The 72,089-nt window shown below is 37.2% G+C and overlaps 1 long non-coding RNA gene across 1 annotated transcript; it reads left to right on the top strand.

Moving 5' to 3' along the window:
- Positions 1-23,015: 23,015 nt before the first annotated feature.
- On the top strand, positions 23,016-48,470 carry LOC102147947 (uncharacterized). The gene is made up of 4 exons (XR_288644.4): positions 23,016-23,215; positions 41,688-41,907; positions 43,267-43,395; positions 48,208-48,470. It is a non-coding gene; the product is annotated as an uncharacterized lncRNA (long non-coding RNA).
- The last annotated feature ends 23,619 nt before the right edge of the window (positions 48,471-72,089 follow it).

The following is a 72,089-nucleotide window of genomic DNA, read 5'->3' as shown; positions in this document are numbered from 1 at the left end:
ATTAGTTTCTATTTGCTACGTTTTCCTCTGTATGGGCCACATTTTCCTGTTTATTCAGTTAAATAATATCATATAGTAACTATGGAAATCATATTCTCCTTCCTCTTTAGGTTTTATTGTTGTCACTATTTCTTTTCCTCTTTTTTGGTGGTGGTCGTTAATTTTGTGGCTTTCTGAGAATAATTCTGTAAAGGCTGTATTCTCTGTCATGAATGGCCAATGATGTCTCTACTTAGCTTAATGGTAAGCTAATGATTGGACAGATTTTTCCTTAAAAGGCTTGAACCAATAAATCTTCCAATCTTTGCTGAGGAGCTCTGTATGTGTAATGCTCCAGCACTTTACAGCTCTGCTTAGTCTTCCCTTCCTGCTTGTGCAGGACCTCAAAATGAGCTGAAGGTGAGATATTAGGCCATTATTAGGTTTTTCTTGGGCATATACACAGCCCTGAACATGTGTGTGGCCTTCTAGGTCCCTAGGAATATGTCTGAGCTTTCCGAAGCCTTCCATATACATCTCATTCCTAGATTTTGCTTTTAAGTTTTTGGTGATTTTTCTTGGTTGCACAAGATATTACTGATATTTGTGCCACTAAATTGCTGCCTCAGGCAGCTGTAATGTTAATCTATCACCACTGATTATTTTTGACACGTGCTCTGAGGTAAGACTTTTCCCACTGGGCAAGTTCTAAGTCTAGTCAAATAATGACAAGTTCTGTGGATGGAGTTTTCTAGGGCTGTGACAGACAGAAGAAATAGTGACAATTATTTTGGTATGGCTCTTTCTGGAGAGCTTTCAAAACCTGTCTCAGCCTTCCAGTACCTGTTAGGCTGATGGTTTTCACAGCTAACATGCTTGTGAAGCTCCTCATTTTCACAGCTATGATGGAGCTTAGGACAGGGGAATGGGCATAGTTTAAGTCACACAAATCCAGCTGCTGTCACTGAGATTCAGCCACTTTTCTTAAATAAACACTCCTTGGATTTTTGCAAGTCTTTGGTTAATTTCTAGAGTTCTGAACAAGTCAATTTTGACAATATTTGCCAATGTTTTCCTTGCTTTAAGGAGAAGAAAGTTTTTGGAATTCCATACTCTACTATTGCAGAACCCCTTTATCCCATTATTATCATTCCCTTATTGATCCTTACATGAATCCTGTCTTTTAGGTAGAATAAGTACCATTTTGATTATACATATGAGGAAATAATATCAGAGAAATCAGTACTAGTGACTTTCTCAAAGTCATAACTACTAACCGTGAACTCATAAATTATAAAATTATGAATCATAACCCGAGCCCAGACCTGGAGAGTCTAACCTAAGTGCTCCTTCCATTACATATCAATGATTCTTGGCTGACCCCCACAATGGGAGAGAATCATTGGAGCTGCCTGTACTTGTTATCTCACATCTGTCTGAGTTCTGTGCTTGTTCTTGCCTTCTCAGTTGTGCTTCAGAATAGTACTGGAAGTTCTTGGGATAAGTGGTGAAGACTGAAGCTTTCTTCATTTCCATCCAAGTGGAAATGTTTGGATGTACTGTTTCCCCAAATATAATGAATAAAACTTATCTAGGGCTCTTCCTGACCTCTTACCTATCCACAGTCTACTATGACTCACATATTTTCATGAAATAAACTTATATAAACACTTAGTCTCCTGTGTAAAAGAGGAATTGAACATTTTTTGCAAATCTTCCCTGGTTTTTAGCAGCACAAGCAAGGAGCTTATTGATATATGATTACAATGCATTCCTAAAATTAGTGTCTGAGAGAAGATTATGCTACCTTTATGTCTCTTATGACCTTTTCCCTCCCTAGGTTTTGAAAACTTCCCATTGCCTACTGAAAAAAGTTAATAGCCCTTTGTCTGGCTTCATAGAGTTTATTACGTAGTTTCAGTTTAGGTTGCCAGGCTAATTTTCATCTTCCATATTGTAGAGATGTCTTACCACATCCTGAATTTCAATTTTATTGGTCTGCCCTGCATTTCCTAAATAAATCATTAATTTTAATGCTTTTTATTAATGCTATGTCATTTTTTTAGATTATCCTGGTTTCTCTTCTTTACTTCATGAACTCATGAGGTAGAGTTAACTTAGGATTCTTTCTACAAATACTACCATTTTTATAAAACTGAGAAAAAATTTAATAGTACTGAACTAAACAACAAAAAATGATATATATTTTCACAGTCTTGAACAATTGCTAATAGTTTTCCTATTTAATCTATTTTCAAGAAAAATTATTCTGCTGTTGGGGAAAATCGCATATGCTCATTATAATGAATTCAAGTAATGAAGCAAAGTACAAAGATGAAAATTAAACAGAACAGTTGTAACAATAATTCCCATATTCAGTAAGTCAATTTAACCTTTAAATCCATCAACGCTCCTGCCCTTTTAGCACATCTCTTTAATTCCCAAATTCTTAATTTAGATTTAGTCCTTGAATCACTACATTCCATTGTCAAGTAATTTTTTTAAAAAAACAGATTCTATCATGTTTGGGAATATCAATTAGTTGCCTCTGTATTTCATGGACATTTTGCTCTATGTAATATTCTTTTGTCATATTTTTATTCCTTGAGAATCATATGCATTTGTTATTGTGTTCTGGCATTGGATGATACTTCAGAGAAATCTGAAATTAGTCTACTATTTTCTTTCTTTATTTTTTTTATCTTCTGTCTGGATACCGGAAGAATTATTTCTTTTTCCTTAAGTTTCAATAGCTTATCTAGTTTGTCTGGTGTTGAGTGTTCTGTTATCTTGTTTTCGTGTAACCCAATATGTTTATATATAAGAATCAAAGTTTGTTTTGTATTTATTTTAGGAAAGTTTGCTTGCATAATTTAAATTTATTTCCTATTATATTTATTAAATATCTGCCTCAGGGGCATAAATTATCCTTATGTTATATTCTATTTTATCTTTTATATACACCTATTATTTTCTCTTTACATTAATCTTCATCTTTTACAAACAATTGTATTCACTTTTCTGTTTAATGATAGCCATTCTAACAAGCGTGAGGTGATATCTCATTGTGGTTTTGATTTGCATTTCCCTTATGATTAGTGATGTTGAACACCTTTTCATGTACCTATTGGCCATTTGTAAGTCTTTGGAAAGTGTTTATTCAGATCTTTTGTTCACTTTGTAATCGAATTTTTTGCTGTCTGCTATTGCGTTGTATGAGTTCCTTATATTTCTTTGGATAATAACCCCATATCAAATATATGATTTGCAAATATTTTCTCTTATTCAGTATGTCGCCTTTCCATTTTGTTGATGTTTCGCTTGCTACACATAGTCCAACTTATTTATTTTGTTTTTGCTGCCTTTCCTTTGGTGTTAGATTCAAAAAATCATTGCCGAGGCTGATGTCAAGGAGCTTACCCCCTATGTTTTCTTATAGGAATTTTATGATTTCAGGTTTTATGTTCAAGTCTTTAATACATTTTGAGTTGACTTTTGCGTGTAGTGTAAGATAGGCATCCAGTTTCATTCTTTTGTTTGTGGCTGTCCAGTTCTCCCAACACCATTTATTGAAAAGTCTATCCTTTTCCCATTATATATTCTGGGCTTCTTTGTTGTAAATTAATTGAACATACGTATATGGGTTGATTTCTGGGTTCTCCATTCTGTTCCATTGATCTATGTGCCAATCCCATACTGTTTTGATCAGCAAGGCTTTAAAATATAGTTTTAAATCAGAAAGTGTTATGACTCTAGCTTTGTTCCTCTTTCTCAAAATTGCTTTTCCTATTCGAGCTCTTTTGTGGTTTCATATAAATTTTAGGATTGTTTTTTCTATTTCTGTGAAAAAATGCCATTGGAATTTTGTTAGGGATTGAATTAAATCTGTAGATTGATTTGGGTAGTGTGGGCGTTTTAACAATATTAATTCTTCCAATTAATGAGCGCAGAATATCTTTCCATTTATTTATGTCTTCTTCAAGTTTTTTCATCAATGTCTTAGAGTTTTCAGTGTACTGATCTTTCACATCTTTAGTTAAACTTATTCCTAGATATTTATTATTTTTGATGCAATTGAAAATGGGATCACTTCCTAATTTCAATTTCTGATAGTTTTTTATTGGTGTATAGAAAAGAACTGACTTTTGTATATTGATTTTGTATTCTGCAATTTTACTGAATCCATTTATTAGTTCTAACAGTTTTTTGGTGGCGTCTTTAGGGTTTTCTACGCATAATATCACATCATCTACAAATACTGACAGTCTTACTTCCTTCTTTTTGAAGAAAGTGGCAAATAGTGAATAGAAGTGGTGAGAGTAGCCATCCTTGTCTTATTTCTGATCTTAGAGAAAAACATTTTGGCTTTCTACCATTGAGAATGGTGTTAACTATAGGCTTGCCATGTATGGCCTTCATTATGTGAGGTGTGTTCCTCCATACCCAGTTCGTTGGGAGTTTTATCATGAAGGGATGTTGAATTTTCTCAAATGCTGTTTCATAATCTCAAATTATGATTTTGAAATAATCGTAATTTTTACCCTTCATTCTATTAATGTGGTGTATCATGTTGATTGATTTGCAGATGTTGAACCATCCATGCATCCTAGGAATAAATCCCGCTTGGTCATGATGTATGATTCTTTTCATATATTGTTGAATTCAGTTTCCTAATATTTTGTTGAGGATTTTTACATCTATGTTCATCGGGGATATGGGCTGTAATTTTCTTTTTTTGTAGTGTCCTTGTCTGGTTTTGGTATCGGGGTAATACTGGCCTTGTAAAATGAGTTTGGATGTGTTCCCTCCCGTTACATTTTTGGAAGAGTTTGAGAAGGATTGGTATTGATTCCTCTTTAAGTTTTTGATAAAATTCACCGGTAAAGCCATCTGGTTTAGGCTTTTCTTGTTGAAGGTTTTGATTACTTGATTCAATCTCCTTATTACTGATGGGTTTGTTAAGATTTTCTATTTCCTCAGGATTCAGTCTTGATAAATTGTATGTTTCTAGGAATTTATCCATTTCTTCTAGGTTGTCCAAGTTGTGTATAATTGTTCATAGTAGTCTCTTATGATCCTTTGTTTTTGTGTGATATCAGTTGAATATCTTTTTAATTTATAATTTTATTTATTTGAGTCCTCTATCATTTTTCTTTGTGAATCTAGCTAGAGGTCTATCTATTTTCTCTTTTCAAAAATTCCAGCTTTTAGTTTTTTTGATCTTTTCTGTTGTCTTTTTACTTTCTATTTCATTAATTTCCAGTCTGAGGTTTGATATTTCTTTCCTTTCACTCACTTTAGGTTGTTCTTCCTTTTCTAGTTCCTTAAAGGATAAATTTAAGTTGTTTATTTGAGATCTTTCTTCTTAATGTAGGTGTTTATTGGTATGAACTTCCCTCTTTGAACTGTTTTTGCTGCCTCCCATAAGTTTTGATATGTTGTATTTCTATTTTCATGTGTCTCATGATTTTTTTAAATTTTTACTTTCATTTCTTTTTTAACCCATGTGTTGTTTCTGATCATATTGTTTAATCTCCATATATTTGTGAATTTTCTAGTTACTCATAACTGATTTCTAGTTTCATATCACTGTGGTCAGAAAAGATCCTTTTTATGATTTCAATATTCTAAAATTTGTTAAGGCTTGTTTTATAGCCTAACATTTGATCTAGCTTGAAGAAATTTCCAGGTGCACTTGAGAAGAATGTGTATACTGAGTATTTTGCTGCTGTTGGTTAGAATGTTCTGTAAATGTCTGTTAAGCATATCTAGTCTAACATGTCATTTAAGTCCAATGTTTCCTTATTGAGCTTCTGTCTGGATGATATATCCATTGTTGTAAGTAGAGTTGAAACACTGAATGTTGAAATTCCCTACTGTTGTTTTATTGCCATCTGTTTCTCTCTTCACATCTCTTAATATTTGCTTTATATATAAGGATGCTTTTTTGGGTGTATAAATATTTACAAATGTTGTATCCTCTTGTTGGATTGACCACTTTATTATTATATAATGACCTTCTTTGTCTCTTATTACAATCTTTGGCTTAAAGTCTGTTTTGTCTGGTATAAGTATAGCTATCTAAGCCTTCTTTTGGTTTCCATTTGCGTAGAACGTGGAATAACTTTTTCCATCCTTCATTTTCAGTTTATGTGTGTCCTTAAAGCTAAAGTGAATCCCTTGTAGGCAGCATGTAGTTAATGCTTGTTTGTTTTAATCCATTTAGCCACTCTATGTCTTTTGGTTGGAGAACTTAGTCCATTTACATATAAAGTAATTATTTATAAGTATGGATTATTATTGCCATTTTGTTGATTGTTTTCTGGCTGTTTTGTAATTCCTTTGTTCCTTTCTTCTTTGTCTCTTCCTTTGTGATTTGATGATTTTTTGTAGTGATTTGCTTAGATTATTTTCTCTCTCTTTTATGTGTCCACTATAGGTTTTTCTTTGGGGTTACCATAAGGCTTACATAAAATATCTTATAGTTTTAACAGTCTATTTTAAGCGGATAACAACTTAACTTCAAATGCATACTAAAGCTCTACAATTTTGCTCCCCATCCCTCCCACATTTTATGATTTTGATGTCACCATTTGCATCTTTTTATATTGCATATCCATTAACAAATTATTGTAGTTGAAGTTATTTTCAAAACTTTTGTCTTTTAATTTTCATACTAGATTTATAAGTGATTTACCCACAACCATTAAAACATTAAGATATTCTGAATTAAACTGTATATTCAGCTTTATCAGTGAGATTTATGCTTTCATATTTTCCTGTTACTAATTAGCATCCTTTCGTTTCATCTTGAAGAAGTACCTTTAACATTTCTTGTAAGACCAGCCACTGGTGACAAACTCCTTCAACTTTTGCTTTTCTGGAGAACTCTTTATCTCTTCTTCAATTCCAAAGGGCAACTTTGATTAAAAAACCCTTTCTGAAGGCAGTTTTTTTCTTTTAGCACTTTGAGTTTATTATGCCATTCCCCTCTGGCCTGCAGAGTTTCTGCTGAAAAAATCTATCAGTCTTGTTGGGATTCCCTAGTACTTAATAAGCTGTTTTTCTCTTGCTACTTTTAAAATTCTAAAAATTATGGTCATAATTTGTGGCTGATACAACTAAGAATATCAGAGGGTAAATGATTGCTCAACATCACTTAGCTATGAAGCAGCAAAATAAATAAATATCTATGGCTCCAAGTTGTACTCTTTTTCAGTTCAGTTCATTTTTCATCATTGTCCAGATAAAAGTTCTGTTTTTCATGCCCAGCTTTCCACTCTGAGCTCTGTAGCACAGGTGAGGCTGAACTGCTCTGGTTACCTGTTAAGGAAGATTAAGTTATTCAGGGTCTACTTAGAACAATGACTCAAGAACTCATTGTACATTTGCTATTTTATGTAGTTCAGTTCTTATAGTGACCCTATGGGTGAATATTATATTATGTTATGCATGAGGAAACAGAAACAGAAGTTTGGAAACTATATAAATAACTTGCTCAAGATTTGACATTTAATTGGTAGGACTGGAATTCTAACCACGATAGTGTGACAAACTAATTCCATTAGGTTTTTCCTGGGCCTCAACTCATTTTAAACTAAAACTCTTCTAAGAGCTATTTGTTCTTTTAGTTGTTCACTCCTCAGACATTCATTTGTAATCCCCAGCCTCCCATGGCAGGAACTATGAAACGTGCAGAGATGTAAAGATGAATATGCAGGCCTTCTGTGAGTTCATTGTGCACACATTGTCTTCTACCTGAGACTCAAGTGCCTAGACCACTATTGTCCCTTGACTTGAAAAGACATTAATCACTCTTGGAAACGTCAGAGTAGCTTCTGTGGTCTAGTGATTAATCCTGGGGCCTTTGGTCCTTTGAGATTCTGTTTGACTACAGTATGGTACTCTCAGTTTAGAGCCTCAGTGGATGAGTGGGAGTATCATTGTACCTTTTAACAGCCTGCTCTTTGCTGGCATGAAAATGTCCTCATTTCACTGGTGCAGATTTTTTCCCTTGAGGTTAGCGTCTTGGCAGACTGACAGCGTGTGGGTGGCTGTCACCGCCATCTGCATTTGCCTTGTGGGGATCTTATGAGTATCACCAGCTGTAATATATGATTTTGTGAAGCTCTGCATCCTCAAGGGAAAGCAGAACATAAGGATAAAATCCTCTTTGCTATGAAGGGAATATAACTGTATGGAACCTGGGGGTCGAGAGGAGGACAAAGTAAATCTCACATTTATTACTGCTAGAGTTTGATTGTGTGTGTGGCTAAGTACTGATGAGACATGAGAAATGCATACAAATTCAAAACAAAATCATGAACTTGCATTTTTGTTTGGCTGGTAGGAACACGTTGTCATATTGAATATTCAAACTTCCCATCAAAGTTTCAGAAGAGGAAAGTAAACACAGAATTCCTGGAGCCTGAGGTGCAGCCCCAGAGAGGCACATACATTTTTAGATTTCCTGATTTGTCACTAAAATTCAGGAGATATCTATGTCTGATTAAATATACAGATAATGCTTTCCCTTCAAACTTCTAGGGAAATAAATGCTGTAGGAAGACATGATGTATGTCCTGGGGCTTTACTTACTTACTTGCACATCTTTTACATGTGCTTTGGTTTGGTTAGACTAGCATTGCACTGAGAAGCGCATCTTTGAGATATAATGGTCTGGCTTGCCTTTTTTTCCCCTCATAAACATAAAAGGAAGTTAAATGCTGCTGTTGAGAAAGGATTTACGTGTAACTCATTTTTATCTCTCTAGCTTGGTGATTGGCCTTTAAAAGGCTTCAGGATATTGTGAGCGGGCTGCATTCTTATGTGAACTACTCTATCCAGCAAGAAAGTCCCCAGAGTCATCCCAATTAGAGCTGAACCGCTGTGCAGTCCTCGGGATTGCGATTGTCGTAGGGACTCTTGTAGACCTAATGAACGTTTTGAGATTGAATCTGTTCGCACAGATCTGAGGGTTTGTAATTAAATCTGTACAAGAAATTGGTTTTGAACTCAACAGGGGTGTTAATGGAAGATTAATTAGTTAATTCTTTGGGAAACTCTGAAAACAAGAATTCGTTATCATTGTTATTAAGTTTACATGTGGTCAATTAAAGCAATGTCGTATAGCTATCTACATAATGGCAGAACACGATTTAATAAAAATAACTTAAAGAGAACATCAATAGATTTGATCACCTTCTTTTGACCCTTACATATTATTAAAGAATATTTAACATTGTTGGTGTATTTAGTGGACTATATTTCAATTTGTTGTGATCTATTTTGTGAGCCTTAGTCAATCAATAAATAGTACTTACCATTCTCAGCCAAACCATGGCTCCTACAAGTTAAGGACTCTATCTTAATAATAACAAAACAGCAGCAGCAGCAACAACAAAACAACAATAATTGGTACCATTCTGGAGAACTTTTTGTATCAGATGCTGAGCCAAATATTAACCATATCATTTATCTTCTCAATAACCATATGAGATAGATACTCATTACATCGCAGGTGAGGCACTTGAGGATTACTGATGCTGCATAACCCTCCAGGGGTCACAGAGTTAGAAAGTAAGAGTGGTGGAGTTCAAGCCCAGGCCACCTGCCTGTAGGGTGCTGCAGTAATTATGACTGCACACTGTCTCCCAATGTGCAGGATTAGCCTTTGCTTTCCTCCCGCCCTCAGCTCTGGCACTTACCACAGTGCTCTGATGGATCCTCCAAGGCTCCTTAAGTTGAATGGAAATAAAAAGTAATACACTGAATTTAGCTGCGAATATCTGTGAACTTCTTACACCGCTGACTGTATGTAGTGGGCTCACTTGCCAAAAAAAAAGATGGATTAGGAACAAATTCCTGATAGTTTGCCTTTTTCCCTTAGAAAAAGCCCGTGTTCAGCTTTGGCCATCATCTCTGGTTGCTTCACCCCTTTCAGCAGCCAGATGCCCTGTGATCTTTCATTCAATACTTACCCTTCCTGGTCATGATCCCAGTATCGTCCTCAATCATGATATGTAAACATGTAATTCAGGCATTTTATTGGATTTGATGTGCTAATGTAAGTTTACTGAATGAAAAGCACTTTCTTTCTCTCCTTTCATCCAAAATTATAAAAGAACTTCTCAAAACTATAAATAATCCTACCAGACTAATTAGTTCCATTCATTCATTCACTTACTCACTCACTCTCTCAGACTCTTATTCATTCTTTCCACAAGTAACTTTTTAAATGTTGACATAATTTCTGACTTCAAAGAGTTCACATGTAGTGAGGACAATGAGTGGGTAGCTAGATGATTACAACAGAGTGTAAATACTGAACTTGAGTACAGTGATGTGGTCACCAACTGTCCTGGTTTGCTCAGGACTCAGAGGTTTCCTGGGATGTGGGACTTTCATAGTCGGGCAAAGTCCCTGGCAAACTGAGACACTTGGGCACTCCAGCTGTGGGAATATAAAGGAGGAAGCCCATGACACTGCTTGAAGAAGCGGGAGATAGTTTTCCAGAAGAAGTAATTTCAATGATGAAATTTCAGGTCAGGCAGGTGGGAAGGTCAATTCCTTAATAACCTGGCCCAGTGGCACCCACTTCATATTCTCCAGGGATCCCTGGAAGAAGGGGTCATGTGATATGTGATGCTGGACTAGACACTCCTTCTCCCTCCTAAACGCAAACACTGGCATTGGGGGTGGGGGGCGGGGGGAGAACACAGGCATGGGTTTGGCCCTCCTGAATGAAACTAAGCTCTTTTAAAAATTATTTCTTTCTAAAGTTATAGAAGCCGTCTTATACATTCTATTCCTTTCTGTTCAAAGCCTGAGCCATATTGCAGGGCATCTAAAGCAGAATGCTATTTGGAGTTTTCAATCTGCTGATTTTCACCCTGTAGATATCAGAGGAGGAATTCTCAGGAGAGGAAAAGAGCAGCCAAGTATTGCAGCAGCCTCCTCCTTTGCTAGGTGACGCTGAATCACTGACAGTGGTTCCCAGAATGCAATTGAGTCACTGCTGGTGCTCTCATGGGTGACCCGGGCAGAAGCACAGGCTGGAAGCTCTGTTGAGGACAGATGCTCTCTGTTGCAGAAGTAGAACTGGATCTCTGGAGGCTCGCTATGTAAGGGTGATGTGGAGCTGCCAGAAAACATAATAATTGCTGCCATTATGATTATGACTGCCTTTTAATTGCTGCTGCATCATGCCAAATATCATGGGAAGGAAAAAAGTAGAGTCTTATGAATCAATGATCACTTAAAATATTTAAATAGATGATTATAATGTACAACTTTAGAATACTTTGCTTTACATTACCCTTGAAGCTAAGCGCTTCCTGCAAAGTATGGAACATTTATGCTCAATGGCTAAGCCGTTTAGATGTCTGGTAGCTTGAAATACATGTATATGTACCCCTGTTTAAGAAAACTTGTATGAGTAACAGATAAATTAGAAAGTATTTAATTATGTAATATGGAAATGTATGATGCTTACTTCAGGAATATATTGGAAAATATATTGTGTTGAAAAGGATCTAGTTTTAATTCTCCATTTCCAATAAAAACAAAGTTCACAGAAAACTAAGCTTGGTTGAGAAAGAAAGGCATTTTCTAAATTCCCAAGTCTCCCTTTTATTCAGTAAAATACAAGACTATTGAACACAGTGGAAGCAGTTTCCCATAAACTATAGTGTAGAAGATCAGTGGACATGATCCACCAAACAGAAAGAAGCAGAAAACCTTTTGCTGAGGGGAAAAGAAGAGTGATTTGGAGAGGATGTCACAGGATGGGAATGCTGCTGCCTGGGTCCCTGAAAGCAGACTTGCACCTCCGATCTCCTGAGCCTGAGGCAAGCACAACCCCAAGAGACACTTAGCAGGTTGAGAGGGAATGAAAGAATGTGCCAGCTGTTGCTCTGTTTCTGGAATCAGTATGGTCCACAAGCAATAAAGCACTCTGGGCAGAGGGAATTTTCTCGATAGATGGACCTGAAATAGTCCACAACCTCCCACAGACTCCATGAGGAGTGTGAGGAACCCAGACTTCCTAAAACCCATGTAAGAGACTAGAAGAGGCCCAAGGCTGGATGAAAAGGCTATAGGTCAGAGTTTGCTGTAATTGGCAAACTGTGGCCTGTGGGTCAAATCCTGCAAGTCTGCTTTATTATGCCTCTGAGCTATGAAAGTTCTTTACAGTTTAGAAAGAAGATGAGGATGAAGATGAAGAAGAAAGAAGAGGAGGAAGAAGAAGGAGGAGGAGGGGAAGGAAGAGAAGGAGAAAGAAGAGGAGAAGAACACCAATCACCACTACCATCACAAGACCAAAAGAATAAGAAAAAGAACAAGACAAAAAAAGGAAATTATGCAACAGAGACTGTACGTGACCTGCAAAGCCTAAAGTATTCACTTTCTTGCCCTTTACAGAAAATATTTGCTGACCCCTGCTATAAATCCACGTTTCAGTGACCACTGACTTCAGCATCAGGAGCCCGTACAATCACCAGCAGTCCATGCAGGATTAGGACCACCCTGGTGGACGCAAGGACAAGGACCAGAGCAAACCAAATACACCCCCACAGGGACAAGGGTAGCAGGGAAGAAAGCTGTGCAGAGACTTCTCTTCATAAATCTGTGAGGATAAATAAGATTCATTCAGAACCCGTTCATGGTCTCAGGAAGGAGAAGAAAGAGACAGACACACTGAGAGAGAAGAAATGGCTATGATTGAGAGTTTGAACTTTGAACTGAGACTCACGTGAGGCTATGTGAACCTGAAAAAGATAGTCTAAGCCTGAGACTTTTTTGTTGAAGTATAATTGACGTACAGCGTTGTGCTAGTTTAAGTGTACCACACAATGATTCATTATTTGTATGTATTTTGAAGCCATCATCCCAGTAACTTTAGTTAACATCCATCACCATATGTAATTACAAAATATTTTCTACTGATGAGAACTTTTAAGATCCACTGTCTTAGCCACTTTCAAATATCCAAATTTATGAAGACCTCTTAGTTTAGGCATTTTACACTGTTTGCTGGGATATTAGAATAGATCTCCAGGGCAAAACAAGAATAGTTATAGAAAGAAAAGATTTTTTTTTTTATTTGCATGTATCTATACTGTTTATACATCGACCCCCTATTGCATTAACTTTATAAAAGAATCCTCTTTCTTAGGATAGGAGAGGTTGTACTATGGTAATTAACTAACTTTGAAATCTCAGTGGCTTAACACAACAAAAATTTGTTTCTCACTCATGTTACTTGCCCTGGGTTATTGGGCAGAGGATTCTGCTCCACATAGTCTCTCAGAGACCCAGGCTAATGGAGACCATGCCATATTACAGCTGTGCCAAATGGAACATGTAGCCTCTAAGGTCACTACAGAGGGGAAGAAACGGATGAAGGGGGAACATCTGCTCTAATTGTTTCAGCCTGGAAGTAAATAAATCATTTCTGTTCATAGTCCACGGGACAGAACAAGTCACACGATCCCCACCGAACTGCAAGTCTTGGAAATATAGCAGAGGAAAATGAAAGTTGGTTCTACTCACCCTTTTCAAAATAATGCTAGAGTTTAAAATGTGTACATGCCTTAGAAAGAACACTGAGGTGTTTTCAAACAGAGACAGAGAGGCTGAGAATTTTAAAACAAAGTTGAAAGTTTGGGGGTCAAAGCAAAATAATAAACAATAAAAAGTTAAGACAAATTAAAATAATGAAAAAGGAAAAAAATAAGCTTATGGAAAAAATGGAATTTGATTTCCCAAGGTTTAGTTTAACTATTAAGAAATAGTTGCTAAAACTGTTCTGAGTTTGGGAGCTAAAATATCTATATTAGAAAGATTACATGTGCCCCTGTGATATTCATGAAAACTTTGTTTACTCAAGAAGTCACAGAAACGGTCCTATCATGCATTGATTACTGGAGCAATCAATGGACAAATCAAATGAATCTTTGTTTTTTATGGACTTGTTTTAGGTGTTCAGTGATAAGGTCACTATGGTTGAAATATGCATGATGGATCCTGAGAATTTTTAATATTATTCTCCTGCAACACATGGAGTGGTTGTGGTTACATCCACCTAGTTGTCTAATTCAGTTTCCCACAGCTGAATCCATCTGTGAAATGAGCACAAATAATATCCTCAAAATTTTATATCCCAAAGCATATCGGGGTGCTGCTCAGTTTAACTTATGCTCTTGCCTGAAGCAATCTGTAACTTATTTCTGGAATCCACCAAGTGGGTGTCTTTGAGATCAATGACTCGATCAACTCTTTCCCAGTGAAGATTGAAGCTCGAGTACTTAGAGGCTGAATTACAGGAAGGAGCAACGCTAGCATTGTGCTTATGTCTACTGCATGTATTTTTTAAATTAATATGTGATATTTTTCCAGAAAAGTTTTAGACTTACATAAAAATTGAGCAGGTAGTTCAGAGAGTTCCTGTAAACCTCCCCACAGTTTCCCATATTATTAACATCTCATGTTAATATGGTACATTTGTTACAATTAATGAACTAATGTTGACACATTACTATTAACTAAAGTCTATAGTTTACTCACACGTCCTTAGTTTTTACCCAAAGTGCTTTTCCTGTCCCAGGATCCCATCGGGGATACTGCATTACATTACGTCATCATGTCTCTTCAGGTACCTCGTGGCTGTGAGAGTATTTCAGACTTTTTTGTTTTTGATAACTTTGACAGTTTTAAGGAGTCCTAATCAGGTTTGTTGTAGTATAACCCTCCGTTAGAATTTATCCAGTGTTTTTCTCATGATAGACTTAACTTACGGGTTTTGGGGAGGAAGATTACAAAGATAAAATGCTATTTTCGTCACATCAGATGTAGTGTCTTTCAGGTTTCTTCACTGTAAAGTGACTTTATTCCCCGTTTTCATACTGTACTCTTTGGAAGGAAGTCACTACGTGCAGCCACGTAAGGAGAGAGGAGTTATTCTCCCACTCTTGAAGGTGGAATATCTCCATAGTTTGTTTCTACTCTCTCTGTATGAGAGAATTGTCTTTTCCTCCCCATTTATTAATTTATTCAATCATTTATTTATATCCGAGTGGACTCATGAATATTTATTTTACACTGTGGGTTATAATCCAATGCTACCTTGTCTTGTGGTTCAAATTGTCCCAGCTTTGGTCATCAGGAGCTCTTTCATTTGGCTCCTGTGCTGCTTTGACATACTTTCATCAATGATGTTGGTTTTTCAAAAAAATGAGCAATTCCTTACTTTCTGGAACTGTAAGATGTTCCAGCTCATCTTGTATACCTTCTGCCCCCGTTTTAGAATCAACAGTTTCTACAAGGTGCCCTGGTTTCTTTTACTGGAGAATGATACTGAAAACCAAGATCTGAGTGTTAGGTGTGTTCATTGTTGTTACTGAGATGTTGTTTCCTTTACATCCTCTCAGCTGACAGAACAAAGAAGTATATATATCTTTGATAACCCACGTATATGCATGCATCTATAAATATTTCTATATGTAGCCATATGTATCTATATTAAATTAAAAATGAGTTCTTACTGATGTATCCAACTCTAATCCATTACCATATGGATCATTCTAGCCTCCTACCTTTGCTTATCTATAAACTCCTGCTCCAACAGTGAGAAACTTCACGCCCACCATCTGTTGTCCATTTACTTATTTGTTCAATCCTCATATACAGCTATAGCAGTATCAGAGTTGTTAATTTGTAATCTCATGGGAAACAACTTTATTAACTAGAGTACAGTGCTTCCATTCATTTCCAAAGTTACTTAAGTCTGCAAATTTTCCTCCACCCTCTTCAGTGAGGTTGTTTCATGCATTTGTAATAGAGTTACATTCTCTTGTCACAGTCTGTGTTCCTTTCTGAGATCCTCTGACCTACTAAGTGATTAGCAGATTTTTAAAATTTTTGTATACTAAGGTTCACTCTTTGTGTTGTGCAGTTCTATGGATTTTGGCAAATGCATAGTGTTATGTATCCACCATTCCAACATCATACAGAATAGTTCCACCACAATATAAATCTCTGTCTGCCTATTCATCCCTCCCCTCCCCTAGAACTCCTAGAAATCACTGACCTTTTTATTGTGTCCAAAGTTTTGTCTTTTCCTTAATGTCATATAATGGGAATCGTACAATATATACATTTTCAGATTAGTTTCTTTGACCTAGCAATCTGCATTTGTTTCCTCCGTGTCTTTTCTTGGCTTGAAAGTTCATTTCTTTTTATCACTGAATAATATTCCATGGTATGGACATACTGTAGTTTGTTTATCCTTTCACCTAATGAAGATATTTTGGTTGCATTCAGGTTTTGGTGATTATGAATAAAGTTACTATAAATATTTATGTGCTAGTTTTGTATGGACATAACTAAAATGCATAAATCTCTAGAAGCACAATTCCTGAACTGTATGATAAGACTATGTTTAGCTTTGTAAAAAGCTGTCAAATTGTTGTCCAAATTTGCTGTACCATTTTGCATCCCCACAAGCAAAGACCAACAGTTCCTGTTGCTCTACATCCTTGCCAGCAATTGGTATTGTCATGTGTTGTGGTTTTTTTTTTTTCTCAATTTTAGCCATTCTTATAGTCTTGTGGTGGTATCTCATTTTTGCTTTAATTTGAAATTCCCTGATGACAAATGCTATTGAGCCTCCTTCCATATGCTTATTTCCCATCTGCATATCTTTTTTGGTAAGGTGTTTGTTCAGATCTTTTGTCCAAGTTTTAAATGAATGCTTATTTTCTTATTGTTGTTTTAAGAATTCTCTGCATGTTTTAGATACAGGTCTTTTATCAGATATGTATTTTGCAAATATTGTCTCCCAGTCTGTGGGTTGTCCTTAAATTCTCTTAATAGTGTCTTTCATACAGCAGAAGTCTATTTTTTTTTTTTTTTAAGATTCCCCCCGAGCTAACATCTGCTACCAACTTCCTCTATTTTGAATGTGAGCTGCTGTCACAGAATGGCCACTGATAGTAGATGAGTGGTGTAGGTCCATGCCTTGGAACTGAACAAAGGCCACTGAAGTGGAGCACGCTGAACTTAACCACTAGGCCACTGGGGCTAGCCCCAGAGGTCTAATTTTTAATAAATATATTTTTATTTTAATAAAGTCTAATTTAATTTTTCTTTTATGGATCATGTTTTTGGTGTTGTTAAAAATTCATCACTAAACCCAAGTTCACCTAGATTTTCTCCTGTGTTAACTTCTAGAACTATTATAGTCTTGAATTTTACATTAGGTGGTCCATTTTTGTTTAATATTCTTGAAAGGTATAATGTCTGTGTTTAGATTATTATTTTTTTTTTTTTTGCAAAATGATGTCTATTTTTTCCAGACCCATTTGTCAAAAAGACTATCCTTCTCTATTGAATTACCTTTGCTCCTTTGTCAAAGATCAATTGCTATATCTGTGTGGGTATATTTCTAAGCTCTTCATTCTGTTTCATTGATCTATTTGTCTATTCTTCCCCCAACACTATGCTGTCTTAATAACTGGAGCTTTATAGTAAGTCTTGAAGTTGAATAGTGTCCACCCTCTGAATATGGTCTTCTTCAGTATTGTGTTGGCTAGTCATTTTATTCTCCATGCAAACTTTACAATCAGTTTGTCAATATCTATAAAATGGTTTGCTGGAATTTTGATTGGGATTGTATTGAATCATGACGGGAAGACCTGACATCTTGACAATATCGAGTCTTCTAGTCAATGAATATAGAATATCTCTCCAGTTATTTGGATCTTTTCAAATTTCTTTCAGCAGAGTTTTGTCATTTTACACATATTGATCCTGTACATATTTTGTTAGATTTATACAAAGTATTTTATTTTTTTGATGCTAATGTAAACGGTACTATGTTTTTAATTCAATTTCCAATTTTTCATTGCTTGTATGAAGGAAATCCACTGATTTTTGTATATTAACCTGGTAACCTGTCATCTTGCTATAGACATTTATTGGTCCCAGGATTTTTTTTTTTACCAAGTCTTTGGTATGTTTTGCATACACAATCATGTTATCTGTGAACAAAGACAATTTTATTTCTTCCTTCCCAATATATATATACTTTATATTCTTTTCTTGTCTTTTTGCATTAGCTAGTAGTTTCAGTGCGATGTTGAATAATAGTAGTGAGAGAGGACATCCTTGGTTTGTTTCTGATCTTAAGAGGAAAACATTCAGTTTCTCACCACTAAGTATGACGTTAGCTAATGTATTTTTGTAAATGTTCTTTATTAAGTTGAGGAAGTTCCCCCTTTATCTTTAGTTTTCTCAGATTTTTTGTCATGAATAGGTTTTTGATTTTGTCAAGTAATATTTATGCAATTGGTACAATTATATGATTTTTTTTTAGCCTGTTGAAGTTATATATTATATCAATTGATTCTAACGTTGAACCAGATTTGCGTGCCTGGAGTAAATCCCACTTGGCTGTAGTGTATAATTCTTTTAATACTTTGTTGGATTTGATTTATAAACATTTTTTTGAAGATTTTTACATCTATGTTCATGAGAGATATTGGTTTTTAGTTTTCTTTTCTTGTAATATCTTTGTATGGTTTTGATAGTAAGATAGTGCTGGCCACATAAAATGAGTTGAAAAGTGTTTCCTCTTGTTCAATTTTCTGGGAGAGATTTTAAAGTATTGGCAGCATTTCTTCCTTAAATGTTTGGTAGAATTCACCAGTAGAAACCATGCGGGATTGGTGCTTCCTTCTGTGGAAGGTTATTAATTATGTATTAATTCAATTTCTTTAATAGATATAAAGCTATTGAGATTATGTAGTTCTTGTGTGTTAGTACTTTATGTCTTTCAAGGAATTTCATGTGAATTATCAAATTTCTGGGCCTAGAGTTGGTAATGATATTACTTTCTTACTCTTTTAATGTCTATGGAATCATTTTTAATGACCTCGTTTTCATTTCTGATGCTGCTGATTTGTGCCTTCTCTTTTTTATCATTGGTTAGCTCAAGTAGAGTGTTAGCGGTTTTATTGATCTCTTCAAAGAACCAGCTTTTGATTTTACTGATTTTCTGGTTTCAATTTACTGATGTCAGCTCTGATTTTATTATTTTTTTCTGCTTGATTTAGATTGAAATTGCTCTGATGTCAGCTCTGATTTTATTATTTTTTTCTGCTTGATTTAGATTGAAATTGCTCTACGTGGACGTTAAATTGCCTAAGGTGAAAGTTTAGATTATTGATTTCAGATCTTTCTTCTATTCTAGTATATGCATCATTTCTACAAATTTCCCTTCAAGCATCGCTTTTGCTGCATCCTGCATAATTTTGATAGGGTGTATTTTCCATTTCAGTGCGTGAAGAGTTGTCTTGCTGGAACAGTTAGGCATGCATGTGTGAAAAAAATTAACTTTTATCCATACCTCACATCTTAGACAAAAATTAAGTAAAAATGTATCTGAGACTTTGATGTAAAATCCAAAACTATAAAATATCTAGAAGAAAATTTAAGAAAAATCACTTTGTGACCTTGGGTTAGGCAAAGAGTTTTTAGATGTGACATCTGAAGCAAGCTCCATAAAAGAAAGTATTGGTAACCTTAACTTTATCAAAATTTAAACTTTTATTCTACAAAAGACAGTAAGAAAATTAAAAGAAAAGCCATAGACTAGGAAAGAATAATCGCAAATCACATTATCTGACAAAGGACTTACATCAGAATATATAAATAGCTCTCAAAGTTCAACAATAAGGAAACAAACAACCCAATTTTAAAAATAGGCAAAAGATCTGAAGATACACTTCACCAAAGTAGATACACAGATGATTAATAAGCATATGAAAAATACTGAGTATCACTTTTCATTAGGTAAATGCAGATTAAAACCACAATGAGATACTTCTACACACTTATTAGAATTTATATAATTAAAAATCAAACAAAACCAATAATATCAAATCCTGGCAAGGATGCAGGTGACTAAAATTCTCATTCATTCTTGATAGGAATGCAAGATGGTACAGCAACTTTGCAAAAACTGTTTGACAATTTCTTATAAAGTTGAACATTCACTTATCACATGGCCCAACAATCATACTCCTGGACATTTAACTATGAAATGAAAACATACCTTCACACAAAATGCTGCATGAAGTTTTATTAATAATTGGCAAAAACTGGAAACAGTTCTAATATCCTTCAAGTGGTAAATGGATAAAAATCTGTTGTATATTCATACAGTGAAATATATTTAGTGATGAAAAGTAATGATACATGTAATAACATGATTGATTCTCAAATGCATTTTGCTAGGTAAAAAACAGCCAAACTTGTAGGCTATATACTGTATCATTCATTTATATGGCATTCTTGAGAAGGCAAAGCTCTAGGGATTAAGAACACATCAGTGTTCTTCAGAGGTTGGGGCAGGATGAAAGAGTTTGGGGGACTAATGAAACTGTTCTGTACCATGATTTTGGTGATGAGTACATGATTCTATGCAATTGAGTCAAAACCCATAGAACTATACACCATAAAATGGAATTTTACGTAAATTTAAAAATTAACTTATAGATGCTAAAAAATAAACAATGATAATATAAAAAACATTTTCTATTGTAGGAAAAAATGGCACTTGATATCATTTCCTCCTGAAAAACAAATGAATGAAAGATAATTATAAAAATTTGAGGTGAAATTAAAGAAGTTTGCAGACAAAAAAAATCTTAGGGAATTCATTGCCCCCAGGCCTACACTATAAAAAATATTAATTTAAATTCTTTAGGCTGAAGGATGATGAGCCCAGATGGAAGTACAAAGCTAGGAGAAAAACTGGAAAACATTGGGAAGGGTAAATATATAAGAAAATAGAAAAGTATAATGGCTATTCAAAGCATAAATTATAACAGTGTGTCATGGAGCTTATAACATGTAAAAATGAACGTTACAGCACAAAGAGTGGAAGGAGTACATGGAGTTAAACTGTTTCAAGGTACCTGCAATGTTTGGGAAGAAGTGAAAGTATTAATTTGTGGTAGACTAGAAGTAAAGGATGCATATTATAATAACTAAAGAATAAGACAAAAGATCTAATTGGAAAGTTAAGAGAGGAGATAAAATAGAATCAAATAAAACTTGATTATTAGCCAAGTAGTTAATAAACATCTAAAATGGTGCTCAATATCATTATTGCTCAGGGGAATAAAAACCAAATCCACAATGAGATATTAGTATATACTCACTTGTTAGAGCTACCTACAATTGTGAAACAAACCACCCCAAAACTTAGTGGCCTGAAACAATAACAATGATTATTTTTCCGAATTCTTCATCTGAACTGAACTGACTTGGGCAGTTCAGTTCCATGTTGCTTTTGCTGGAGTTGGAACTTCCAGGATGGTTTCTTCACTCGTCTGGCACCTCAGCTGTGTTGGTTGGAACAGCTGGGGCCCAGCTGAACATTCCATGCTAATGTTCCTGCCTTCCTTCCACCTCTCCATGTCGTCTCTCCAGCAGCATAGCCAGAGATCTTTGTATGGTGAATCAGGCCTATTAGAGTGAGTGTTCCAAGAGAACAAGTCCCAGAGTGCAAGTGTTTATCAAACTTTTGCTTGTGTCACACTTGTAAATGTCCCATTAGCTAAAGCAAATCACAGAGCCAGGACCAAAGTTAGTGTGGAGGAGAATACACAAGGGCATGAATATCTGTAATAGTAGTCTACTGTACTGCAAGAATGATTAACATTTTAAAATATTGACATACCAAAGTTGTTGAGGATGTGGAGCAACTAAAACTCTCATAAATTGCCAGTAGAAGTGTAAATTGGTGCAACTATTTCAGAAAACTTTGGCAGTATCACTAAAGCTAAACATAGATCTACCCTATGACCTAGCAGTTCTACTCCCAAGAGAAGTGGGTAATTGTATCTACAAAAAGACTCATGAGAATGTTCTTAGCTTTATTCATGAATGTCCAAAACCAGAAACAACTCAAATGTGTATCAACAAGATATTGGATAAATAAATTACAGAATGGATAAATAAATTACAGTGAAATAATACACAGCGATAAATAGAAATAACCCTTGCTATGCTTAATAGCCTGGATGAATCTCACAGACATTATGGTGTGTGAAAGAAACCACACAAAAGAGTCTGTATTGTATGCTTCCATTTATAGGAAAACCAGCTGTCCTGTTTTTAGCACTGAAAAGTCCACATCTGGGAAACTCCTCAATTCCAGGCAAACTAGAATGGCTAGTCATGCCACATTCATGTGAAGTTTCAGAATAAGCATGGTTAATCCATGTTTATAGAAGTCAGAATAGACGTTACCTCTGGGTTGCATATGAAATAGAAAAAGCCAAGAAGAAACTCCCTGCAGTGTGAAAATTCTCTACTTCTTGAGCTAAATGGCAGTAACATGGGTATATACACATGTAATAATTATTAACTGTACACTTAAGATTAGTGCATTAGTTTATGCATGTTACTACTATATGAATGTTATACCTCAATAAAAATTTAAAAATAAAAAACCAAAATGCATTTCTACTGTTTACTGGCTATGTGATCTTAGCAATTTCTTGAAACAGTCTGAGCTTAGCTTTCTCACATGTGAAGTGAAGATAACGGTAATTCTCTCTCATGGTTGTTGCAACATTAAATCAAATGATATTTATAAAGTGCCTACCATATAGTAGATATTCAACTATTATTGGATCATATCTCTTCAAATCTGAAGGTAAATGCATTTCCCAAAACAAAATTTTCTATTTCTGGAGTTTCACAGAACTTTCCATGATTGTGACACGCATTAGCTTCTGACAAGTTATTTTCTTGAACAAATTTTCCTCTCGGCAATCACTATCAGTGATGAAAACAGAGCGGGAAGCTACATCCTAGCAGCTAAGAATAATAGCAAGCAATCTTTTGAACTATTTGGCTTGAGGAAAGGAAAAAAAGTGAGTGAATCACGAGAGTGGTTCACCACATCATGACGTATTTCCCATTGTTTTCTCAGGAAATGCTTTCTACTTCCCGTGAGATGCTTCCAGGAAACTTTTGCTGAACAGTAACCAGTTGGTGTGAGCTCTTCTGGAGCCATCCTCATGCTGAAAGTAACTTGGTTGTCCCATTTCGGTGTGTGAGAGATGGCAGAATGCCTACTTCCCTTCCCTCAGGTCACTTATGGCTTATATTGTAGCTCTCAGAAGGAATGTCTGTAAGGGACTGTCTTGCAACACTAAAGGTAAGTCAATTCTAAGTGTTGAGCAGTGTGTCTTGATAATTGCAGGTCCTGCACTCTGCAATCCCACTTCATTCACTAGCTTTTATGCCTTTATGGAATGAAATGTTCAGGTTTCTCTCCAGTTGAAAATTCCTAAGCATTCAGTAGGTCTATAAACCTGACCAGGAATTCCTGTGACTTTTGGAGACAACTTGGCAGAGTGCTAGGAGTACTGTATGTCCCTGCCATCCAGTACAGTGCAATATTCTATTTGATTCTCTATTTAAATAATTTCTGTGAAAAGTTTACATTATAAGTAAATATATAGAAAGATATTCTTTAACAGTATTTTCTTCTGAGTATAATTCTTCTGAGAGGTTTTTTTCTTATTTTTAAAATTTTTTGCTTATTTTATTGTATTGAGGGGATAATGGTTTATAACATTGTGAAATTTCAGTTGTACATTATTATTTATCAGTCATCATATAAATGCACTCCTTTACCCTTTATGCCCACCCCCAACCCCCTTTCCCTCTGGTAACCACTAATCTGTTCTCTTTGTCCATGTGTTTGTTTATCTTCCACATATGAGTGAAACCATATGGTGTTTCTCTTTCTCTGTATGGTTTATTTCATTTAACATAATACCCTCAAGGTCTGTCCATGTTGTTGCGAATGGGACAGTTTTGTCTTTCTTTATAGGCGAGCAGTATTCTGTTGCATATATATATACCATGTCTTCTTTATGCATTCGTTAATTGATGGGCACTTGGGTTGCTTCAATGATTTGACTGTTGTGAATAATAGTGCAATGAACATAGGGGTACATATATCTTTATGCACTGGTGTTTTCCTGTTCTTTGGATAAATACCCAGCAGTGGAATAGCTGGATCATATGGTAGTTCTATTCTTAATTCTTTACTGTTTTCTATAGTGGCTTCACCAGTTTGCATTCCCTTCAGCAGTGTATGAGGATTCCCTTTTCTCCACATCCTCTACAACATTTGTTATTTTTTGTCTTGGTGAGTATAGACATTCTAACGGGTGTAAGGTGATATCTTAGTGTAGTTTTCATTTTCCTTTCCTTGATAATTAGTGATGTTGAACATCTTTTCATGTGCCTATTGGCCATCTGTATGTCTTCTTTGGAAAAATGTCCTCTGCCCATTTTTTGATCGGGTTGTTTGCTTTTTTGTTGTTGAGTTGTGTGTAAGTTCTGTATATATTTTGATATATAAATGTCTTTGATAAAGATATATATATATATATATATATATATATATATCTTTCCAATTCTTTATGTCATCATCAATTTCTTTCAATAATGTCTTATAGCTTTCATTGGATAGGTCTTTCACCTCCTTGGTTAAATTTATTGTGAAATATTTTATTCTTTTTGTTGCTATAGTAAATGGGATTATATTCTTGAGTTCTCTTTCTGTTAGCTCATTATTAGAGTATAGAAATGCAACTGATTTTTGTAAGTTGATTTTGTACCCTGCAACTTTACTGTAGTTGTTGATTATTTCTACTAGTTTTCCAATGGATTCTTTAGGGTTTTCTACATATAAAATCATGTCATCTGCAAACAGGAAGAGTTTCACTTGTTCATTGCCAATTTGGATACCCTTTATTTCTTTTTCTTGCCTAATTTCTGTGGCCCAAACTGCCAGTACTATGTTGAATGAGTGGTGACAGTGGGCACCCTTGTCCTGTTCATTTTCTCAGAGGGATGGCTTTCAGTTTTCCCCATTGAGTATGATGTTGGCAGTGGGTTTGTCATATATGGTCTTTCTTATGTTAAGGTACTTTCCTTCTATACCCATTTTATTGAGACTTTTTATCATAATTGGATGTTGGATCTTGTCAACTGCTTTCTCTGCATCTATTGAGATGATCCTGTGGTTTTTATTCATCATTTTGTTAAGGTAGTGTATCACATTGATTGATTTACAGATGTTGAGCCATCCCTGCATCCCTAGTATAAACCCTACTTGATCATGGTGTATGATCCTTCTAATGTATTGCTGTATTTGGTTTGCCAATATTTTGTTGAGGATTTTTGCATGTATGTTCGTTAGCAATGTTGGCCTGTAATTTTCCTTCTTTATGTTACCCTTGTCTGGTTTTGGGATCAGGGTGATGTTGGCCTTGTAAAGTGTGTTAGGAAGTGTTCCATCTTTTTTGACTTTTTGGAATAGTTTGAGAAAGATAGCTATTAAGTCTTGTTTGAGTGTTTGGTAGAATTCTCCAGAGAAGCCATCTGGTCCTGGACTTTTATTTTTTTGGAGGTTTTTGATTATTGTTTCACTCTCTTTACTTGTGATTGGTCTGTTCAGATTCTCTATTTCTTCTTGATTCGGTTTTGGGATGTGGTATGAGTCCAAGAATTTATCCATTTCTTCTTGGTTTTCCAATTTATGGGCATATAGTTTTCATAGTATTCTCTTATAATTCTTTGTATTTCGGTGGTATTCATTGTAATTTCTCCTCTTTCATTTTCTAACTTTATTTATTTGAGCCTTCTCTCTTGTTTTTTTAGTGAGTTTGGCTAAGGATTTGTCCATTTTGTTTACCTTCTCAAAGAACCAGCTTTGTCTTTCCGAATTTTCTTGTAACTCATTGAGTTTTTATATGATAGCTATTTTGAATTCTCTGTCACTTAGATTGTAAATTTCTGTGCCTTCAGGATTGATTTATGAGTGGTTGTCATTTTATTTCTCGTCTGGAGTATTAATATATGTCCTCATATTACTTGATGGGGTGGATTTATGTCTTCAGGTATTGGTAGTCTCTAGTAGCAGATTCTATCTGCCGCCACTGGGAGTGGGCAGGAGCTGTGTATTCTGAGCCGTCTGCAATCTCTGGCATCTGTGCCTGTGCTTTGGAATCTATGCTGAAAGGTCCCATCTACAATTGTCTGCTCACAATTGCTGCTTTACTAATGTATACGCAGGTGCTCTGGCAGGGGTCCCTTGCTCTGGCCGACCAACCATGCAGGTGCACCAGGCAAGGGGAGGGATGCTTTCCTTCCTGTGCACAATCCCAGGGATGTTCTGGCTCTGCCCTCACTATCTGCCCTCCTGGGATGCTGGCTTGATGAAGTCACCCCTGCATTGGCTTAGCCTCCTCTGTGTGGAGCTTTCCCAGATCTGGGAGGCAATTCAGACAGCGAAGGCATTCCTGCAGAGAGACCCCCTCCCCACTCTCCTTTCAGCACAGTGCACAGTCCTGCACCCGAGGTTGCTGCTGGGGATGGAGAGGAGATCCCCTTACCTCCTTCCACTTCCTCCGGGCGATCCAGCATCTCCACTTTCAGACATATGGCTGTGTGGGTCTCTCAGACGTCTATTGTGTTGTGTGAATGTCTTCTGTTGGTTTATGAATGTCCTTTTCATTGTATCTTAGAGGGGAGAGTCTAAGGGAAGAGCTCACTCCATCATGATACTGATATCACACGCATCTGTCTTTTTGAGATTTTTTTGAAGTTACAGTTATTCAGAAGAGATTTGTAATTAAGGAGTAAATCCCTATATGTTGTTTACAATGAGGACAATTCTAATTCCCATGAAACAATGTGGGATTAGAATTAAAAATCTGGGTTTGAATCTAGCTCTACTCTATAAAACTGTGCAACCTGGACACATTACATAAATACTCTGCATCTGAAAATTGAACAGTAAATAATACCCGCCCCTCAATATTGTTGTAAAGCATTTATAAATCATGTGTGTGAGAGAAGCTAACACAGCACTGTTTCCTTAATAAGTGCTTCATTTATGGCAGATTTATGCCATTCATTTTCACCCAAACGGTTTCTCAAAGCTCAGGAGGTTGACACTGAGAGCAGGTAGTCAGGACAAGGATCAGAATGATGATATCTTTACCTCGGCCACACAAACCAGTCCAGACACATACACATGTCTTCAGCCCATGCTAATATTTCCTCTGCTTTCTGTGTTTTGGCCTTGATCCGGTGCTCTACTATTGGGAAAGGTTCCATGCAACAAATGCCTGATAAGCCCTTGAGAAATGTTAAATAGCAAAGTCATTAATTGCCTCAAGGAATGAACTGATCCTTGCTTCTCTCTCGGAAAATCAATAGTTCCTTGCCAGGTTTCTGAAATGAAGAAACTGAGCTTTACAAAGCATTGAAGATTTTAAGGTCTAGACTCTTTCTTCCTTCTTCTCCCCCTCCCTCCTTCCCTTTCTTCTTCTTTCCTTCCTCCCTTCCTTTTGCCTTTGTATCCCTATGTCTCAAAAGGAAATTCTGCACAGATTAGAGATATTGGCCCAGAGCAAAAGTGGCTTGTACCTTATGTTGAAATGAATTTCTAATTTATTTCACAGAGAAGCTTAGCCACAACTTTTGTACATTTTTTAATAGTCTGAATTCCATTTGTAGCATTTAATAAATGGATTTGATGCTAGGAATGATATAAAAATTTAGCTTTATTGAAACTTGTTGCTTGAATTGAAAGCAACCTGGAGTATTTATGGCCTCTGTCCACTTACATTTTGAGAACATCCAGTAGTAGAATGGTTGCAGTGGTCAGCATGGTTGCTCAACCCTTGCCTTCTCTGGGGGTTGGGAGGAAAGTGGACAGTTTAGAACTTAGAAGTGGACTTTGTGGCATGAATTTTGGAAATGAGAATTGCTGAGGCCTCCTTTTCATATCTTCCATGATGCCTGACATTCTATAATTAAAACCCAATTCTTTCACTTAAGACCTAGTTTTTTGGTAAATAAGCTAATCTCCTCCATTTGCACCTCTATTCTATCCCTGGGTCCTGGAAAACCCTCTCCTCTCAGGTGATATTAAATGTCGTGGAGAGCAATCTAAGGTGCAGTGGCCTATACCACTTGGAAACCCACAGTCAGCACCTCTCTGGGGGAGGGAGCAATCTGCCTTCTCCCAGACTGCCTCCTGGGTATCTTAGTTTTCTTTCTAAGCAGGAATTCCAAACATTACCCAGTAGCTCGCTCTCTCTAGACCAGGAAGGGGTTAGCTTCATTATATATTAGTCATTTTTCTTCCCCTTCAAGACTGGGTTAGGAGCACAAACCCAGCCAAAACTGTTACCCAGACTTTTGCCCAAGAAGTGTCCCTGCCTTCACTTACTGCTTTTTATTCTCCTCATGACAACACTACTTTCATAAAGCAGGGGTCTTTCTGTCATAGCACAGATAGTGGACTATGCAGCCCAGATATGAGCAAAACCTTTGACTCCACTGAGTCAGATTCTCATTACAGTCTTACGCTGCATAATGACATCTTGGTCAATGATGGACTGTATATACAACATTATATGCAGTATTATAAGATTATAATGGAGCTGAAAAGTTCCTTTCACCTTGTGATGTCATAGCTGTTGTAATGTCTAGCACAACATATTACTCATGTGTTTGTGGTGATGCTGGTGTAAACAAATTTACTGCACTGCCTAGTTGTATAAAAGCATAGCATACACAATTATGTACAGTACATAATACTTGATAATGATAATAAACAACTCTGTTGCTGGTATATGTATTTATTATATTATACTTTTTATCATTATTTTAGACCATACTCTTTCTACTTATAAAAAAAGTTTACTGTAATACAGTATGCTGTGTTATGCCGGCAGCAGCCTCATACATCTCATATTTACTGTGTCTCTTGATTGCATCATTTTCTCTTGTGCTTGATTTAATCTTGTGCTGTTTTGTTCATCATGGCCCCTAAGTGCAAAAAAATCCACTGCTGGTGTTTCTAGTGATTCAGTGATTGACCTGGAAACAAAATTAAATGTGATTAAGGTCTGTGAAGCTGGAAAACAAGTGATGATTTTTGCTCTCCAGTCAGATATGTCTCATTTTGCCACAGCTATGATCTTGAAAAACAAAAACAGAGATGGAAGCTGTTAAAGGATCTTCCCCATTGAAGGCAATGAGACCAACCAAAATTCGAGAAGGGCCTATATCAGATGTGGAGAAACTTCTAATAACCTGGACTGAAGACCAGACACAGAAGCACATCCCTTTATGCACCATGACAATCATGGCCAAAGCAAGAAGTTTGTTGGCAATGTTGAAGAAGAAGGCTGAACCTGACTATGATGTTGAATTAACTACAAGTTCTGGGTGATTTAAATGATTCCAGAATCGTTATTCATTGCATGACATGAAAGTGAGTGTTGAGTTTGTGAGTACTGATGTGAAGGCAGCTAAAGAAGTTTTGGAAACTCTAGTGTGCGGGTTGTGGAGGAAAATTAATTGCTAGGGCAAATATTCAATATGGATGAAACTTCCCTATTCTGGAAGCAAATGCCTGAAATGCCATATGGAGGCCAAGTCAATGCCAGGTTTCAAGGCTTTTGAGGACAGGATAAGTCTTGCTTGGGGGCAATGTTGCAGGCAACAAATTGAAACTCTTTGTGATCTGGCACAGAGAGAATCCCAGGATCTTCAAGCATATCAATAAGCACACACCGCCAGTGTGCTACAGGAGCAATAGGAAGTCATGGATGACCCAGCTCCTCTTCCAAGGTGCCCTCCTGAATTGCTATGCCAGTGAAGTGGAGAAGTACTGTTTGGAGAATAACAGACCTTTTAAGATTTTGTTTATTACTGATAATATCCCTGGACATCCTTTTTATTGATGATCTTCATCCTTATATCAAAGTGGTATTTCTCTCTCCAAACACCACTTATTTGATCCATCCAAGGGATCAAGGATTTATAGCAGCATTTAAGGACTTCTACCTGAGGGCAATTTTGCCCAGGCTTTGTTGCAACTGACGAAGACACTGAGAAGACACTGATGCAATTCTGGAAGGATTACAAGATCTATGACTGCATTAAGAACCTCGCTTGGGCTTGGGATGATGTCACCAAGGAAGGTATGAATGGCATCTGGAAGAAGACACTCAAGAGGTTCATACATGACTTCAAAGGATTTGCCAAGGATGAGGAGGCCACAAAAATCAGCAAGGCTGTGGTTGAGGTGGTTGAGATGGCGAACAACTTGAACCTGGACGTGGATGAGGATGACACTGAGGAGCTCCTAGAGGTGGCTCCTGAGGAACTGACTAATGAGGAGTTGTTGGAACTGGAACAAGAGTGCATAGCTGAAGAAGACGCAAGAGAATAGGAAACTCCAGGAGAAAAAGAGAAGAACTCCCAAGAAAATTCACAATGAAGGGTTTAGCAGAAGCTTTTGCAGGCCTTAACAAGCTCCTTGTAAAGTTTACATGGAACCCAACACCAAAAGCTTTCATTAATAGAGAGGAATGTTCATGATGCGTTATCTGCTTGAAAACAGATCCATGATGATAAAAAGAAACAAACCAAGCAAACTACCATGTGTATATTTCTGAAAAGAGTGACACCTCCTCAAGAAGAGCCTCAGGCAGGTCCTTCAGGAAGTATTCAGAAGAAGTCACCATTATCATAGGAGATGACATCTTCGTGTGTGTTGCTGCCCTTGAAGGTCTTCCAGTGGGACAAAAGGTGAAGGTGGAAGACAGAGATATCAATGATCCTTACCCTGTGCAGGCCTAGGCTAATCTATGTGTTTGTGTCTCAGTTTTTAACAAAGCAGTTTAAAAAGTAAAAAAATATTAAAAATTTTAAAAATAGGGGCCGCTCCGTGGCCGAGTGGTTAAGTTTGTGTGCTCCGCTGAGGCGGCCCAGGGTTCGGATCCTGGGTGCGGACATGGCACCACTCGTCAGGCTATGCTGAGGTGGCGTCCCACATCCCACAACTAGAAGGACCTGCAATTAAGATATACAGCTGTGTACGGGGGGGGTTTGGGGAAATAAAGCAGAAAAAAAAAAAAAGATTGGCAACAGTTGTTAGCCCAGGTGCCAATCCTTAAAAAAATAAAATAAAACAAAATAAAATAAAAATAGAGAAAAGCTTATAGAATAAGGATATAAAGAGAGAAAATATTGTTGTACAGCTGTACAATGCATTTGTGTTTTGAGCTAAGTGTTACTACAAAACAGTCAAAAATTAAAAAAAATAAAAAGTTTACAAAGTAAAAAAGTTACAGTAAGCTAATTTTAATTATTGAAGAAAGAAAAATATTTTTATAAATGTAGTGTAGCCTAAGTGTACGGTAGTGTACAGTAATGTCCTAGCCTTCTCATCCACTCACTGACTCACCCAGAGCAGATTCCAGTCCTGCAAGCTTTGTTCTTGGTAAGTGCCCTATACAAGTATACCATTTTTTATCTTTTATACCATATTCTTACTGTACTTTTTGTATGTTTAGTTACAAAAATATTTACAATTGTTGCAGTTGCCTACAGTATTCAGTACAGTAACGTGCTGTACAGGTGTGTAGCCTAGGAGCAATAGGCTATACTGTATAGCCTGGGTGTGTAGTAAGCTTTACCATCTAGGTTTGCATAAGTCCACTCTATGATGTTCACACAATGATGAAATGGCCTAACAATACATTTCTCAGAACGTATCCCCGTCGTTAAGTGACCCATGACTGTACTCTCCTGTGATGACAAGGAAGCAAACTATTCCATGAACCTGTCTCTTTTTTTTTTCTTGATTAGTCTCTCTCCCTCCCTTGAGGTTTTATTTATTTTTTATTTTTTGAGGAAGATTAGCCCTGAGCTAACTACTGCCAGTCCTCCTCTTTTTGCTGAGGAAGACTGGCCCTGAGCTAACATCTGTGCCCATCTTCCTCTACTTTATATGTGGGACGTCTACCACAGCATGGCTTTTGCCAACTGGTGCCATGTCCGCATCCGGGATCCAAACTGGTGAACCCCGGGCCACCGAGAATTGGAACGTGCAAAATTAACCGCTGTGCCACCGGGCCTGCCGCCCCCTTGAAGTTTTATTACCTGCATACTTTCACAGAAATTTACTACCAAAGTCCTATTTCCTCCAATCTTGGTACTTTGCCTCTTCTCCTATACAGCAGATTCCCCTTCGATTAGTACTTTTCACCGTTCTCAAGAAAAGTGTGATTTTAACTTCATCACCAGGCTCAGTGGAAATGAAGATCTTAGAGCGGATTCGGCGTTATCTAATCTCTGCTTTGTTATGACAAAGGGCTGACCAAGCCCTGTATTATGATTAATAATTATTATTAGAACCCTGTATTAATATTATGTATTATAGGGGCTGGAACTGCAGTGGGAGTTGTAATCTGAGGCAAAGGCTGAAGACTGAATATATTAAAATATCAGTTAGGATTCTAGAAGTGGGATCCTGAGGGTCTAGAGAAGAGCTGTCCAACAGAACTTTCTGCGAAGATGGAAATGTTCTATAACATTCTGTATTGTCCAATATGGTAGTCATGAGCCGTATGTGGCTACTGAGCACTTGAAATGTTACTAGTATAGCTGAAGAACTGAATTTTTAATTTTATTTGCTTTTAGTTAATTTTAATTTAAATAACCACAAGTGGGTAGTGGCTACTCTATTGGAATACCTCATGCCTAGAGGGAATATACTAATTCCAAGCAGGCCTGAGGGAGCACTAAAGCCAGATATAGATCCTGGAAGGGGGAACCAGGAGGAGAGTATCTTCAAAGGCAAGTTAGGCAGGAGTGAAAGAGAAAAGGAGAGAGACGGGAGGAGGTTGTTGCAAATATCTTTCTAGGAAACTAGCTTTTACTACTTGATTTTATGGATAGGTTGAGTTGTTTTCAGAACTACGTAGATATCTAGACATCCTTTTATGACTCAACATTTCCTCCTTAAGAAATTATTCAGCTTTCTCTGAAAGATTATCGAAAGCTCAAATACTGTGTAGACCAGCACTATGGCTTTCACTTTTGCAAGTCAACTACATAGCTTTGATTTCAATCAATTATTATTATTTGTTTTTAGTTTAAAAGGGTTTCTGTTTAATATTGAATGTTTTCAAGGAATCTACACAGATTTACTACTAAAAAATGTTCCTCACCCTTGTTTAGAGATATCAGGGCATTCATTTTAGATAAAGCACCTAGGAGTAGCTCTAACAAAATGAGTCCAAGGAAAGGATGAGATAGGATCTCAAGCAATCAAAGGCAGGGCTAGAAGCTACAGCAATTTATTTTTCTAGGATATAGAAGCTTCTGGGAGAGTAGCAGCCTTTATCACCCTGTACATTAACATAAAATAGAATCTACTCAAGACTGTTTAAGCAGAAAAGGAATGTATTATTCATTCATTTGTTTAACAAATATTTCACCTGCCCAGAACTGGGAGCTGGAGATAGCAGAATTACAAACTGATGTATCCCCTGCCTTCAGGGAGGGAGACAACAGGGGATTAACAAACAAGCAAATAAATAAAATTAGTAAAATGTCAGATGTTGATAGATTTAATAAAGAATTCCAAAGCAGGATAAAAAAATAATGAGTTCTGGGTTGTAAGGGGAGTATTGTATTTTACCTTGGGTGTCTAGGGGAAACATCATGATAAGACAATATTTGATCACAGACTAGAAAGAAGTGAGGACAGTAGCCATGTGCACATTTAAGACCTTTTGAGACTGAGGACACTGTAAGTGCAAAGGCCCTGACCTGAGAGCATGCATGTCATGTTCAAGGAATGGTGTAGAATGTTCTGAGGGAGAACTGGCACTGGAGATCTGGACAAGGATAATAGGATTTGAGGTCAAAAAAGTGGTGAGGACCAGATCATGTTGGGCCTTGATGGATTTTATGAAAACTGTGACATTTGTGCTGAAAAGTGTTACTGAAAGTCATGAGATTAGAGACAATCACCTGGGAGAAGTGGAGATAGATGAGAGTGGTGGTCCAAAGACAGCCTGGGACATTCTAAATGTTTACAGATCAGGGAGACGAAAGAGAATCAGAAAGGAGACTGAGAAAGGAAGTTCAATCAGGTAGAAGGAGAAGTGAGAGTAATGTGCCTAAATCCAGGTGAGGAATGTGTTTCAAAAAAGGAGGAAGTTATCAGTAACAGGTGCTGCTAATAGGTCATGTAGCATGAGGAAGAGGAAATGCTGTTGGATTTTACAAGGTGTAAGTCTTGGTGGTTGACAGAGTAGCTTGGGGATCAGTGAGAATGAAAACATACCTGCAGTGAGTTCAAGAGATAATGGAGAGTTTTTATCATAGATGCACATTGAATCTTGTCAAATGCTTTCTCTGCATCTATTGAAATGATCATATGACAAAAACTCTCAGTAAAATGAGTATAGAAGGAAAGTACCTCAACACAATAAAGGCCATAGATGATGCATCCACTCAATAGTAGAAAACTGAAAACTATCCATCTAAGAAGAAGAACAAGACAAGAATGCGCACTCATGCCACTCTTATTTAGCATAGTATTGGAAGTCCTAGCCAGAGCAATTAGGCAGGAAAAAGAAGAAATAGGCATCCAAATTGGAAAGGAAAAAGTAAAACATCACTGTTTGCAGGTGATATGATTTTATATATAGAAAATCTTAAGAATCCTCCAAAACACAATTAGAAATAATAAACAAATGCAGTAAAGTTGTTGGTTACAAAATAACACACAAAAATCTATTGTGTTTCTATATGCTAACAACAAAATAGCAGAAAGAGAAATCAAGAAAGCAATCCCATTTACAGTTGCAACAAAAAGAATAAAATATCTAGGAATAAATTTAACCAAGAAGGTGAATAACCCACACACTGAAAACTATAAAACATTGTTGAAAGAAATTGAAGAAGACACAAAGAAATAGAAAGACATTCCGTGCTCATGTATTGGAAGAATCAACATAGTTAAATGTCTGTACTTCCTAAAACAATCTACAGAGTCAATGCAATTCCTATTAAAGTTCCAATAACATTTTTCAAGGAAATAGAACAAAGATGCCTAAAATTTATATGGAACAACCAAAGACCCCAAGTATTCAAAGAAATCCTGAGAAAAAAAGCACAGAGCAAGAGGCATCACACTTCCTGATTCCAAAGTATACTACAAAGCTATAGTAATCAAAACAGCATGATACTGGCAGAAAACAGACACACGGAACAGAATTGAGAGCTCAAAAATAAACCCATACATGTATGGAAAGCTAATTTTCAACAAAGAAGCCAAGAACACGCAATGGAGAAAAGAAAGTCTCTTCAATAAATGGTGTTGGGAAAACTGGACAGCCACATGCAAAAGAATGAAAGTAGACCACTGTCTTATACCATACACAAAAATTAACTCAAAGCAGATTAAAGACTTGAATGTAAGACCCGAAACCAAAAACCTAGAAGAAAACATAGGCAATACTCTTTTTGACATTGGTCTTAGCAGTGTTTTTTGAATATATCACCTCAGGCAAGGGAAACAAAAGCAAAAATAAACAAATGGAGCTACATCAAGCTAAAACGCTTCTACACAGCAAAGGAAGCCATCAACAAAACAAAAACACAACCTACCAATTGGGAGATGATATTTGCAAATCTGATAAGGGGTTAATTCCCAAAATATATAAAGAACTCATACAACTCAACAACCAAAAACAAACAACCTGATGAAAAAATGGGCAGAGAATCTGAACAGACATTTTTCTGAAGAAGATAATTATTAGGGAAATACAAATCAAAAGCATAGTAAGATACCACCTCATGCCTGTCAGAAAGGCTATTTTGTGTGTGTGTGTGTGTGTGTGAGAAAAAATCGCCTTGATCTAACATCTGTTGCCAATCTTCCTCTTTTTACTTGAGGAAGATTGTTGCTGAGCTAACATCTGTGTCAATCTTCCTACACTTTATGTGGGCTGGTGCCACAGCTTGGCTTGACGAGCAGTGCTAGGTCCACTCCCAAGATCTGAATCTGTGAACCCTGGGCCGCTAAAGTGAAGCATGTGAACTTAACCACTATGCCACTAGGCCAGCCCCTGAATGGCTATTATCAAAAAGATGAGAATAACAAGTGTTGCAGAAGATGTGGAGAAAACGGAACCCTTATGCTCTGCTGGTGGCAATGTAAATTGATACAGCCACTATGGAAAATAGTATGGAGATTCCTCAGAAAACTAAGAATAGAACTACCACGTGATCAAACTATTCTACTTCTGGGTATTTATCCAAAGAACATGAATTCAAAAAGATATATGTGCCCGAGTGCATATATTAACAGATGAATGGATAAAGAAGATGTGGTATATATATATATATATATATACAATGGAATGCCCCTCAACCACGAAAAAGATGAAATCTTTCCATTTGTGACAACATAGCTGGACCTTAAGGGAATTATGCTAAGTGAAATAAGTCAGATGAAGAAAGACAAATACTGGATGATCTCACTCATATATGGAAGATAAGATACATGTATATTTATATATTTGTGTGTGTGTGTGTGTGTGTGTACAGAGAACAGATTGGTGGTTACCAGAGGGGAAAGGGGTGGGGGGAGGATAAAATGGGTAAAGGTAGTCATTTGTATTGTGACAGATGTAATGTATACAGAAGTCGAATTATAATGATGTATACCTGAAATTATATAATGTTATAAACTAATGTTTATTCAATTAAAAAAAGAGATAATAGTAAAAGGGAATGAGGAAACAGTGAGTTACAAGACTCTTCTGACAAGTTTTGCTTTAAAAAGAAAGAAATGATCATGCGAGACCGTAGGACAAGGGATGGATTTGTAAAGATGGAAGAAATTGTACCATATTTGTACATATTTGATATAGCAGAGATGAAAAAATAATAACCCAGGAGAGAGGGGAGAGGGGATAATTGTTGAAGATGCTCTTGACTATGGGAGAGCAGATGAGATCAGGTGCAAAGTTAGAGGAGCTGGCCTTACACAGGAGCAGAGACTGATATCAATACTAACAGAATAGAAGGCAATCAGGTGGGTATAGATGCAGGTGGGTAGGCAGATGTTGGGGTAGTAGTGCGTGGAAAGTTTTTTTATATTTACGTTTTTTTCGGTGAAATAGAAAATATTGTCATCAACTGAAAGTGATGGTAGGGGGAGAATATTGGACATTTAAAGAGAGAAAAGTAGGTGTGAATAGATGTCTAGGAGAGCAGGAGAGTGAAGGGACTTTGGAAAAATAGGAGGATATCTGGGCAGCCCCGAGGGCCCACTTGAAGTGAGTGATCATGGATTTAAAGTTAGTTGGTAAGAGCCTATTCCCTTCTCCAGCCATGCTCACCTGCCCAAGGTAATTTTCCAATTTAACTGGATCCTTCAAGGAGAATACAATGGAGGAAGAGAAGGATATTGAGGGTTTCTGCAAGGAGGTGATTACAATGAGACTATAGAGTATAATCTGGGCAAATAGAGAAATAAAGATATAATGGAGATGAGGGACAATGAAACATGGTAAGATCAATGGATTAAGGGCTCAAAGAATTTCAAAAAATTGGGTGTGGGGTCTTAGAACAAGACAGAAAGACAGGATGTGGTTGTTGGAGAGCAGCATGCTTAAAATGAAATAATGGAGAGTGCTCTGTTATTGGTAAATAAAAAACCCAAGGTATAACAATGGAAGTGGGTGGTTAAGATTGAGTGGAAGATCAGAATACTGGAAGAGGTTAAGAAACTCAGAGGCCAGGGCAATGGGAGAACTATCCATATATGTATTAAAACAACCAGGAGTCATGAAAGGAGTTATTTAGGAGAAAGTGACAGTGAGCTAGGTTTGAAATATTCAGTATATGAGGGGAATGATCTGACAATCTGTTAATAACTGGAATAGTAGGTGTTATAATCTAATGGCATGAACATCAAAACTGGGATGGGTTTAGGGAGAAGGGAGGGACCATAGTCTAGAAAGATACATGAGGAACAAGGAGGACATCTACGCTGCTTCTAGACCCCAAGGTAGTAGGAGTTTGGAAGAGGGTTACAGAAGAAGCAATGCCTCAGGGAAAAGCCAGTTTTAAATTAAAGCAAGAAGGCACAGAGAATATATAGACAACCAGATGGAAGGTATAGGGGATTTTGATGATTATGGACCGTGAATTCCAGAAACCTCCATAAAAGGATTTTGGAGAAGGGTGAGATGGGACCAGAGAAGAAGATGCACAGTCCTTGAGGGCATTACAGTCTGGTTGATGAGGAATGAACTCTCAGAACTAGGCTTTTTCTGTTGATTAATTTTAGCGGATATATAGGACATGACATGATTATTAAGAATATTAAAATAAACTTTGGAAGGGGCAAAGAATCAGGTTCAAACCCATGGGTGCTGCATCAGGGTATACTCCTTTATTGTTGATCCAATACACACCCATAGTGCTGGAGGACAGATATCAGTGTCTCCACTACTTCCATTCTTAAGAAGACAAGCACCTTAATTGTCCTCTCACCCAAAGATAAAACCACGTTTCCTTACGTTATTTGCATCTAACTCAGTTTCACAAGAAGTCATCTGATGGGTACAGTCTTGGTTTCATGCCCATGTTCTAAATAAAAGAGAAGCAAAGAGAGTGATTTCTGGCTTTCTTCTTGAAAGGAAACTCCAAACATAGAAAGGGAATTCAAAAGCCACTCGGTGATCTTGACAATGATAGATGTCCACTATGGGATCCAAAAAGCAACCACTATTTTCTAGGGCTCTGCTTAAGGATGGGGTGCATTATTACTATTAATGCTTTAATTCAGTCCCATTATAAATATAATTTGAGCACTTGCTCTGTACCAGACACTGTGCAGAGCACCAAGAATATAAGGGCAAGTAAGATAGCTTTATCTTCAAGAAACTCCCAACTACTCCGGAAGGCAGACAAAGCAAAGCTGTAGAGTAAAATGTGCCGTTCAAGAGGGATTTAAATGGGACAGCTACTGCCTGGGCTCGCTGGGATGGGAATGGGCAGGTCAGAGATGGCTTCACCTGAGATTCATCTTATAATTCAGAGCAGGGGTTGTCTTGCTGGAATTGAAGAAAAGGAGAGAACACTTCGGGCTGAGGGAACTACATTGAGTATTTCAGTGTAGCTGATGTCCTGGTGATGAGGCTGTGTATGAGGTAAGATTTGGGGAAGAGGTGTAGTTAGAAAAGGAGATTGAAGCCTGACTGTAACTGTACACCTTTAATCAAATTGCTTATATCCTACAGGGGAGGGATTGTCAAAGTACTTTTTGTCTGTTGGCTTGATATTTCAGGAAACCTTTATTCAAATAATGTGTGGTACCCACCTATAAAATAGAGCTTCTATGGCTAAATAAGGAGAAGGGAGTGTACAAATGCCGATCCTTTCTCTCCTTGTCAGTCCATAAGACCCCTCTATGGACCCCAATGGTTCCAACAGTTTGAACTGCACTGACGGAGGCTTAGTGGAGGATTGTCACCTCAGGAATATCATGATTATTTCGTGTTTTAGACCACTCTGATGGTAGGAGGAGGAATTGAAATTGGGAGAATCTGGAAAAGGGAAGACTGGTTGGAAGCCCATTAAAGTGACTCACTGCTGATAGGACAGTAGGGCATGGACTAGGACAGTAGGGATGGAGAATGGGGCCCACTGAAAGAAGGCTATTGTGATGCTTGAATTTAGGGAGAGAAGGAGTAAGAGGATGCAAGGCTTCATACTCATGATTAACATGTAGCAGGACTAGTGGTTGTAGTAGACAACTCAGAGCATGCAGGGAAATCACGAATTTAGGGAATATCAGGATAGGATAGACAATAAATTAGTTTTTGAATAATTTGAGTCTGTAGTACCAGAGGGCTATTCAGATAGAGATATTCAATACTAAGGAAAATATGAGCCTGAAATAAAGGAGAGAAATGGTGCTAAAGATATAGATGTGAGAGTATTGGTAGGTGATACCACGGATAGGGACAGGCTGGCTTAAGGAAAACATGTGAAGGGAGAGGAAAAGACAGCAAGGATAGACGTCTACAGCATACAGCATTTTGAGAGGGTCAGAGAGAGAAGTGCCAGGTTCTGTGACTGGGTAAGCATGATCAGAGAAATTGGAAGAGACCCAATTAGTGTAGATCTTATTATTTGCTCACAATTATTCATTCCTTCTCCATATCTGTCATGCTCCCCACGACCATGGTAGATGAAGTATATGCCCTTGCTTAAGCCAATGGATTTGTTAACAGGCATAACAAACACCACATCTAAAAGGAAGTTTTAATTAATTAGCACGAAATGGCTCTTTTTTTTTTTTTTTCATCTGTTTGTTTCTGTCCTCTGCTATGAGAAAAGCATGGTCCAGATGGTAGCTAATCATCGTGGATCCCAAAATGAGAAGACACGTGGACCCAACCAAGCTGTAACCAACCTGCAACCCTCGTGTAATGTGAACAGGAAATAAATATTTGTTTTATAAGCCACTGATTTGGGGGATCATTTGTTGCTGCAGCAAATGATATTAAAGGAGTTGTTGTAGGGAGAGAGAGAGCGAGATAGCATGAAGAAAGAGAGGGCCTCTAATAGCAGAGATGTCACATAGCATGGGAATTGAAAGAAGCTATTGAATATGGTAAACTCCAAATACGTGAGCTCTACAAAATGCCTGATAAGAAGCCAGGATCAGGATAATCCGAGATTATCTATGTTGGGCTAGATAATGAAGTTTATTTTGGACACTCCCCCTCTTGGTTACACAATCCGTCCCTATTATTTTCCCATCTTCCTAATTCCTGGAGTCCCTCAGAAACAGAGTTCTCTTCTTTACTGAGTTCTCTGTCCTTTGTGTTAGCATTTCCCAGAGATTCAAGAGACTTTAAGCCTAAAGGATGATCAGATTCGGTGAAAGACAGCAGGTGGATACTGATGCCTTTAATCACACAGCAGCCTACTCAGAAAGATGTTCTGTTCTTAGCAGAGTTCCTATTACTTTTTTTTTTAGTATCTGGTTGAGAAAAATCTGAAGGGCTAACCAAGCTGTACACATTCTCCCTAACCACATCTAAGGAAATGAGTGCTCAAATTATTTAAACGGGGTATACTAACTTGAAGGTCACTGCCTTGTGACTCTGCAGAGGAGAGTGGTTGTAAACTTAAGCTTTGAGGTTCATGTCCAGGCTCACAAATTCCTAAATTTGTGAACTTGGACATGTTACTAACTCTCTGTACCTTAGTTCACCTTTTTATGGTGAAAAAGAATAATATCTTTTGCAGAGGGTGTGTTAGTAGTTAAATCAGAAAATGCTTAAGAAGCATTTAGCACAGTGGTTGGCGCATAGTTAGCTCTCAATAAATGTGGGCTATTATTATACTGATAATATTATTATTACTACCCTGTTTCTTAAATTTACTTCTTTGTATATGTAGTGCAAGCTGCAACTTAACCCTAAGCTGGGGTTTAGATGTGTTTGGATATGATCTAGCAGAGCTGCTGCCAGGAGTCAATTTGAATGAGGGTTTTTAGAAATGAGAATGAAAGAGTATATTCCTGTGCTGACAAAATGGGTTAAAGATGATAGCTTGGCATGTCTCCCAGAGAGTGGTTCCCACAGCCCAGCCGAGCCCAGCTGACTCAATTCCAAGAATTGAGAACTGACTACCATTAGTAGAATGAGGGGCTTTACACTAAATCTGCGTAGCTTCTCATGAGGCACTGCTTTTTACAGGGGATTCTTCTGACTGTGGGGTAAAACAACAGTGTTCACTTGAGAAGACCTGTAAAGAGAGAGGCGCTGTCTCTGTTCTTCTACCTGGGACAGCAGTTCCAACCTGGAGAGCTCTCTGATAGTGTACTCCACACCGACACCTCAGGGCACTTGGACAGATCAAAGAGACAGTGCGCTTGCCATGAATTCCAGCCTCCTCAGCATGACTATAGCTGCAGAGGTAAGACGTGCTTCACCTGGGTTCTTGGGCAATGGACGCCAGCGATGAGGGGATTAGAGTAGAAGAGTATAGAAAGGTTACTTGAGAATTCCTACAAGACTCCTCAGAGATAAATATGGATAAGTTTTATGAATTGACCACATTTTAATTCCTAGCTGGTGTAGCCTAAGGCCATATAGGACTCAGGCTTGGAGCCATATAGTTGAAAAGAGGACTCATCTTATAAAACAGCTATATACCCTCCCAGTAGATTGGTTAGGTCCCCAATTTCCCCAAATTTCCTTCATCTTCCCCTGTGTATGCGTGAAATTCCATATAATGGTTACATCCCTCTATTTCTGGGGTTAAAAATGCATTTTTCACAGAAAAAAATCTCACTGTAACTTTTGTTAGAAGTAGTGCTGAGTTTATGAAGATAATAAAAGAAGGTTTTTCAAAAGGCAACAAGTGTGAGAAGCATGAATGTACTTGTTAGGTTTATGAAGTAAGCTGGAGAATGGCTGATTGTGGGGATGGGAAAGTCACAGGACGAAAGTTCAGGCCTTGGAGACAAATTCTGTCAACTTCACAGACAGCCTTCTGTTCAGACTCTGCATTAACTCTCAATTTAATGAAGTGGGAATATCCGTTCTAGTACATAGGCACTATAGACTTTGTCTTTTATTCAAGTGTCAGGCATGTTTAAAGATTGTGTGTGTGTTAACACAATACTAGCTGCTGTAACAAATAAAGCTGTATTTTTTATTTTTTTGAGGAAGATTAGCCCTGAGCTAACATCCATGACCATCTTCCTCTACTTTATCTGTGGGAAGCCTACCACAGCATGGCTTGACAAGTGGTGCATAGGTCTGCCCCCAGGATCTGAACAGGCGAACCCCGGGCCGCCAAAGCAGAACATGTGAATTTAACCTCTGCACCACTGGGCCAGCCCCTAGATAAACCTTTAAATTTAAGTGGTTCAATTTGACAGAGTAGAGGTAGGGATGCCGTGGTGGACTCGGCCACGTTTAGCTTATGACTTTGAAATTCACCCTGTGGGGTGGATACAGAGATGTACCACCCAGATGCCCTTTCAAAGAAGGACTAGTTGCTCCAGCTCTCGGAAGTGCCTTCAGATGTTATCCTCTTCAAGGATTGCCTGAGCTCTGTAGAGCTGACCAGGGTCACCCTCTAGAGTGGCCTGCATCCGGGGACTGACTGAAATGGGCATACTAGCCATTTCAGCCCCACATGAGCTGACTCTAACAGGCTTTTTTAGCTCCTGAGAGCGCAAGGGGTCAGCCAAGGCTGACATAATGCCTGCTTCACAGCTCAATTTGTCCCTCTGCCCAATCCTACGTTTTCCCCTTCTTTCCACAGGTATTGATCCCTAGGCACTCCCTAACAAACGTCCATCTCAGAGTCTGCTTAATACAGAACCCAACCTGGGAAACTCCGAATTGACTTGCAGCCTGCAGAGGAGAAGACAGAAGAGGTCACCCATGGAAGGTTTGATCTAAAAGGGCTACATATTGCTTCCACTCACTTCATTAGCTAAAACTCAATCACCTGGTCAAGACCTTCAGCATCTCATTTTTAAGGAATCAGAGATACCCAAAAACATTGGATGCCTTATCCAGGATTATATAACTCATTCTCTAACTCAGATCATTGGATTCTTTGTCCTTCTGAAGAAATAGTATAGTTTTATTTTTCTCTTTAGATGAGAAGGACTACATAACTGTCCATCTCTTCCTTTTGTCTTTGTTTCAGGAAAGCTCAGAAACAAATTCAGAAATAAATTATAGCAACTGTGTAATCCCTTACAGAATACATTTCTTTATTTTATTTTCCTGCATGTCATGACCCACTCTTCTAATTTATCTCGGCCCTGGTAATTTTTTTTCCCTTTTTCCTTTAAATTTTATCATGTTATTGTCTTTCTGCTGCAAATCACCTCAAATTCTTTTTTTAGAATGAGTCAGGGTATGTAAATAAGTGAATAATTTAAACACACAAAAGCATGATTCTGTATTCTTTATTCCATAGCATCCTATTACAAACCCTTCCATTACAGTTGGGCATCATTATAGGAACATTTCCATCTCATTATAAAATGAATTGACTAACCCAACAGAAGATCTGGTTTGAATAGAAATTATATGCAAGGCACTTGTTAAATAGCTAGTGCCTATTAGAACTTCTGATTTCCAGATGGGAAATGGCAATGCAATTTATGATTTATGATTCATTTGTAAACTTTTTTTTAAGAATGAGCACCTACCTGGCAGATAAAGTTTAATCATCCTCCAAGGAATTTTCTTTTTTTGGCAGCCATTCATGTTGTGTATTATAAACCTCCATTTTAGGGTCGATAAAACTTGGGTTTGGATAGGTCATTGCTCATAGCTACACAACAAGGGGGCAGCAGCCTTATCCTTCTGGGCCATTTTTTTTTTATTAAACCCTGTTAAAAACAGCTCCAATACAGGATTACAGTGACATTGTAAAAAGAACGTGGCAACCCATGTCTACATATTCCCATACTAACACCTTTTGATATACTTATTAGCCAGGCTTTTCTCTTGAATTATGTACTCGTGACATTTGAAACAACAATTCTGGCTCCTTTTCTCTTCTCCTCCCATCATCTTGTGAACATTATTCCTTCAAAATAATGCCCCTATTCTTCCCTCTCTAATGATATCCCCAAGCCCACACTCTGTGGTCATCGTCATGTCCCACTCTCAAGGCAGGCAGTGGCTCTTGTCCAATTCAGCTCTTTAAATTAAGAAGTTTTGTGTGTGTGTGCTGCCTGGTGATAAGACTCCCAAAAGTGTCTCAGAAGGCCCTGAAAAAGGTGCAGAATATCCTGCAGCTAAACCCAAGTTTGAGGCTCAGAGATCTTATCCAAGGTGGACTGTTCCTTGACAAGCCTTTGGCTTATAAATTCTTCCTTATCTCTCAGGCAGCACGTATTTCCCTGGAATTCGGTTACTGTGCCTTTTAGTTGAAGCCTTTCCTTAATAATTCTATTTAAAACCACACGTCTGGGAGATACGGAAGAGCCAACCAGGCTCTGGAAAGGGTGGCATATTGGTCTGTACTCCAAGTAGAGGGACTTCAGCTCTGGCCTCCACTGAGAAATCACTTCTGTGGGGTGATTTATAGCTTTCTAAGACTTTTCTTGTGTAACATATCAGCCCTACCAGCCTGTCAAAGATAGCTCACTTCTTAGTGAGGCAGATGCTCTTCTCAAGTTTATAGCCATGGTTGCAGTTCCTTAAGTAATTTATTCCCATTAAAACATGCATTAGTCATTCATTCATTCATTTCCTTGTCACTCACATATTTATTCAACAAACATTTTTTGAGTCTACTAAGAGCTCTTTAAATTAAGAAGTCTTAGACTGTTAGTTCCATGAGGGGAGGGGCCTTGCCCGTTTAGTATATAGTTCTATCCCCAGGGCTAAATTCTGTGGCTATCACTGAATAAATATTCAGTAAGTTTAATATAGAACCTGTTGTGGCAGAGATTACTAGTCACCTACACCTGCATGCACTCTCCTTCCTCCTTAGCTAACAGAACCCTAATTTTGAGCTGGGCACACTGTCACTAGTTATTCAGCTAGTTATGACCATGTTGTTTTGATCAGGTGCATGGCATTCAGGGTACCTGCAGTGTGACGCTACTGGGAAACTACTTAAAGGGGGGTTGGTTCAGTTATAAAGGGTTCTCTTTTTATCCATCTCTTTACCTCCTCTTCTAGCATTCAACATAGATTTTTTTCTCATTGTTATGACTGAAGAATAATTTACATAGATTAAGGTATACAAATATTAATCATATACGTCGATGGATTTTTACATCGACATACACTCACGAAGCTATTATCCAGGTTAAAATATGAAATATTCCTAGCATCCCAGAGAGCTCCCTTGTGACAGACCCAGTCAGTGACCTTCCCAGAGGGAACTGCTATCACCATAGATTAGTTTTGCCTGTTTTTGAACTTTATCTAAATGGAATCACATAGTTAATCAGACAGAGTCCCATCAGGAGACAGAAACTACAGCAGTAATTTGAACCGGGAAAATTTAGTATAAACAATTATTTGCTAGTAAAAGATAGTTAACCACAAAAATGGGTAAAAGATGACTCTAAGGAGGACAAAGGTAGCAAATACAGATGGCAGCTGCTACCTCTAGGGCTTCCAGGGATCGAGGAAGACTATGGGGATTTCAAGAAGCCTCACCTCGGCCCTGAGATGCAGACCTGGTTAGAAAGGGTGTGGCTCTCAAGGGAGCAGGCATCCTGCTGGTGACTAAGAACCTTTCTGGAAGTTATGGGCTACAACTGGCTCATTGCCATGGCCTGCTTGCTGGTAGACAAACTCGCTTGGAGGACACAGGCCTGTGTGGGTCTGTGAGAGCTGCCAATGTGAGCCACCCACATGCCAACTGCCAGCTGTCATGCACACCAAAAACAGTATCTTGGAATTGGGAAGGGGAGCCCTTCTTCCTGCTACAGATTTGCAATGTCCCAGCAGAACCATTGATAATATTGAATGAACTGGCAAAGGAGAATGTTTACAGGATCAAGTACCTAATCACAAAGCAGGGCAAAAAAAGAATAGATTTAGAACTGAGAGGCAATAAATTGATAACTGCCACATGTAACATATACTCTTTTATGTCTATCTTCTTTCACTCGTTATTTTATGCACACTGGGTTTGATAGCTGGAGCTCTAGCAGCCATCTGGAACCATGAAACAACCTTGAGAATGGAAGCCATGTACTAAGCTGGTGAGCAGAATGACAGGGGCCTGGGGTCCCTGATGACAGCAATGGAGCTACCATACTGGCCCAAGACTTCTCAAGTCTGGACATTTTTTAACATGAGAGGGAAATAATACTTTCTCATGTTTAAACCATGTGAATTTTTTCCTGATATATGCAGTACAGGCAAATGGAACTAATATACATGCTTAAAAATATTCATAGTCTGGGTAAGACAGTCATGTAAACAAAAAAATTCTCAGAATGAGAAAGACAAGAGAAGGAACTAGAAATGATTGTTTTCTCTGTGCCAGGTCCTGTACTAGACACTTGGGATACTGGGGAGATTCAGATCTTCCTGTCATTTTATTTTGTGTTCGTGTGTCTTTATTAGCCATCACAGACAGATTTTGAGTCCAGGTTTTCTGACTTCTAGAATAAAGCACTAGCTTTATTCTTTAATTACCCAAATATCAGCTGGGATCACCTTACCTCCTAAGAACTAAATAAAGTTCCCTAAATATCCAATTTTGCCCCAACTAGAAGTCTAAGACTTTTCCTAAAATTTCTGTCAATGTAACAGTTGGGGATGGAGAAGGAAAAGTGGTTACATAATGTGTGTAAGTTCTTACAATTACCTCTGGGTGTAAACTGCCTCTTCAGTTCCTGGGTCAATTTTCTTTCTTATTAGTTCATGCACTAATTTTCATACTATGTCAGCTCAGCTTACAAAACTACTAACATTTATTGGTTTCTAAAAAAATATCCACTCACACAAGTCAATATGTATGTGTAATGGTTTTTATTGAAACATACTCAAACAGTAACCGGAGTAATCTCTAATTTTTAAAATTTTTATTTTACTAAGTCTTTTGAAAATGTAACATACTTAGATGGTTCAAAAAAATGTTAAAGTGGAAAATGGTAAATAGACAAGCCAATTTTCTATTGGGGTGCTGGTCTTTTATTAATTGGTAGAAGCTCTAATATGTTAAATGAGTCCTATGTGATAAGGTTGCAAATCTATTTTGTCAGTTTGTACTTTTTCTTTTGACTTTTCCTGTAATGGTTTTTGCCATGAATTTAAAATTTTTTCATATACTCACCTTTTCCAATTTTTTATTTTCGTTTAAAGCTTTAAGATATTGTATTTTTATTAGAAAGGTCTTCCACATGCCATGGTTATAAATAATTCTCTCATCTTTTCTTCCTAGTAGTTTTAGGGCTCCTATGTATACATTTAAATCTTTGATCCATTTTGAACTTATTCTCATATAAAGTGTTAGTTTAGATCTAACTTACATTTTTTCTGGATGGCTATTCAGTTATCTCAAAACTATTTATTCACATTTTCCCCACTGATTTGAGATACCACTTTAGTTATTTATTGAAGTACCACTTGTATTTGTTTATATTAGTGGATTCTATTTTATGATGTCAACATTGATTTTTGAACCTGCATCACATATCTATAACAATTTAAGTTTTACGTGTTGTAATAACTGATAGGGCTAGTTCTCCAAATTGCCCTTATTTTTCAGAGAAAAGGAACATGGAGAAGAGAGCGAAAAGAAGACTTATTCAGGGGAGCCGTGGAAAAAGAAGTGAATTACCATTCCAGGATTGGTGACATGTTTAGCCCCCAGAGCAGTATTGTCCAATAGCAACATACTGTGAGCCACAAATACAAGCTCTCCAAGGGATTTTAAATTTTCTAGTAGGCACATTAAAAAAGTAAGAAGAAACCCATTATATTCAACGTGTTTTCATTTTAATATGCAATCAATACAACCCTTTTTAATGACAAATTTTACATCATTTTTTTTTCTGTGCTAAATACTTGGAATTTGGTGTGCATTTTATATTTGCAGCACATCTCAGTTGGGTTTAGCCACATTTCAAGTGCTCAAAGGCCACAAATGACTAGTGGCTGCTGTACTGGACAACGTAACTCTAAGAGACTCCACTTCTCTTTTTATTCAGTTTTTTGGGAGATAAATAAATTCCTCAGAAAAAGCAGTGAGGGTTGATAAAGGATGCTTGACTAAGAGAGTCTGAGAAAAAGAAACTAGCTCTATTATTCTGATTCTTTCCACAACCTGCTGGGCAGATGGTCTCTCCATCTCTTCTAAAGGAAGCTGATATTTGAATTTTACATTTCGCACAGTGAGAGCTCTAGAAAAGAGAACAGATTCTAAAAGGGATTTTTTGCTTCCTGGAAACAGATGCTGCATTAGGTATATTTAGTAGGTGGATCTGTTTATTGACTTGTCTAGTTAAATGCAATGTTATTGTTAATACCTCCTGTGAGTTTCAATACTTGATACTGGTTATGCCACTTTATGTTGACTAAAGATGTAAGAAAGGAGACAATGCGTTGCTATGGCAATGGATTCTCATGGAAGTAAGGAAATAGCAAGGCTTTTTTTCCCCTCACACTACTACATTCATATTTGCTATGTGGTGCCTTGTTTTGTCTCATCTTACTTGTCCTATTTATTTACTAATCATGGCATGCAACTTTAATTGTGGTGTAGCTGGCTGTCTCCATATCAAAGAAACATGAAAACAGACTGTAGGGCGGTCAGCCAGAAACTGCTCTCTTACATCATGCCCACAACAGCAAAGTGAAGGTGCCAAGAAATTGTCTGGCGAGTAAGGTTAATGTAGGCAGTAAAACCAGATTATTCATTCCTCACTCCCCAATCTTCTTTTTCCATTATGGACCAGAATTACCAGTGAAAGCTGCAAAATCTTCCCTCATGCTATTCCTACACGTTCTGTGTTGGTCTGTTCACTCATCAGGGCCCAAAGACCCTCTTTACCATGCCCCAGTATCTCTCAATATCAGAACTAAAAGGATGTTTCTCATACTAGTCAGGGACAGCATAGCATATTGTAAAATATTTAATATTTAAGGTTTATCAAAATCATTATTAAACATATTTTATGATAGATCCAAGGCATATTTGTATATGTAACAAGATGTCCAGTGGAACACCTGCTGTTATCTCAGAATTGCAGTTAAGGCTCCAAAAGGAGGACAAAAATTGCTCCATGCATCTTTCATGAGATTGGTCTGTGAGCCATCAACAATGCCAACCACTTCACAGTACACCTATATGATAAGACATCTATATGATAGGACACTCAGAGAGGAGGGAAGAAATTGTAATACTGGGGAGTGCAGTGCTAATAGAGAAGCTGTTAATGCTTTTGTGTGGGAAAGGGAAAGGTGTACTTTCCCTTCTTGGAGATGAGTTGACTCAAAGAAAGGAAGACTGGCATCGATTTTCTGGCTGTATTCTTTTTGAGCTGCCTGAAATACTACCTACACTTATGCTGCCCCCTGAGTAAGACCTGACAAGAGAGCTCTGAAGAGACTGTCCTGGGTCCCAGGAGCAGGGCTGCCCCATGCTTAAGCAGCTTGTGTGGAGCACAATTGTAGGTGCTCTGCTTGCATTGTAGATGTTCGCTGTTGCTGTTCTCTTTCCTTTCTATGGAGAAGGAGGGGCTTGTACATGTCCTTCGAAGTTTGGGGGTATTCTTGAATAAGACATTGGGCCCACTTCAAGACTTGGCATTTCTGAAGGTGAAAGACATGCTGGAGTATTACATTGGCTTTAAAGGTCTGTGCGGTAATGTTCCTGAGAAGAAAGTGAAGTCAGTTTCCACCCAGTCCAGTTCTCAGGTTTTTTACTGAGAATACGTGAAAGGGCAATGCATCAGTTCTATGATCCATACAAAGGAAAACAGAGATTAGAGATTCAAGGTGGTAACCTTGAAGCTTTCCTGGTGGCTGTTGGGCCAAGTGAAGGACAGTCTAGTCGGGAGAAGCCTTGAGGGTGGGTCCCAGTGTTGGAACTGAAGAGCTATGGTGGTCCCTCTGGAGAGAATTTTCAGGAATGGAAGGAGCTAGGGTGGGATTTAACATGACCCCAGGAAAACCATACACAACATTTACTTGGAATCCAACACTCCAACAAAGGCTATAATATCTAAACCAGCCAAGGCACCCTTCCAAGTACTAACCATTTGGCAGTTCTGGGAGTGAACATCTTAAGAGGTGTGTCAGTCATGATTCTCACAAAGAAATAGAACCAGTAAGATGTGTGTGTGTGTATTTATGTCACATCTACAAAATATCTTCACAGCTGCATCTAGACTAGTATTTGACCAAGAAACTAGGCACCACACCCTGGCCAAGCTGACATATAGAATTAACCATCATAAGAGGTAATTTTTTGAGGAAAAATTTATATTTATAGGCCAACATGTTGAGACTCCTTGATAAACTGGTACACGTCTTAAGTGATAAGTAGAAGAGAAAAGTGACAAAGATGCAAAAAGTGTTGACTCCCCTAAACAAAATTGTTCTGATGGTTTATAGGTGCATGTGGTTTGTATGTTTGTGTGTGCGTAAAACAAAAGATAGAAGCAAGAATTATATATTTTTGTTTCCTGTGGCCATTTCCTTCAGAGACCAGACAAGGCTGTGCAGATCCAGAAAGGGTCTTAGTTATTCTAGGTCCTATTAGCTCCACTTGGATGTAGGTTGGAGTACTATGAGTGAGATGCTACAGGTCACTGCAAACCTAGCAAAATAATAATGACGGTGTTGGTGCTGGTGATGATGATGATGATGATGATGATGATGATGATGATTGGGAAATAGTAACTGGGAAAGAAAAGAATCCCTGCTTGAACTCAGATCATGTAGGGTTTTAATTATGAATATAAAAAGAAGTAACAGTCATACAGTTAAGCTTTTTATTGTAATAATGATAGCATAAGACCTAATTTTGATATTAAATCTTGGACAGATTTGCATGACCCAGGTGCATTTGTGAAGAAAACAGTGTGTGTGTGTGTGTGTGTGTGCATGAGCACATACGTGAGAAAAGGATTAAACTTTATATTGGGCTAGATGGCTTTCCCAGTCTAGGAGCTCATCTGTCCTTGCAAATTTGGGGTTGGGATGCTTTTTATGACCACTTTTGCTTGCACACACTTTAATGACTTCTTGCCATGTATTGCCTGTCTCTGTTACTTTCATTGTCACCAATGTCTTAGTAAGATCTTCTAATTTTGTGTGAATTTAATCTCTTTGTTTATAGGCTTCAGCAACTATTTATTTACAAAGCACTCCCTAACTCCGTAGATCCCAGAGACCAAATTCAGAGAACAAGCTTAAATACATTCCTTAAAGTTATTTTCCACATGAAAGATTGCCGACTTCATGCCTCCAACCCAGAGACCATCCGGCAGGGAGGCTAGAATATGGTCATCCTTTCTTGATGTATTTATACCAAAGCATTCTATTACTTTTTAATTCAAGAAGTTATTCTGAAACTCCTATTATGGAGCCTTAAGCAAACAGCAACAGTAGTATACAAAGCTAAGATAAAGCAGACAATTAGAACTAATTCAGTCAATTAAAATAATTAATATATCCACAAATATATTTTAAAACAAATATTTAATATTATATTAGCAGCAATATTATCTGATTTCCTTTTATTTTTATTTCAATAGGTAAATAATGGAAAGAATGGCAGGTCTTGTATTTCTAGAGAAAAGCCCAGACAGGAATTAATTACGAATATCTATTAAGTACCAATTCACTGCCTACTCTTATACTTGACCCTGAGGAGAAGATGAGGGCAGAGGAGGGAAGCATTAAAGAAGCTAAAAAAAGGAGGGGGGGGGGTGATTGATGAGACAAAGAACTCAAAATCTTCTGTGAAATACATATCTTACCAAGCCAACACATTTATAGTAAGATGACAAATAAGGAGATATGAACCATAAGAATGAGGAGTTTAGAGGGGGAGACCAACAAAAGTTAACATGAGTAGGAAAGACTTCATGAAAAAGATGAAGTTTAAACTAGGATGTAAGAGATAGAACCATATGAGAAAGATAGAAAGTTGCCTTCACAGGTATGGAGGAAGATGGCTAGCATTTCAACAAAGAGGCAAGGATCATATGTAGAAATGTCAAAAGAAGGGAACAAAGATGATGGGTTTGTAGACAGAGAAAAGGCTGTCTTGTTTAAAGTTGAGTCTTCTTGTTGACTAGGAATAGGAAATAGATTTGATAGATGGGATGAAAGACAAAATGTAGTGGACAATTAAAGAGAAGATTTATTCCAGCTATTGCAACAGGGAGAAGGTTCATTAATGAGGAACATCTCAAAGAAGAGAGAAAAACATGGGATTTTATAAAAGAAGATTTATTAAGGAAGGGTAGGGATGGGTCTTGTCAAAATTGACCATAATGGAGCCATTTTAAAATGGACTTGGAGCTGCCTTTCAAGAGAAACTTCTTTGCTGTCTTGATCCTTGGACAGGGTCAAAACTTTGGACTGCGCTAAAACAGCAACTGTTTTACAAGCAATTGTTGAGACGTCAGCAGGAGAATGGACATCCTGATCACAAAGACTGACTGTGGACTTCCTGAAGATAAAATCAATTGTCAGTTAACGTTTTGCCAAGACTAGCTTTCTGCCTCCAACTCCAAATAAAATTCTTTGTAACTCAACCTCCCTTCTTTGCCTTTAGAAGTCCCTGACTTTTACTCCCTGGTAGGACACTATTTGGGTTTCTACCTGAATCTGTGCTCCCTGAATTGCAATTTTTTGATCAAAGTAAACACTTTCCTCTTCAACTGGTTTCTGTTTTTGTAAGTTGGCAGTCTTATCTCGGAATACGTAAGGACAGGGTGATTCTTTGTTGTTAGCCATAACACGAAAGGGTGAGTGGTTTTCTTAAGTGTCCCTGTTTTCAGGAAGCCCAAGACTCAGGTAAAGTTCAATATTATCAATAGTAAGGACAATATATATATGTGGAGGTCCTCACAAGGCAGATGGAGAAAGTTAGAACTGAAAAGGAGGCTAACAGAGAATCACAAAGGCTACATGATGAAGGTAATGTTAAAAAAGAAAAGACATGTACCTTACTCTGCATTTGGTTATAACATGCAGGAGAATAGTATGGATTGGGCAGGTGAGAGAGAGTGCAGGTAGATCACACAGAAGGTTGTTAGAGAAATCCAGGGTGAGTGGAGGGGACAAGGAGGCAGTAAAACAAAATTCGGTAGGATGAGTGATGTATTGCATATAAAGAATGAAGGGGAGGTGGGGATAAAGTTGATATCTAGCTGCACGAAAAGAAGGGTAAGTTGGTAAGCAGATATTTGGAAAAGGAGAACAGAGGGTAACTTGTTTTTGGAAATAACGAAAGGCTATAAAAAGAAGCAACTGAGCAAGAATACAGTTCAATAGGATTTTCTCAATCTTCTTTGAGATTCTGAGGCTATATAGTGTTTAGTGAGAAAATGATTGGCAGTTAATAATGGTGCTCCTGTCACAGAAAATTGGGATTTTTTTTTTAAACTATGATTCATGCAGTTGCTGAAAACTAAAGTAAGGAATTTTGCCAATGTGAGACACAGTGAAGATGTGTGATGTAGTGAAAGGCTCACTGGACTTGAAATCAGAGGGTGTGGGCTTGCATCTTGCTCATAAGTTGTGTGATCTTGAGTAAACTACTTAACCTCTCTGAGTGAGCTTCTGTGTCTAGAAAAGAGGGGTAATATCTTGTCTATCAATGAGAAATAACCTGTTCAAATGACTTGCACAACATAAGTACTATGTAAAAGTAAAGATTTTATTTTACTTTATTCACTTTGCACTTGCTGCCAGAAAGAATTTAGGACAGCCTACAAGTGTATAAAGAACAGAAAGATAACGTGAACATATGTAGTCATCATGGTAACTTCTATTTCTTGAACACTCACTATGTGCTGGTCACTGTGCTGCATGCTTTATATGGATTACTCTCATAATAATCCTAAGGAGCAGGTACTGTTTTTATTATAATTTTCCAGATAAGTAAAATCAGGCTTAGAAAGGAAATGAAAATGTCACCCAGCAATGTGAAGCTGGAATATAGACCCACATCTATCCTACTCCAAAGATTGAGCTCTTAACATTTCATCATATTGCCCTTCAGAAATCAAATAGAAAAATCAAATTAAATGAAAATGGTGCCAGGTATAAGGTTATACAAACTTTTACAACATAGAGTCCTTACATCTGCTTTTGACAAGATACAAATTTGCCTCTGAATATTACACAGAAAAGGATGTATGATCAGCTAGCTACACAATTTACAGTGTCAAGATAAAATCAAACCAAGTGCTATAGAAAAGTAGAATTATTCTAATAATTACTTTAGAAAGAAACGTCTCCCAAGAGTTCTTGCCATGTTCAATATAATATACATCTTCTTCAACAATGTTCTTGACATAGACCCAATGATGGATATCAGGTAAAGTCATATTATTATCCTTGCATAAGTAACAGGATGTTAAAATTAGTTGGAACCAAGACACAGAAATAAAATAGATAAGAATTTCCAAAGCTAGATAACATATGCACACATATTACACCAGTTTGAATTTCCAGCCAGATCAATTATATAAATGATTGTCAAGGTGAAGAAAAGAAAGATTATGGAGGTGTGTCTCTGGAAGATGGGTTAGAATGCTGTAGGAGTCCACACCTGGAGGGTAGGTGGGTTTGGGAGGTGTCACTTCCTTCTCCTTAAACTATGAGAAGTTAGTTTTTAGTGTAAATAGGTACATACTTCTTCAGTTGCCCTTTGTCCTGGCTTTTTCCCTCTGGGAATTTGATCTGGAGCCTAGGGAAGAGGAACTTCTTTTGCTCTACTTCATCAAAATGACAGTTGGAACAGAGAAATGATACTAAATAGATACTATAATGCAAAAGGATCAGAATGAAGCCAGCCACCTCTGGAGTGGCAGCCTGTGAGCCAACGGCTTATAAGGTTGCTTCCAGGAATTAAATAGGAAAATGGTATTGACAACCAATCATAGAGGTGTTACCAACTGGTGACCTAGGGATCTATCTGTCCACTGCCTAGAATCTAAGAGGAGAAAAATGTCATTGGTGATCAGGAAAACCTCATTAAACAGAACATATGAGCCTGCCCAGAGGACTTCCTGAACCAGCAGAGCAATGTGATAATGAAGAGATGTTATTCTTTTACTGTGGTCTGGGGGAACACATACTCACCATTACTGCAAAGTTTGATGATTAGATGTCAGTCATGCCTTTCCAACTGAAAGACGTTTGTCCACATGTCCCTCTCAAGTAAAAGCTTTAATCAATTAACAAGCATTTAATGAGCACCAATGAATGGGCTAGATTCCGAGAGATTATAAGACAAAGATAGCACATGGTTCAATTCCAAATGGAGGAAGTGAAAGACCAAGAGAGGGATTGTGTGATTTACCCAAAGTTTTGAAGAGCCAGGACTGAAGTCCTAGAGTCTGCTCTTCAGTCTAGGACTCTTTCAGGTCTGTGTGATAGTTTTCTGTGAGAGAGGGCCTTAGGACCTAAATAAGTGTCATCATCCACATAACTGGCCTGGTTCATTGGTGGAGGTGGTTTATTATTGAGGTTGAGGAAAATTTTTTCTCCCACAAAGACTGAAATACATCCATAGAGAGCCTACCAATCTGAGCGTACATGGAGAAGCCAAATGGTGTCCGTCTGTCCATGCTGGAGGATGACCTAGGGTCTCCCCTCAAATTGTCCCTTTTAGAATTGGGTGTCTACTTCTTCCACTGCAGGTTGTTCTTGTTCTTGATTCCTCATTAACTTACCCAAACCAGCCATCTTCATTATTTTGACCTTTCTAATCTTTGGTAATTGAATTGGTTGGCTGGTCTCTCTCTCTTAAATTCTACCCTAGAACAGAGGCTTCTCACTGCCAAATGAGAACTACGAGCTCTTATATAGAAGCATTTTAACATTCACTTATTTTCTCAATTTTAAGTCTTCTGCTGCATTTGTTTAGTTAGAACAGCCTGCCATTTGTGGAAGGCACTTGGATCTCTATTATCCAGGACAATGGTTAGGAGCCATGACAAACTTATTGCTACCTTCACTTTGGCTTAAGTGAGCTTTTGTGGATACATTATGTGCCTGACATTCTGGGAAAACTGTCATTCCTATTCTTCCCCAACCTACAGACTTAGCTGGACATTTAACATTCTGTCCACCTACTGATTTCTCTCTTCTCCTTATTTTTGCTGCTTAATTAAAACAAAGAGAATCACTATTCAATGACTCTCTTTGGCCCATAATTTACAGGCAATTGAGGTTGTTATGGAGGCAGATTTTCATCGCTGCCAAGTACCATCCACATACCAGCACTGACACGACCTTATGTACCACTGTCCTGCCTCGGAGCACCAAGGACCTTGCCTTCTCTTTTTTCAGAAGCAGATGACTGAGCTGAGTCTTGGAAAATGGTTCAAATGAAGCTCAGCAAAGTCTTACTGTAGGACGCCTGTGGGCAAACCTCTTTTGGATGACCAGTGGGTGCGAGATAGGCAGACTTTCTCATGGCTCAGCCTGTTGGGGGAAATTTCAAATTTCCTAACTTAGTTCCTGTTTGGTCATACAAAGGCTATGTTAGGCATGCCATTTGTATAATGCTTTTAACTTTTCCCAAAATTTTTTATTGCATGATCATATGTCATCTTAGCAGAATTCTTGAGAGACAGAAAGAAAGAACCATTGAGATCGGGAGAATCAGACAAGTTAGTGACTTGCCTAAGTTCACACACTTTGTAAAGGGAAAGCTGGGATGAGAGTTCATTCTCTAGCCACATGGTCTACTTGAGCTAATAACCCTACTCTTATCTCCTGTTGCAACTGCAAAAAAATGAAGCAAACATTTAATAAGGAATATACTTTCCAGAAATATGGGAAATATCAAAATATTTGGTGACGTTTCAGATTTTACTTGACAATTGAGAGGACTTCAGTAGATTTAATAAGTAGTTAGAACAACATGTCTACATTCTCTGTGATTTATAAGATGATAGAAAAAAGTGTGTACATTCAGTAAGTCTGATTTGTCAAGTAATAACAGCCTATGAATTTAGTTTGCCGTTTTCAGGGCCGGCCCAATGCCACAGTGGTTAAGTGTGCACGTTCTGCTTCGGTGGCCCAGGGTTCACCGGTTTGGATCCTGGGTGAAGACGTGGCACCACTTGTCAAGCCATGCTTTGGTAGAGGACCATATAAAGTAGAGGAATATGGGCATGGATGTTAGCTCAGGGCCAGTCTTCCTCAGCAAAAAGAGGAGGATTGGCAGCAGATGTTAGCTCAGGGCTAATCTTCCTCAAAAAAAAAATAATAATTTGCCATTTTCAAGCATCAATTCTAAAAGGGCTTTGCTGGTAGAAGAACTCAGGGGCTGCTTTCTTTCTGTTTCCTTATCTTTGCTTCCTTTAGCATTTCTGTTTGCCCTTTAATTTTGAGTTTTGCTTTTATTCGGTGCTTGTAAATATAGCACCTGATTCCTCCCTGCTTCCTTCTCTTGCATATGGTCTTTTATCAAGATCTTTTTGGCCAACACACTATCATTTGATGGTAGCTGTTCGATGCTTCCAATGAAAGGGCTACAGTCTGAGGTTTCAGTGACTTAAATTTGAGGATTGCAGCCAATCCCCTTGCAGCTATTTTTGATTTACCATAAGAGGGCCTAACATTGAACAGATACATTCAATTTATCTATTTGTTAAAAGTGTTATGACATAAAATTTCTTTATTCTGATAAGTAAATGGCAAGCAATAGGATATATCGGAGTATATGAGGAAGCCATTTGGTGTAAAACTAACTCAGCCTGACCTTGTTTTTCCAAAAGGGCCTGATGTGGCCATTGTGCTTATATCGGATGCCTGCTTTAAACATTTGCTGTGTCCCAAAGACAAGAACAAGTGCCCTCAAGGTAAAGATGCAACTTCCCTCACATTGGCATTTCCTTAAGGGTAAGCATCTCTCCCTAGACTAGGAATTGATTGCTGCACTTACCCTGTGACCACCCAGCTCAAGACAACAGACCTCTTACCTGCTGTGTCCATCGAGACAGCAGACCTGTTCCCTGTTGTGTGAATAGCTGTGCTGCAACAGCTAGGCTAGGCAATCTTGTGACTGTTGTAAAAGAAACATTCCTATCATATGTAACATATGCTCTTTGTTCCGAGATAGTATATAATCACTCTGTACATCCCACTTCTTTGGTGCCCTTCCTTCCTTGGTGAATGAAGGCTCCAGGCTATGTGGTCCTCAGCTCTGACTCATAATAAACTCACCCTAATTTTGATTTATAGATTGGTTATGGATTATCTTCATCAACAATTCCTACAGTTTAACTCTAAGGATGTTTTGAGGATTGATGTCAAATTCAGTATATTCTTTGTTCCTTGATCTCATGATGAGTGAACTATTTTTCTGTTATTGACCTTCTGTTATTTTTTTTTAATTTTTAAAATTTAAAAAAGTTTTTTTTATTTTTATGTTTTGCTCCTGAGCTAACATCTATGCCAGTCTTCATCTACTTTGCATGTGAGTCGCCACCACATCATGGCTGATGAATGGTGTAGGTCTGCTCCCGGGATCTGAACCCACGAACCCAGACTGCCGAAGCAGAGTGTGCTGAACTCAACCACTACAACATGAGGCCAGCCCCATTGACCTTCCTCTTATAATTAATTTTTAGTTTTATATCATATTTTCCTGAATCTCTGCTGTTATGGATCTGACTTAAGTTGGTATATGCTAAAAATACATGGTCCTTTGACTTTATCATTTTTCTTTTTCTAAATTGTGTTTGCAAATTTACACTTGTATCTCTTTATGTATTAGTTATTAAAATAAAAACACAAATAATCAAACCATCAAAATAGATATTTTATCACACACTTAAGGATGCATACAAATTAAAACAAGATTTTAAAATGTAGAGTACTTAGCTATAGTCTGGTAACTTTTTGATTAATTTTCCACTGTTCTTATCAATTATGTCTAAATTTAGCTTTTGTCTTCTTTATGCTAATTTAAGGAGAACATTTACATTTCTCAAGTGATTAAAAATAAATGTTCATTGGAGTTCCATTTGATTGCTGTAGCCTAGTTAGCTCAAGTTCATTTACCTCAAAAAAAGCTACACCCCCATCTTTAACTACCTGCTTTAAAATTATCAGAAAGAAAACATTAAGTTCCTCTTAAACACTCCAATTAATTTCTTAAGACACCTACTTCCCACTTTGCCTCCTCTGCTTATAATTCTCAAGTCACCAAGAGAGGTTGCTGCTCACTCTTCCCAGGGCCCCAGTCCCAGTGTGCTCTTTTCCTTGTAAGCAGTGACACACACACAGAGATTATGGTTACATCTGGAATAAGACTCTGCAATGACAACATCTTCCCAATTTGGCTTCTCTGTGTTCTAGGAACTAAAGTTACACATTTGTTATTTAACCTGAATTAAACGATTTGATCACTGTGGACAAGAATCACCTGGGCAGGGGGGAATAAAAACTGAGATTAGTGGACTTTTTTGCAGAGATGCTGATCAAGGAGCTCCTGACTGGGGACAAGGAGGTACCATTGTCAACAGTCAGTCATCTAATTCTAATGAAGGTGTTTGGATGAGTCTTTCAGAAACTGTTTTATGTTTCTGCAACAATTTTACACACTGATTCTTATCAACTACTAAACAATTTTGAATATACTTGAACAAGTAAGAACATATTTTAAACATCAAAATGCGATTACTAAGGAATATTGATAGTACACTATTTGAAAATTTGAACTGAGTACTATTTCAGGCTTGCAAATATCTTCCCTACAACTACACAACGGTCTGAAAACTGCTTTTAAATAAGATGGCTTCTAATTACTATTTAGTGGTAAGGATCTTTTCTTTGTTTCTTTTTTTTTCTCTTGGGAACAGGGATCTAGAAATCGTAGAATGATACCATTTCTGTGAGGTGAATCCATGTACACTTGGATCAAATATCCCTTGAATCCAATAAAACATGAAGTATTTTACATAGGTTAGAAATTGCAGCAAGTTTTCTATGTTTTTTTATCCTTAATTAATGTCCTTTTTTCTATATTAAAGTATTCACTGAAAGTTTTCATATAAATTTTTTACATATGCAAATTTACCATTACTAACCAACCAAAGGGGAACTCAGGAGAATAGGAATTGTCGGAAGCAGGAGAGAATGTTGACTAAAATAATCCAGTTGTCATGAAAATCCTCACAGAGGTAAGAGCAGATCTGTACTATAATCCTTACCCATGACTGTGTGTCCTTGAGATGGTCATAGATTCTGTTAGTATCTGCTTATCCCATCTCTAGAATGGAGTTACAAAAAGATTTTGGCTTCAGAGCAGCGTTATTATCAATAATAGTGTCAGGAGATTTTCAACTTCCCTGAAAAGTGGCTACTTGAGCCATTCTCTTCAAACCTTACTGTGAGCCCCACCTTACACTGCTGACTACACCAGGGATTATCAACCACAGTGTCATGACAAGCTGTGTGTTGTATCAATTTTGTTCTATATAGGAAATAATTTATTATAAGAAGTAAAAAAACCTAAGTTTGAAATGATTTTCATTTTTAAATTAATTAGAGCAGACTCAAGGTTTTTCTTATAATAATAACATACCTTCCAAAGCTCATTACTTGCATTGTGATATGCTTTCTAAAGCAGACATGAAGGTGTTGAGGTTAAAGACACCCTGTAGGGAACTGATTATAATACATGATGTATAATCCAGACTGTAGCACAAAGTGAATGACCTCACTGTTAATTGTTCTATTACGTAAAAATTATTGCAATATTTTATATTGGGGTTTTATACTTTTATAACTTAAGAATTACCTCTACCAAGGATCACCTTACTCCAGCTCAGTTTTTCTCAAATAATGGTCTATAAACCACCTGCATCAGAATTATCTGGAGTGTTGGTAAAAATGCTCATTCCTGGACATTACCCCACACTTAAAGAATCATGATCTTTCGGGGTGGTCCTCAGGAATCTGTATGTTCAATAAACTCCTCAAGTGCAGATTGAAAGTCACTGCCATCATATATTATCTTACATTTCCATGCTATGGCTGCTTTCTGCTACACCCATCTCACTGTGCCCCTCCTCAAATATTTATTACCATCTCAAAATGCTAGACAGAGTGCTGTCTAATAGAATGCTGATCCTGCCATTGAGATGCCAACATTCAGATGAACATGGAACTGTCAACACTTCCCTTGGCTGTGTCTTCTCTCCACAATATAAATTCAGATTGAGAACTAGAATATTGCCAGCATCACAGATATTCCTATTAAATACCCTTTCAGTCAGCTTCTTCCCCAAGAGTAATAACCATCCTGAAACTTATCACTATGGATTAGTTTGCCTGTGTTTTAAATTTTAAATAAAATTGAATCATATAGCACATCATATTTTGTTTTTGGCTTCCTTCACTCTATTGAGTGAAACAGAATACTTTCTGTTTGTAAGATTGATCTATGTTGCTGCACATAGCAGTTCATTCATTCCAATTATTGTATAATATTCTGTGTGTAAATTTACAATTTTTTGATCCATTCTGCTCTTGATAGATAGACATATGGATTGTCTTTAGTTTGGGCTTGAAGAGTGCTGTGAACATTCGAATGCTTAATTGTACTTTGTTATTCAGAGAAGTATGTTAAAGTCTCCCACTATGACTGTGAACTTTTACATTTTTTATTTCTATGTTTTTGCTTTATATATTTTGAAGTTATATTATTAGGTACACAACAAATTAGAATTTTATTAGTTTTAGTAAGTCAAGCAAGTATGTGGTAGAGATATACATGTATCTCTATTGTAACTACTGAAAGAATGCATAACTCACAAACTAATGAGTAAAATTAACTAATAAAAATATTCAATTAATAAGCATAAGACAAGAAAGGAGAGAAAAATAAGTTAAAACAGGCAGTAAAAAATAATAAATAAATTGTAAGCTGGTAAATATTAACCCCCATATCACTGGTTACATTAAATCTGAATGGACTAAATAAGCCAATAAAAGGACAAAGATTTTCAGGACTCTATGCTTTTTACAAAAGGTATATTTTAAATACAAAACACAAAATACTAAAAATTGTGTTTTAACTGATACCATAGCCACATCAAATTACTTTTGGTTTTTGTTTGTATAGCATATCACTTTTCATCATTTTAATAATTTTATGTCCACTGTCAACTTGTTTTTGCTTCTTCAAAGATAGTAGGTCATTTTTCTTTCAGCTGATTTGAAATAATTTTTCTTTGTTTTTGGTCTTTAGCAGTTTGACTATAGTTGCCTAAATGTAGCTTTCTTCATATTTTTCCTACTTAGATTTGTAGAACTTCTTGCATCTGTTTTTTTTTATGTCTTCTGTTAATATAAAAAAATTAGCCATTATCTCTTCAAATATTTCTTCTGTCTCATTCTCTTTCATTTCTCTTCTTGGAGTCTTATATGTTAGATATATGTTAGACTTTTCACTATGTCCCATATGAATCTTACGCCCTTCTCTATATTTTTCATCCACTTGGCCCTCCATGTTTCACCCTGGATATTTTTACTAACCTATATTCCAGTTTACCAATTTTCTCTTTTGTCGTGTCTAATCTATCGTTAAACCAATCTAGTCAGTCCTTAATTTTAGTTATTTTGTTTATCAGTTCTTTTATTTTCATTTTTTTTAAAGATATTATTCTTTTCCTGGTAAAATTCTCCATCTCATTGTCTATTTTCTAAAATTTATAAAAATTACTTTAATATTCCTGTCAGAATAATTACTTTAATGTTCTTGTCAGAATATTTAAATCATCTGTCAGGCTGTTTCTAATGTTGCTTTTCTTTTCATCTTGTTATTTTGTTTAGTTAGTAATTTCTGAGTAAATACCAGATACTTGTTTGAAGAATTTTAGAGGATCTGAATAATTTTATCTTTTCCAGAGAAGCTTATTCTATTTGATAAGTAATAGAGAGGATAAGGTCATGTTACCACAATCAAAGACTAAGCTAACTCAAGACTATTATTGTCTTTGTAAGTTTCTGTTTATTTCTGAGTGATCCCCACTGGTAGGGTTTAATTGCACAAGTATCCCATCTGACAGTATGGGGTATTTAGAAAACTTTTCCTTTTTGGTATGTCCTGAACTCTAATATTTATCTCCTTGGCACCATGAGACTCAAGACTCTGACATATTTTTCAGAGGTTTGCTGAGATCAAGTCTTCAAATTTACCATTGCAGAGCCACAATCACAATTGCTCCTTGCTTCTTGTGCTCTGCAGGTTAAGAATTCAGCAAATACTTAATGGGAAAAAGCACCAACTCTCAGAATCACTTCTTTGCATTTCTTTTCATCCTTACAACTGTGGCCTCATGTTCTGGCTACTGACTTCTAACTTTTTCTTTGGCTCCATGAAATTGCCAAAAGCTCTGTTGACTTTTCTACCTTTCACCAGCAACCCCTCTGTCTGCTTCTAAATATCTCACTCCAGGCCAAGAATCACATTGATCCCAATACCACCTAGCAAATTGTGTGGGGGTACTGTGTGCGTGTGTGATGAGAGAGAGAGAGAAAGAGAAAAGGAAGGATGGAGGGAATGAAGAAGGAGAAATAGGCATATTTCTGATTGTTGCCAACTGTGACATCTTGCTTGATTGGTTTTCATGGCAATCAGAACTCTTGAGAGGTTTAGTTAAGGAAAGCAGACATTTCCAACCACAAGACCTGCTTCTGCTTCATACACAATTTGCTTGTTTGCACATGCAGGAAGAATTGGTAGTCCCTCAATTTTAACTCAGAATAATATTGGTCAGGGGAGAGGATGACTCACTCAAGATATACAGTTTCCTTTTATTGAAATATTTTAAAGATGGAAGAAAAAAGACAAAAATCTCAAGAAAAGCACAAATTTCAAGTAGTGCAATATGCATATGACTTTTTAATGTATAATTTAGAGGCTGTATGTGTGTGTGTTGTTAGATCACTTTATAAAGTTGTTTTCAAGAGGACAGAAACCATATTGGGTGAGCAATGTGTGCTTTCTCCTTCTCTCCCCCAAGCACACTGTATACTCCAAAAATACCGAAAACCCGCAGCTTTCTAGAATACCCATCTGTATAAAATAGTTTTCAGTACAAAAGACTCTGAATTCCTTTTGTTTCCAAAACTGCTGAAACAATGAAGGGTAAAATATCCTGAGATCAAGTCCTCAAATTTACCATTGTAGGGCCACAATCACAACCACTTCTAGCTTTAGTTTCCTTTAGCTTGCAATGGTAAGAAAATTATCCAAGCAAACTCTCCCTACTCTCATGTCTTCCCGTTAGACTAATGAGAAGTCAGAGCTGTGACTCACTCTCTGCTTCCCCTGATAACCTGGCAGCAGTGTATTTGTGTGTTTGTGTGCATATGTGTAAGGATGTGTACATGAGATTTATTTATGCATATGTATGTGTTTGTGCGTGTATTCAAAGGTGTATGTGTTTGAATGTATGTGTGCATGTGTATGCATATGCAAGTGTAGGTATGTGTGTTATGCATGTGTATATATGTTCATATGTTTGTGTATATTCATACGCCTGTGTATGTGTGTGCAGGCTTATGTGTATGTGTTTTCAAGGGGAGATAGTAGATAATGTGGGAGTCATAGTTGTAAAAATCTTATTTTCTACTTTTCAGACATTGTGAGATGCAGCCTCTCACTTGGGGCCTTCTTGGTAGATCTGGTTATGGCTTTCATTCCCATCACTGCAAAAGTCTGCTGAGGAGGACATCTTTTACCACACTGTTCTCTCTGAGTTGTTCTCAGCTAAGGGAAATTGGTTTGTTTTCTAGCATATATAAAGGAACTATGCAAAGGCCTAAAGATCTCAGAAATTAGAGTTAATATCTGTAGAATGCTTTACAGATTACAAAATTGCTTCCACATAGGTGAATTCATTTAATAAAGATTTTCCATAGAAGTATGTTCTTTCCACACTTTTCCTCTGCTTATCTATCACTCGCATTCACTTACACAGCAGTATTTTGAAGACCTTAAGGGCAGGTGGAAAATCAAGAGATAAAGAGAACCCATCCATTTGTCCTGAGATAGGGCTTTCTACTGGCTGAGCCATCAACAAAGCAGGAGCCTGCTTAGTGTGGTGCCTTCCAAAGGAATGAACACTCCTAAGACTGCTTTTGACACTGAGGCTGGAGAGAGGCCTTGCTATGGGTTTTATCTGAGGGCTTAGACTATAGCCTAACGCCTCTGCCTTGTCAACCAACCACAACTCTGCAGACAGGCAAACAGAAACTAGCATTTATGGCATGTCCACTATGCTTCATTTATTTCTCACACTATCCAACAAGAATAGCTCTTATAATCCCTTTTTTATGGTCAGAAATTTTATGTAACTTATTCTAGGCCATAGGGCAGTAAGTGTTAGAGCTAACATTTGAACATCTTCTGAATCAAAAGCCGTGCTTTCTACATCACACCATATTTTAATCAAAAAGAAAATAAAATAGCTTTTTTCCTATATAAAATGGTGTCAGAAAGAAGAATCTGTAGCTCTTGTGAGTGTACTTCTACCTATAAAACATAAATTATTTCTTATCTCTAATCTAAAATATGACTCTTTTTCTGTTCCTCTAACTTTAGTAGAAATAAAGCATATCTCCTTGTTACATGCCATACGATCCTCTGAAAAGGCAGTTATCTGCAAATGGAGGTTGTCTAAAAAAATAATAAAAGAACATGTTTAAGGGCATAATACTTGGAACTAAAGTAAAAACAAATGGTAGATTATGATACACATATGGTCAGTCAGCCAGAGCTTGCTGTAAGCGCAGTAGAAAGATGTCTGTCTAAAAGATGCCTGTGCATTACGCCTCCCTCAGTCAAGGACAATATACGTTTTCTTCCAACGCTCTAAGCAAAATCCTTCATTGCATGGTCTTCTTAGCATTCACCATTACCAGGGGGCCAAATACTGTACTGAATCAATGATCTGATGTTATTAAGCAGCTCTTATGAAGAAAAGAAATAACCCGCAGAGTCTCCTTGGCATTCAAACATCAATACTAGACGTCCTCCGAGGAAACCTCCCGAATAGAGTGCCTACGCATATTCTTGATCAATAGAGCATTAAACAGGGATGAGGACACAAGCTTGGCAAACAATGAACAGTCCTGTATCATCTACATTCCCTCAAAATGAACCAACGTTTAGATCACGTGACATGGAAGTTTTAATCATCTTAAGCAAATCTTAACACACCCTTATGTGTGACTGACTGGTAAGCTATGCTTTTTGGTCACTGCTGGATGCAAAGTAGGCACTCATGCAATTCCTATCACAACAATACTGAATAACAGTAGTAGTAATAACAATAGGTTAATAGTGATAAGTAATAGATAATTATAATAGTAGTAATAATAATAATTTCTAAATGTTGTCCATGTATTAACTTGTTTAATCCTCACTGCAACCCTATAACATAGGGACTATTATTATACTCTCCATTCTTAAGAAATAACTGGAGTGTCACCAAGATGGTGACATAGGAGGCTCTTGAAATTTTCTCCTCCCACAGATGCACAGAATATACAGCTACACATGGATCCCTCTGATGAAAATCTGGAAACTAGTTGAGTGACTCCTACACATCCTACACATCAGGTGCCTGAGAAACAGGTAGGAAGGGCTGAGACATACGCTCACCATAAACCTCACACTCACAGTGCCTTACAATCAGGAGGGCATTCCCAACTCCCAGCTTCTCCTAGGGCAGCAAAGCATTTGGACCTCACAGTTAGCATCCCAACTTTCAAGGCTAGCACCTGAGGTACAGCCCAAAAATCACCTAGGTCTGAGAGCCAGTGGGGCTTGTGTTCATGAGTCCCACAGGACTATAGCAAACAAAGAATCAGTTTTTAAATGGATCTATAAACACTCCCTGTGGCTATACATCTAGGCTCAGTTAGAGGGAACAGACAAAAACACCCATCTCCCAGTTTATTCCTGGAAGGGGTTTGACTGCATACTTTCCCAGATGCTGCCCGAGGGTCCAACTTCTGGTCAACCTGCATCTAGGTGCTGAATGCAATCCTTCCCAGAGTTAAAAAGAGTCAGTTGGTACTTCCTCCACATTTTCCTTCTGGCTCACTCCAACAATAAAACCAGGTCTCCAACTTCACCTTGGAAGGAGCTTGTACACACATCTGTTGCACCAACTTGTGTGGCTACCCCCTGAAGGATAGACCTCAAATCACTCAGCTCTGACACCCAATAGGCTTTGGCATTCACAAGTCTCACAGGACCATATTAAATAAAATAAGCAGTTTTCAAATGCATACAAGAGTGCTCCCCAGGCTCAGCACAGAGGGAACTGGTAAAAACACCTATCTCTCAGTTTCTCCCTGGAAAATGTTTGACTTCATACTTTCCCAACTGCTCTCTGAGGTTCTGACTTTTAATCAGCCTACGTGTGGCTGCTGATCAGGATCCTCTTAGGAGCCCGATGGAGCTGGTAGTCACATTCCCTGATGTCTCCCTGTGACTTGATTTAATAGTAAAAACAAGTCTCTAGATTCTCCTTGGAAAGAGCTTTCCAAACATCTAGTACCCTAACTGTTATGGATGCTACCCAAAGGATCAGCTCTCAACTTACCTAGCTCTGGGACCTAAGAGGCTTCAGCATTTGTGAGTCCCTGGGACCACAAAAAATGAAGAGGCAGTTCTAGTTGAGCACACAAGGACTCCCAGAAACTACTCCCTCTGGCTCAACACAGTGAGTAAGCAAAAATCTCAGCTCCCTATTTCTCCCTGGTAGGACTATACTGCATATCCAACATCCTGACTCTCACAGATGTTGCTTAAAGTTCCGGTGTTCAATTAGTCTGCATCAGGTTGATGAAGGAGCTGGTAATTAGTAGTCCTCTGGGAACCTGAACAGGCATATGGGCTTCCCCATGCCTTTGGGACACTGAAGGGTCTTGGCACACCCTCAAATCCTGGAAGCCACTAAGTACAAGGATGAAGCACGGACACATTCAAAGGTTCGAAAGTCCACCAGCAGCTCAGGCCACATTGATTGACGAGGTTAATCTCCTGCATAAGGCCAGTCTATCAAAACTGGGAGAAGTGGCTGTTTTATCTAACATGCAGAAATCAACAAAAAGAGCCAAAGAAAAAGAAGAAAGAAGAGAATATGTTCCAAACAAAAGAACAAGATAAATGTCCAGAAACTGACCCTAATGAAATGGACATAAGTAATTTACCCACAAAAGAATTCAAAATAATGGTCATAAAGATGTTCCCTAAGGTCAGGAGAGTCATACTTGAAAAAAGAGAGAATTTCAACAAAGAGATAGAAAATATTAAAAAGTATCAAAAATAAATATTAAAAAGTATGAAACAGAAATCATACAGCAGAAGTCATAGAAGAAAACAACTGAACTGAAAAATTCAATATAGGACTTCAATAGCGGACTAGATAAAGCAGAAAAAAGGATCATCAAACTCAAAGACAGGGCAGTGGAAATCATCTAATCAGAGGACCAAAAAAAATAAAAAGAATTTAAAAAAAGTGAAGATAGTTTAAAGGACTATATGACACCATCAAGCAGAACAGTATACACATTATAGTGGTCCCAGAAGGAGAAGAGAGAAAAAGAGGCAGAAAGTTTATTCAAAGACATAATGGCAGAAAACTTCCCTAACCTGAGGAAAGAGACATCCAAAACAAGAATGCCAAAGAGCACGAAATAAGAATCCAAGACACATTGTAATTAAATTGTCTAAAGTAAAAGGCAAAGATAAGCTGAAAAACAGCAAGAATACTGCACCCAGCAAAGATGTCCTTCAAAATTGAAAGATAAAGAGTTTCCCAGACAAATGAAAGTAAAAGCAGTTCATCCCAAAAGCAGCCATACAATAAATGATAAAGGGAGTTGTTCAAGCTGAAACAAAAGGATGCTAATAAGTAACATGAAAACATATGAAAGTTTAAATCTCATTGGTAAAGGTAAATATATAGTTAAATTCAGATTATTGTAGTCATGGTGGTAAATCACTTATAACTCTAGTAAAGGTTAAGAGAAAAGTGTTAAAAATAACTAAAACTACATTATTTGTTAAAGGATATACAATATAAAAATATGTAAATTGTGACATCAAAAACACAAAATGTGGGAGAGGAGTATAAAAATGTAGAACTTATATATGCATTCAAAGTTAAATTGTTAGCTTAAAATAGACTGTTGCAACAATAAGACATTCTTTGTAAGCTTCATGAAAACTAAAAAATAAAAATCAATATTAGATGTACAAAGATCAAGGGAAAGGAATGAAAGCATAACACTATATGAATTCAAAATCATCAAATCACAAAGGAGGAGAGAAAGAGAGGAAGAAAGAAACAAAGGAATTGCAAAAGGGCGAGAAACAATTAACAAAATGGCAATAGTAAGTCTATCCCTATCAATAATTACTTTAAATGTAAATGGACTCAATAATTACTTTAAATGTAAATGGACTAAATTCTCCAATCAAAAGACACAGAGTGACTGAATGGATAAATAAACAAGACCTGGCCATATGCTGCCTACAGGAGACTCCCTGAAAGTGAAGGGACAGTAAAACATTCCATGTGAATAGAAACCAAAAGAGAGCAAGGGTAGCTATACTTAGATCACACTAAATAGGTTTTAAGCCAAAAACAGTAATAAGAGACAAAGAAGGTCTTTATATGGTGATAAAGGCTAAATTCATCAAGAGGATATAATAATTCCAAATATTTATGCACTCAACATTGGAGCAGCTAAACATATAAAGCAAATATTAACAGATCTGAAGGGATAAATAGACAATAATATAATAAGAGTAGAGGATTTCACAATGGATAGATTATTCAGACAGAAAAACAATAACAAAAGATGAGACTTAGACTACACATTAGACCAGATGGATCTAACAGGTATACACAGAACATTCCATCCATCAGCAGCAGAATATATACTCTTTTCAAGCATACATTGAATATTCTCCAGGATGGATAATATACTAGGTCACAAAACAAGTCTTAACTAATTTAAGAAGATTGAAATCATATCAAGCATCTTTCTGACCACAATGGTATGAAACTAGAAACCAATTAAAAGAGTAAAATTGGAAAATTCACCAATGTGTGGAGAGTAAACAACATGTTTCTGAGCAACCAATGGGTGAAAGAAGAAATAAAAAGGTAAATCAAAAAAATATCTTGAGACAAATGAAAATGTAAATACAACATACCAAAACCTTTGGGGTGCAGTAAAAGCAGTTCTAAGAGGGAAGTTTATGGTAATAAATGCCTACATTAAGAAACAAGAAAGATCTCAAGTAAACAACCTCACTTTATAACTCAAGGAACTAGAGGGAAAAAAAAGTAACAAACTAAGCCCAAAGTTAGTAGAAGGAAGGAAATAACAAAGATCACAATGGAAATAAATGAAATAGAGACCAGAAAGACAATAGAAAATACCAATAAAACTAAGATATGTTCTTTTGAAAAGATAAACAAAATTTATAAATCTTTAGTTATACTAAGAAAAAAAGAGAGAAGACACAAATAAATAAAATCTGAAAGAGAAGACATTACAACTGCTACCACAAAAATAAAAAGGATCATAAGAGACTACTATGAACAATTATACACCAATAAATTAGAAACCTAGAAGAAATAGATAAATGCCTAGAAACATACAACCTACCAAGACTGAATCATGAAGAAACAGAAAATCTGAATTGAATAGTAAATAAGACTGATAAAGATAAATCAGACTGATTACTAGTGAGGAGATTGAATCAGAAATCAAAATTTCCCAACAAAGAAAAGTCCAGGACCAGATGGCTTCACTCAGGGATTCTACCAAGCATTAATCTAGAAGAATTAATACCAATCCTTCTCAAACTCAGTCAAAAAATAGAAGCAGAGGAATAACGTCAGACTCATCTTAAGAGGCAAGCATTGTCCTGATACCAAAGCTAGAAAAAAATACTACAAGAAAAGGAAATTACAGGCCAATATTTCTGATGAAAATAGGTAAAAAAGTTTTCAACAAAATATTAGCAAACTGAATTCAACAGTACATTTAAAGGATCGTACACTATGATCAAGTGAGATGTATTCCTGGGATGCAAGGATGGTTCAACACCTACAAATCAATCAACATGATACACCACATTAACAAAATGAAGGAGAAAAAAATCATATAATCACCGCAGTCGATACAGAAAAAGCATTTGACAAAAATTCAACATCCTTTCCTGGTAAATGCTTTTAACAAATTAGGTATAGATGGACTGTACTCCAACATAATAAAGATTAGATATGACAAATTCACAACTAACATGACACTCGAGAGCAAAAAGCTGGAAGCTTTTCCTCTAATATCAGGAATAAGACAAGAATGCCCACTCTCACCAATTCTATTCAACAAAGTACTGGAAGT

The sequence above is a fragment of the Equus caballus genome, chromosome 17 (genome assembly GCF_041296265.1).
Source record: "Equus caballus isolate H_3958 breed thoroughbred chromosome 17, TB-T2T, whole genome shotgun sequence".
Lineage (NCBI taxonomy): Eukaryota > Metazoa > Chordata > Mammalia > Perissodactyla > Equidae > Equus > Equus caballus.
Note: the sequence above shows the minus strand (reverse complement) of the source record. Positions and strands in the feature narration are given on the sequence as shown.